At 41.9% G+C, this 72,089-nt stretch overlaps 1 non-coding gene across 1 annotated transcript; it reads right to left on the reverse strand.

Annotated features, from left to right (window-relative positions):
* Positions 1–36,565: 36,565 nt before the first annotated feature.
* Positions 36,566–36,637, reverse strand: TRNAC-GCA (transfer RNA cysteine (anticodon GCA)). The gene has a single exon. It is a non-coding gene; the product is annotated as a tRNA-Cys (tRNA).
* Positions 36,638–72,089: the final 35,452 nt, after the last annotated feature.

A 72,089-nucleotide genomic window follows, 5' to 3' on the forward strand; every position in this document is an offset into this window, starting at 1 on the left:
GGTCAGAGGTGCCACCGGGACGCTGGCTCGTTTGGCTCACCTTTCGCGCTCTTTCCAGTTTCTGAGCTGCGTTGGGACATCACCCGTCAGTCACTCAGCTCCTCGTTGTCCCCCACGCCGGTCAGGCCACTCAACCCGAGAGCAAATTCATCTCCAGGTAATTCCACCTCCCTTTGTGTTTACCTCCTCCACAGCCCTTCTTCTCCGTGCGCCTCAGGAGGCTTCTGTGTTGAGTAAACAGTTTGTAGTTCTAGTGCTGCATTTGAGATTTTAGGATAGACCTGGGAGTTCCAAGTCTCACAGTCTTTAGAGCTGAGTCCTAAACGTTGATCTAGAATATCCCTGGGACTTCCCTGGCGGACCAGTGGTTCACATGCCCCGCTTCCACTGCCTGGGCGCGGGTTCCATCCCCGGTGGCGAACGGGGAACTGGGATCAGGCTTGCCGCACAGCATGGCCCCAACCCCCCCCCCCCCAAAACTAGAACATCCCTGCCCCTTCCTTCCTGCTGCCCAATCTTAAAAGTAAAATATATATATGTTTGTATTATTGAGCCACTTTGCTGTACACCAGAAACTTCCTGTTGTTCATTCCCTCAGTCATATCTGACTCTCTCGCAACCCCGTGGACTGTAGCCCACCAGGCTCCTCTGTCCATGGAATTCTCCAGGCAAGAATATTGGAGTGGGTTACCATTCCCTTCTCCAGGGGATCTTTCCGACCCGTGAATCCAACCCTTGCCTCTCGCATTGGCAGGCAGATTATTTACTACTGCACCACCTGGGACTGCTGCTGCTACTAAGTTGCTTCAGTCCTGTCTGACTCTGTGCCGCCCCATAGACGGCAGCCCACCAGGCTCCTCTGTCCCTGGGACTCTCCAGGCAATAATACTGGAGTGGGTTGCCATTTCCTTATCCAATGCATGAAAGTGAAAGTGAAGTCACTCAGTCGTGTCCGACTCTTTGCAACCCCATGGACGATAGTCCGTGGAATTCTCCAGGCCAGAATACTGGAGTGGGTAGCCTTTCCCTTCTCCAGGGGACCTTCCCAACCCAGGGATCAAACCCAGCATTGTAGGGGGATTCTTTACCAGCTGAGCCACAAGGGAAGCGCCGGCTGGGAAGTAGAGTTTCAATTTAGGGAAGGATTCTCCTGGTGTGTCATAAAGCTGAAGATGGGACTGTATCTCCTAAAGAATAATCAACATAAAACAGTAAAATAAAAATAGCTGAATTGCTAAATCTTTAACAAGTGCCAGTCTGGCACAGTGAAAGGTAAAGTAAGCCCTTCACCTTTTGACTCATGTGATTTTGGTCACACATACATGCAGGATGTACTGTTACCCTGGACAGGTCAGCTGAAGCTTGGAGAAGTTGCACATCTTGTCCAAGAAACTATTACAGAGGCCACATCAATACTGATTATTTTTTCCAAAAATAATATTATATGCACATGTACTTCTTTGAGTTTTCAGACTTGTTTGGTTTACATTATTTTCACTTGGTTTTCCTTCTGTCATGTTCTCGGGGGTCTGCTCCAAGCACATCTTGCCTGCCATCTTGTGTACCTTTCATCAGAGAAACTGGAAAGCATTATCTTCCCTGATAGCTCAGATGGTAAAGAATCCACGTGCAGTGCAGGAGACCCAGGTTTGATCCCTGAGTTGGGAAGATCCCCTGGAGAAGGGAATGGCTACCCAATCCAGGATTCTTGCCTGGAGAATCCCGTGAACAGAGGAGTCTGGCAGAGTACAGTCCATGGGGTTGCAAAGAGTTGGACACAACTGAGTGACTAATGCACACATCTTTAGAATATTGTCTACATCTTAGAAACAAGGAGTTTGCATCTGGCCCTAAAGGCTGCCTCCATAATGTGTTTTGGGCCAAGGAAAGTTTCTTATCCAGGTAAATGATGGATTGGGTAGAGAGGTCAATAGTCTCCAATGTTCCCAAGGAGCGTAAGACTCATCACAAACCCCAGTCCCCATTCCCCTTCCTCACTGAAGTCACCGTGAAGCCAGGCAGAGCCGAGCGGGAGGTTCCTTCCTGACCACTAGAGGCCAGCACGCCACAGCCGAGACCCTCCGAGCTGCAGGGCGCTGCTTCTCACATCATAAGGCCGGTTCATTCAAAAGGAGGAAAATGTTACTAGAACATTTTTAGAAGGGGGGAAAAAAAAACCCAGATATTTTCAGTGCCTACTACTGAGATGCTTCTGGTTCATAAAGGCTTCCCAAGGCTTCTTTGCAAGTCCATGTCCTTGCGGGTGTCTGTCCAGTCTTCTCATAGCCCCATGAGCTCCTTTTCAGCATGATGCTTTGCTTTGTTCCCATTGCTGTTTGAAATAAAGCACAACTCTGAGTGTTCTCCCCCCGTCCAGCATTGTTCGATTTCCCAGAAGCCATCATGAATGTTTCGCCCCTTCCTCACTTCCCTTGAGGCTGAATGGCCCACCCCTCCCTGTCTCTTTCTGTTGTGTCTCCTCCTGCTGTGTTGCCCTTCTAGAAGGGGAGGGGGGTGTTGTGGCCTCAAAGGAGAAGGGAGAGCATATGGGAGAGGGCTTTTCCCAGCTGAGCACCGTGGTGCCCTGCTCTGGACTCCCTACGGCTGGCCACTGGAGCCCTTCTTCAGTGTTTGTTCTCGGAATTTTAAAGTATATTTGAGAAGATAGACTTAGAAAATAAATACTGAAGTACTTAGGGTACAGAACCACAATGTAGGCAATTCAGTTTCATATGCTTCAATGTGTGTATATATAATCACTTGAGAGTAGTAGGAGAGAGAAAGTCAGGGTGTGTGTGTGTATGTGTGTGTATAAAATGAGAGTAATGGAGAGAGAGTATGTGTATATATGGGGGGGATTAGAGTACAGTGATAAAGCAAATGAGGCAAGATGTTGACAATAAGTGACTTGGGGTAAAGGGCCAGCTGTTCTACCTACTATTTGTGTTCTTGCAATTCTTCTATATGCTAAAAAATTACCTCCAATACAATGTTAAATGTAAACCGTTAAAACCACTCTTTTGTTTAATTAAAATGTTCATTTATTTATTTTTATTTTTTCCTGCTGTTCTGGGTCTTCGTTACTGCACAGGCTTTCTCTAGTTGCGACAAGCAGGGGCTGCTCTCTCGTTGCAGCGTGCGGGTTTCTCACTGGTGGCTTCTCTTGTTGCGGAGCAGAGGCTCTAGTGCACATGGGCTCGGTAGTTTGTGGTGCGTGGGTTTAGTTGCTTTGCGGCATGTGGGATTCTCTTGGATCAGGGATCAAATCTGCGTCTCCTGCATTGGCAGGTGGATTCTTTACCACTGAGCCACCAGGGAAGCCCCTGACCACTCTTTTTAAAATGAAATTTTTATGTGCAATCGTCTTTTTAAACTACGCTGTACATGTTTCCAGGAGGTGTGGCTTTGGGGTGACCCTGACACCCATAGGCTGATGGAGGGAGGGAAGGAGCAGCCATGGCCTGCTGCCTCCAACTGAGGTCTTCTGTGTCTCCTTTCTCACCCCCTCGGCCAGCCACTCCTCAGGAAATGAGCCCCCCTGGCTTCCCCAGTCCTCCTCCCAGCTTAGTAGACATGGACGGAGGTTTTACACACCCAGACGTGCGCCATCTCTTCTCTCTGGGGATCTGCTTTGACTGTCTTCCCAGGCAGCATGCAGCAGCCCTAGTAAGGCAACAGCGTGCAAGGGCTCTGCGAAAGGCAGTCAGTACCACTTTCTTTTTTCAGTAGCTTGTTTTTCTGCTGTTACCTTCTGGGAGAGTGACCAAGGGGAAATAATTCAGATGCAACAAGGTGGTGGAGGCTAGGGCCTGTGTGTGAAATCAATCAAAAACAGCCACAGATTTTTCCCATCCCTGCACACGTGCCCCTTTTCAGTGTGGCTGGGCAGATTCTTTCACACAGAGGTGGCCTTTATATTGCAGCCTTCCACTCCACTATTCTTGTCTGGAGAATCCCATTAACAGAGGATCCTGGGGGGGCTACAGTCCATAGGGTCTTACAAAGAGTCGGACATGACTAAGCTATGAAACCTACCTATATGTGGGCTGTCTTTGTGACCCAGCCACCCGACCCAAGCAGAGGCTCCAAAGCCCAAGCACTTGAGCTTGTCTTCTCACTGCACTTGGACCCCTGAGACCATCATGAGGATGAGCCAGAGCTAGCCCCTACTGGATGATGAGAGGCACCCGCATCAGTCCAGGCTGACACTGAGCCATTTTCAGGAAACATGCATGAGGCCATCTGAGCCCGTCCTTGCCCTGCTGAGCCACCAGCTGGCCTCGGACACAGTGTGAGCTCAATCTAGGTCAGAGCAGTAGCCCAGGCAAAAAGAACTACCCTGCCAGATTTCAGAAGAGTCAGAAGGTATACCTATTTTTTTAAATTGGTTTATTTTGCTGTGCTGGGTCTTTGCTGTGGCACTTGGGATCTTTGGTTGTGGCATTTGAGCTCTTAGTTGCCACCTGTGGGATCCATGAATAGTTCCCTGACCAGGGATTGAAACTGGGTCCCCTGCATTGGGAGTGCAATCTTAGCCACTGGACCACCAAGTAAATCCCTATACCCATTTTTGGCTTTAAGTCACTCACTTCTAGGAGGGCTTGGTCTGCAGCAAAAGCTTACTGCAGCAAGACCCATCCCAGCCAGCAGGAGTGATGAAGCTGGACAATGAGGCTGTTACTGAAGCATCAGGCTGGACAGAGAGTCGCCCGGCTTACCAGGGTTGTGCCTTACCCTAGCTTCACTCTTCATCGGCTGGTCCCCACCCAATTATTACTGGCCGAGATAAAGAACAAGAGAGTAGAGTGGCATGGACTATTATGATGAATTTATTTCTGAAATTTCTACTCAGTCTGACCTAGTATGCATTGTCGTGAACGCTGGAAAATCATTGCTTTGAAAGGAATAGTCTGCTTTTCATTATAGGCTGCTGTTCTCTTTAAGAGACCAAACAGTTCAAAGTATATGTGGGCTGCTTATCTTGCAGACAAGTTCTATCCAGAGGGTGATATCTTTATCAAGAAGTAGTCAAGATGTAGACGAGTACCAGAGGGATTACTGGAAAAGCACCCTTCTGCTGTGTATTTCATAATAGCAGGGGCCCCATCTATCTCCAGAGAGGGAAGGAGGCAGCAGCCAGAGAGGGTTTTGTAGTCCTGTGAATAAAGGTTTATTACTTTCCTCTGCCTTCCATCAATCAGCTCAGTGTTAGAAGTAACTAAAAAGGAAAAAGCAAGCCTAATCTTTGTGTCTGCTCATAAAATAAAACTGGCAGAATATTCCCTCATTCCTGACCTTGAAAGTAAGTTTTTCAAAGTTCGGTAAAACCAGGGAGCCTGATTTGATTAGACCCAGAAACTAGAAGAGAAGATCTTTCACTTTTAACCTCAATTGAGGCATTTTTTTCCCTAGCTGTCACAGTTCAAGTCAGTGACCATTTATGAGCACCCACTCAGTGCAGGGAGCAAGGCTGATGACGCAGAGAATGCAGAGATGGACAAGACATGTCTGCCCTCCCTGGACTCACAAAATAGCAGAGAGTGAGCCCACATGCAACTAAAGGATGCTGGAATCAAATGACAAGTGAATAAACAAACAGGGATGGAACAGATTAATTCTGACTTCGGGGCCAGCCCAAGTTAACAGAGTAGGCAGACTCTGAAGGAACTTGGCTTTCTTGGGCAGAAATGGTGGGAAAGGTAGCTGCCTGACAGGTGAGAGAGCTGGAGATGCTGCTTCTGGTTGAGAGGTGGAAGTTGTATCTTTGGAAGCCCCAGACTTGCTGCCCTTGGACTATTACATTTAAATGAAAAAGAAACAGCTTTACATCTTGTTTAAGTCACTGTTTCAAAAAAAAGTGGTAGGTGGAGGTGTTTAAACAGGGACAAAGTTCCTGTTACAAAATAATTAAGTCCTAGAGATGTACAGTGTGTAATGTGTGTGTTAGTCTCTCAGTCGTGTCTGATTCTTTGTGACTCCATGGACTAGAGCCCACCAGGCTCCTCTGTCCATGAGGTTTTCCAGGCAAGAATAGTAGAGTGGGTTTCCCTTCCATTCTCCAGATCTTCATGACCCAGGGATCGAACCTGTGTCTCCTGTATTGCAGGCAGATTCCTCACTGCCTGAGCCACCCGGAAAGCGCATAGTTACTAAGACTGCAGTGCATATTTGAAAGCTGCTAAGAGGGTAGATCTTAAAGGTTCTCATGACAAGAAAACTTTTGTGATGAAATATAGTGATGGGTGTTAACTGGACTTATTCTGGTGATCATGTCGTAGTATCTACAGATATCAAATCATCATGTTGTCAACCTGGAACAAATATACTGTTATAATGTCCATGATACCTCCATTTAAAAAAGTGCTGGGAAGGGAATTCTAGACAAAGAATAGGATATAAGGAAAAGTGGAAAGCTAGGAAACATGTTAAACAGAACAGAAACTGCAAGGGTCCATTGAAGGCTGGATGGGCATTAGGGACAGGTTGTGGAAAGAGGAAGGTTGAAAAGAGATTGTTGGAGATGTCAATGACGGTAACATGATGGAGGACCTGAATGTGTGCTTCAGATTGTATTTGAAAACATAATGTTTTCCTCATGGAGACTTTTCTCTGCTACTACCAGGGGCACGGGGACACTAGCGATTCAGATCACTACATCTAGTTTTAGGGCAGAAATCTGGTCCTCAGGGATGACTTGAGTCTGGGCTGCAAGTTCACGGGAGGTTTGCCTCTGACTTTTTCTGACTCCTAGAGTAGTTTCCCAGGGGCCTCACGCTGGACAGGCCATGGACACTGACTTTCATCTCCCAAGCCCTGAGAATCCGTCAAAGCAGAACTCGGCATCTCAGCTGCCCAGTCAGGATCACCCATGGCCCCCGAGAACCAGAGCAAGCGCAATACCGTTGTTGCCTTTCCAAATTTCCTCTCTGACCGGTCTCTCTTAACTCTTTTGTTACCTACTTGTTCCTTTTCAGAAGTCTTGAAAAATCTTTTGTCCAGCTTTCCTGTCTGGAGCATTAGACCAGATTACCCAGTTATCCTTCCCAGGTGTGGAAGTTCTGCCGAGTTGCTCCTTTATTTATGATTTCAAAAAAATCTGAAGTGGACTTAGCATTGCTGGGCCATTCCAATGCCTCCAGTCGTTTATTCACTCCCTCTTTTTCTGAGATAATTAAAAATACCTTCTTCTTTCTCCTCAAATGTTCAACAGCCCTGCTGCCTCCTCACTCTCAGCTGGGGCTCCCAGTTTGAATTACACTGAAGAATGAGAAACCAAATGAAGAAAATGGCCCTATCTCTCCATCACTTGTCAGCTCTGTGGCTCTGCTCATGTGTTCTTCCTGTACTGTGGACGAAATATCTGAACCCCCCACCAGGACCAGGTGGTCTAGTTATCCCCTTGTGCCCGCTCAGTAATTTTCTCCTGTCACTTTACTCTTTTCATGTATCACCCTTTTTCTTTTTCTATTATATCATCATAGAAACATGCCAACCGCATATTTAAGATGTCTCATTAAAAACACCCAACCCCGTCTTTTTTTTTTTTTAACTGACATTCCCAGATTCCAACACAATCCAGACGTTTATTGCAGTTGCCAGCCAACTTATTTAGGATTGTCTGTGGGATGGAGGGAAGAGAAGCTCTTCATTTTGAAGATTTTATTCATTTATTTTAGCTGTGCTTCTCTTGCTGCGGAGCACAGGCTCTAGGCACGTGGGCTTCCGGTAGTTGCAGCATGTGGGCTCAGTGGTTGTGGTGCATGGGCTTAGTTGCTCTGTGGCACGTGGGACCTTCTCAAACCAGGAATCAAACCCATGTCCCCTGCATTGGCAGGTGGATTCCTAAACATGAAGCCATCAGGAAAGCCCCCAACCCTCTCTTAACCATGTTTTCCCATTCAGCTAAGTAAAATTCCCTGAAGGATTCCTCTTTCGCTTGATTATCTTTTAATCCTTTCTTTTTTTTTAATTTATCGGGCTGTTTCGAGTCTTAGTTGCAGCACATGGGGTGTTTCACCTTCCTTGCAGCATGCGGAATCTTCAGTTGCAGCATGTGCTAGCTAGTTCCCTGTGTGTCTGCGTGTGGGCTCAGTCATTTCAGTTGTGCCCAACTCTGTGTGACCCTATAGATTATAGTTCCTTGACCAGGGATCAAACCTGGGGCCCCGGAGTTGGTAGTGTGGCGTCTTAGCCACTGGACCACCAGGGCAGCCCCTTGATTCTTCCCTAATCTCCCACTCTCTCATCAACAGATCTCTATTATGTTCTCTTCCCCAGCACTCTGCTGAAATCTCTCCTGGTATGGTTGCTCATGACCTCTATCTTGTTAAATCCAAAAGTAAGTTATCAAATGGCTTTTAATAGAGTAGATCTATCTTTCTCACCTTTTAACTTTTTATTTTAAAAGAATTTTAAACTTGCAAAAACATTGAAAGATAGAATAAGACTCTCCTCCTCCTCAGTACTTTTATGTGCCAAGAGGCACATAATGTCAGTTTGTCCCATTCTTTGGGCAAAATGATCACTTTTGAAGTCATCATTCCATCTAGATTTATTCATTGATATTAGTTAGCATGGAAAAAAAGAGCTTTTTCTATTTTTCTGTTGATATCATGGATTTTTGTCTTATTCACTGGGTTATTATCCATTCATATCATGATATATTTTGATATGAAATTGTCCCAGATTTGGCCAGTGGAATCCTATTCAGGCTGACTTCTGTGTACTTTCTTATTTTCTGGCACATATGCACAAAATTATGTTCCCGGCTCATCTGATACTTCCTATATCCTAGCTCTGGATATGTCCTATCCTAGACAAATGACTAAGGATCCTTGATTCTTTTTAGTGAAAACTTATATTTAGAAATAAAGATCTGGTGCTCGATGCTGTCACTGCCATTGTGGTATTTTGCTTGCCTTACAGTAGAGACAACTGAAAGAACTGGGGTTTATGCCAATTCACCATCAGCATACCCTTCCTAGTCTTTGCTCAACCCATATTTATATCTCCTGTCTTCAATACTGAGACACCTGGCTCCCATTAGCATAAGTATATATACTCATTTGGTCAACCCTACAATACACATTGAAAGGTTTCAGAATTTCAAACCCACACCATTAAGAAAATCAGCATGAAACTAACTCATCCACTGAAGTTCAAGGTTAGTTTGCAGTTCTTTTTGTCTTTAGATTGAAGCTAAATTGTCAAAGGGACTTCCTAGGTGGCACCAGTGGTAAAGAACCTGCTTGCCAATTCAAGAGCTGTAAGAGGCATGAATTCAATCCCTGGGTCAGGAAGATCCCCTGGAGGAGGACATGGCAACCCACTCCAGTGTTCTTGCCTGGAGAATCCCATGGACAGAGGAGCCTGGCTGGCTACAGTCCATAGGATCACACAAGAGTCAGACACAACTGAGGTGACTTAGCACGCATGCATAAATTGTTGAAGAACCAGGTCCAAAAGTTAACATCTCTTCTCAACTGTGTTCTGTGAAGCCACATTTACCCCATAGGGATTGTCAAATACTGCAAGTAAGTACTTTGTTCCCTCCAGAGTGACTTTTTTTTTTTTGCTGTGCCATGGAGCATGTGGGAATCCTTGTTCCCCAACTCAGGATTGAACCCATGCCCCCCACTGCAGTGGAAGCACAAATTCCTAACCTAAGGACCTGCAGGGAAGTACCCCCTCCCCACTCCCAGTGACATTTGTTAAACATTTTCAGTATACTTTCGCTAATTCCCTCATGTTTTCAGACCCCAAACCTAAGAGTTATCTTCGCTGACTCTCTTACTTATATCTCTTATCAGATCCATCAAATTATGTATGTAATCTGGCTACTTCTGTTATGGACTGAATGTTTGCATCTCCCCTAAAACTTACTTCATTTCTATTTATCTTCCTAATGGCTACCTCAAACATTGTTCTCTTCAAACCTTCTTTCTTTTTAGCGTACTCAGTAGTCACGGAGAATATTTGTTTTGCTTTCTTAGCTTCCCAGAATCTTTGGAACACCCATTCTATGTTCCAATCTCCATAAAGGATAAGCTAGAACCATGTTTTGTGCCAATTAGAAGAGGTGCCCTTTCTGGGGGAGGCAGTCCCATGGGCTTACAGTCAAATGTGAACACAGTACTTTTATGTGATAAAATGATATGGTTACTGGTATAACAATATGGTTCCTGGTTTACTAAGAAAGTAAGGCCCATCAAATAATTCCCATACACTGATGACCTTATCCCTCCCTCCTTCCTGCCTGCCTTGGAGGAAACACTGTTTCTAATGGCTTCCATCAAGGCTGACTACTCTGCCCAGGTGCTTCATATCGTGTGTCACAGCACCTACCACATCCATTACACTCCCTCTCTCTGGAATCCTGATCTCCAGTCTGCTTTCTCCCCTCTGAATATAAATAGGTTCAGATTGCTGTCACCCTAAGGAATTCTTCTCTTGACATCATGACCATCTCTGCCACCCCTGAAAAACAAATGCCTTACCTATTCCTTGACCTCCTACCAGGGCTTTGAGACCAGATTCTACCTGAAAGCTATGTCAGCAGCCCTTGATGTTCTTCTCATTATCTTTGACTTTTGTGCCAGGCTGCCCCCCACCCCCGCCCCAATAGATGTTCTGTTCTCAAATACTTCATCGCGTGGCTTCCAGACCAGCCTTTGTTTCTGATTTTCTCCGTATCCCTTCGATTGTTGCTTGTGCTTTCTTGATTCCTCTTCTCTGTCTTCCTGACCCTTGAATGTTGGAATTCGCCATCATTTTGTCTTCAGGAAGTCTCCCTGTTTAACTTTCAACAGTCTCTGATGCAATGCATTGATTCCTGTATCATTAACTCCCACTTCCAAACCAGTATATTATCATGTGTACATTTCTACTTACTTTTCTCAATATAGACCATATTTCTTATTTCTGTATACATTTACCATTGGCATCTCAGACTCAACCTAACTGTATCCTAACCGCATCTCAGACTCAACCTAACTGCCTGGTTTCATCAGAGACATAGAACCACTAGGAAAGCACATATATATTATTTATTATAGGGAATTGATATCTTGCCCTTGTTGATGTTGGTGTTTTCTGTGAGTTTTGGTCTCTACACTGGATTCTGACACTTGAAGTCAGCAGGGTAGGCAATTAGGAAGGGAAGATGGCTGTAAAATGGGGGTGGATTGAGGGACCAATAGGAACCTGTGAGAAAGGACTAGAGCCTGTGTCAGTGTCTTATGGCCTGTCCCTACAACTTTGATGATGTGGGTGTCCTACAGGAGAAGCTAGCATCTTTTACTATGAAGTTAACCATACACCAGGTCCAGGAGTCAGAAAAGCAGAAGGTGGATAAAGGTGCAAAGTGGAGCACCTGTGGGCCCAGCTGCCACCAAATCCCAAGTATTGAGCCAATACATAAGCCAATGCATACATGAACTGCAGCATTGCCTGGGGCCTCTGCACTGACCTTCCAAGCATTGGGTTGGCCAAAAAGTTCATTTGGGTTTTTTCCATACCATGTTAAGGAAAAGCCTGAATGAACATTTTGGCCAACAGAATATCTGGACACCAATTGTAACCAGAAACATTCAGAAAAAAAATTCTGGGACATACAAGTTCATCTAGGCAAATGGATATATTACAAAGCCACCACCATGTTCAAGATTGGATTCACAACCTTCCGTCATACTCTTCCTGGAAAAAAGTGCTCTTTCTAACCCCTCCTATTTCAGGATTACCATCACCATCCTTCTAGTTGTCTAATCAAAGAACTTCTGAATCACCACTACCTTTTTTCTCTCACCATTCCTGCCCCCTCCCACTCTTGCCATATCTAGCCACCAAGTTAACAACCAAGTATTGGTAATCCTAACTCATCAATTTTTTTCACATTTGTCCTCTTCATGTGATCCCGTATCTTAACCATGGGCCATGGTCATGGTCCAGTCCATGAAGTAGAAGCATTTGCCCCTGTGCCTCCAGGCCCTCCCCACCCCATTCACCTTCCATATAACCACCAGGATGACCATTCCAAAATTTAGATATAATCACTTCATTTCCTTAACATAATACCTTCCATGGATCTTGTAATCTGTAGAAAGAATGAAAACTCCCAAACACGTGGATTGGATTGTTGTTTGATTTACAGTGCTGTGTTAATTTCTGCTGTACAGCAAAGAGATTCAGTTATATGCAATCCTTGCTATAATGTGAACTCCATATACTTGCCCATTGGCTTGCATGGGTCAATGCAATCTTGACTGATGTGACATGAACAGACTTTCAATGTGCTTATATGGTTTGGACCCCCCTCTCTGGCTTCAGCTGTTGTCAAGAGAAATACCTGCCCAGAAGTTATGCTCCATGCAGGTGACTATAGGTCCCAGAGTAAGACACATGGAGCAGAATTGGTCTGTAGCCTGGTGCCAAGCCCACCTTAACCCAAGAAGGTCCAGCAAAATTGAACCCAAATAAGCCAAACCTCAGATTACCTACCTGTGAGTATGAAAACAATGCTTGTTGTCATAAGCTACTAACATTTGGGGGGGGGGTTTCATTACACAACATTGCTGTAGCAACTGTTGGGTAACACATGTCACATATAAGCCCTCCACAATCTGAACTGAGACAGACTTCTAGTGCCAATCTCAAGCCATTTTCTCCCATATGCTTCTAGTAACACTCGTTCCCATGTATTGAGCACCTTCTGTGTTCATGCCAGGTTACCTTGCTGAAGTACCCAGCTAGTGAGTGAGGTGCAGAGCTAACATTCTTATACGTCACAGTCCAGAGCAGTGTGTGCTGTTGTCACACTTCCGGTCTGTGAATCTGTTCTCCAGCCACAGAGTTGCTTGGGACTCCCCAAACATGCTTCTAACATGTCTGCATTTCTCTGTTCTACTTTTGTAGGTCAAGTCTCAGGCTCTCTTTTGTGTATGATTTGATGCCATTAATAATGACGAATATTTATTGAGTACCATGTTCCAGGCACTTTTCTAAGTTACTGATTTACTCTTCACAATGACCCTTTGTGATGAATAGTCTTATTATCACTATTACATTGACTCAATGGACATGAGTTTGAGGAAACTCCAGGAGATAGTGAAGGATAGGGAAGCCTAGCATGCTGCAGTCCATGGGGTCACAAGAAGTTGGACACGACTTAGTGACTGGACAAAAGCAACAATAGGAGGAAGCTGAGGCACAGAGAGGCAAAGTCACTTTGCAAGATCACACAGGGAATCACAGATCTGGAATTGAAATTCAGTTTGACTCTAGAGCCTCTGCTCTTAATCACGCTACTGTATCTCAATCCCTAATATGAGGTGTCTGTGACCCTGTTCTACTGTGCATGTACTTGGATTACAGCTCTGCATATTTCAACATGATTATCTAGACTACTATTTCCCCCACGTCACTGTAAACTTTTGAAAGTCAAGGACTCAGTCTTATGTGTCCTTACATGTCGAGTGCCTGGTAAGGTGACTGGCCCATAGCTGCTGTTCACTAAGTGTTTGTGATTGCTGTTTGCTGTAGAACTGCTTTGTCATCAGTCAAATTCCTCCCAGACTGCCAGAGAACTGGTCCAAATTGCCTTTCTCTGAAAACTGAAAATGACACAATAGATTTTGAAAGTGATTTATAGAAAATCGTGTATTTCATACAGTTGGAAGGGATACAATGATAGGAATTTTTCAAATTTCCTCTCCAGCACTTGTCTTTGATATATCAAACAATCTGCAAATCATGACCAAGAGCCTCTTGTGCATCAAAAAGAGGCCAACCACTTGTATTGGGTTGGCCAAAAAGTTCGTTTGGAGTTTTTCCATCTAATTCTGTAAGATGTTAGGGAAAGACACGATGAACTTTTTGGCCAACCCAATACTAGAAGTGGAAAACTAATTACTTTGTGCTCTGATGGCAGTGTTTTATTTTTCTCAGATGCAGTCTTGTTTTTGTGTCTTTGAGCCAGTGGGATCAATGAATATGGAAAGAAGTGAAGATAAAATAAAAATTTTACCTGACTGCCTTTTCGGTAAGCTTCAATGACTCTGGGAGAGTTTATTGATTCTTAGAGAAAAATTACCATTCTCTTTTAAAGAAGGGTGAAACAAAGGAGGATTTAATGAATAAAAGGATTTAGAGCAATTAGCATAGCTTTTTAAAAATCCAGGATTATCTCTATTGATTAGACTGCCTTAGAATTGTTGACAGCAATGGAAATTACATATGTGAACTTGACAGGAGTTAGGTCTGTGAACCAAGACTAACCTTTTTGAAGAAAAAAGTCCAGGGTTGAGAGAATTCAGTCATGAAAGTGAAGCCAGAGTTTCTGAAGGTTTCAAAGTAGAGTGGGAAATAATGTTCTCTTTTCTTTATAAAGGTTAGGTACTCAGGCATGCACTGAGATTTTCGAGACCAAGTACAAAGTACCTGGTTAAAACACTAATCAAAACAAAGAGAAACTAGAGGCAATATTTATTCAACCTCTTAGATCTATGAAAGGGAACAGGGAAGGTAAGTCTCATTCTTCTTAAAGTTCAGAGTTCATTAGTGGGTTATTTTCTTTCAGCAAATGTATGAATATTTTTATTTGGTGGTGGTACCTTTTAGGCAGATTCCTTGTCCTACCTAAACGAAAAAACTGAATACAATAGGATTCAAATATTTCAGCCCAGTTCACCACCACCAACAACAAAATACAGGTAATATTTTCTTTCTTAGTGTTGACTTCTCACCAGTTCTATATGAATCTACTCAATGAAAAAAGTGATTTTTGAATGGCCAAGTGATTTGTTTGGTCAAATACTGCCTGGGTTTTAGAGAATTAAAATGCACATTTCCTTATCACAATACATATTCTTTATATGAGCAACAGAATGGTTTGTACCCAAATGTGGGGAATGCAACCGAAGAAAAGTAAATCTCAAGATTGAAGCAGGAATAAATATAATGATGAAAAACATAATTCAGGCAAGAAAGCATAGAGCTCAGTATTTTGTTAGATAGCGTAATTAAAAATTATTTATGTAAAGAGAAAGATGAAAGATGGTGCTTTGGTGGTTCTTTTTGTGGTGTTATAGCATAGGATGAACGGTATGCAGTTAGGGCCCATGTAAGGTCACATTCTAACGAACAGGAAGGGTTGGCTTTCAGTGCAGGCCTGCATTCCCTGTGTAAGTCAGGCATCATTTCCTCAAAACACACACACTCATCTCTTCCATTGCACAGCCACACATGTTTGCTGTATATGCATTCATTTATTCATGAATATGTATTAAATCTGGATAGTATGTTTGGTCAAGGGCACAGTAACTGTTCTCTTAGCACCAAACTTGTCAGTCTCACCATCTTTCCTTTTAGAGTGGAAGTCGCCATCTGTTTTGCTTTTAGACTTGGGACCAAAGAACAGGCTTCCATCCCCTGAAAGCTGCCCTCTGGAGAGTCCCACTTGGGTCCTCTTTTGGTCATAGCACTCACCAGAAGGTGAGGAGTTCATTGGACCAAGGAGATCCACCCGCTGAGAAGCTCAGTCTCTTGAAAGCTTGTGTCCATCGAATAAAGTCCATTTAATATACCAACTGCATATTTTATATTATTATTCTGAATGTTTTTGTTTTTAAATATGTAATGTTACATTAAAAAAAAAAAAGCTTGTGTCCATTGAGAGCCCATTCCCCTAGCCTTCTAGACCAAACTCTGAATCAGGGCCAATTTCATAGGCATGCCCCCTGTTCAGTCATACGGGGCCCTGTGCTCAGAGAGGTCCACCCTACACAGGGAACCATATTCAGTATCCTGTGACAAACCATAATGGAAAAGAATGTGAAAAAGAATATGTGTATGTACACACACACACGTATAACTGAATCACTTTGTTTATACAACATTGTAAATCAACTATACTTGAAAATATATTTTATTATTTTTAAAAACTATTTATTTGGCTGCATCAGGTCTTAGCTGGGGCATGCAGAATCTTCGCTGCCTTGTGCGGGATCTTTGAGTTTTAGCATGCAGGATCTTTAGTTACAGCCTGTGAACTTTTCACTGATACATGTGAGATTAGTTCCCTGATGAGGGATCAAACCCAGGCCCCCTGCATTGGGAGCATGGAGTCTTAGCCACTGGACCAAGCAAGTCCTTAAATTTTAAAAAAAATATAAATAATAAAGGTCCACCCATGATTTAGTGCTCTGCTGTTACTTTCTTGAAATTCTTAGTAATTTGATTTTTGACCTTGTGTTTGGTGGAGGAAGTCTGGTGGGACAGTGGATGGGCACGTGGGCAGAGGAGATAGGCTGTATTTCCCGTATGATCTGTCTCTACTGCTCAGTGCCACCACTCAAGCAAGTAACATTTGCACTGCCCCATGAACACAGAATTCTGGTGGGACTATGTGCATGGGAGTTTAGTGGGACTCAAAGCAACTACGGGGTGAGTGTCTTACATCTATGACTAAGGAAGAAAGGGCACAAACATCCTGGAGAGATCAGGCTCCCCATTCAAACTAGATCTACTTGAGAAAAGAAGGAGCGTCTAAGAAAGCACGAGTGACCAAGGAACCCTATGGAACCCATATCCTTTCCTACTCATTTATTCTCCTGTATTAATAAACTACTGTTGCGAAAATGAAGACATAGATGGAAAGGGAAAAACATGTCATTCCTACTCCTTTCTTTTCTACCTGAAGGTAGAGAATACTGGTAGAAGGTGTGTGTATGTCAAGAAGCAAAATAGAAATGGTTGAGTTAATTTGGCACAGGCTTTCCATTGTTCTGGTAAGAATGAAATACAAATGTATATATACTGGTTATAAAATAGGACTTACATAATTTTGGTGATTCTTCATAGGTGTTAAAAGCTTTTGTATTTGCATTTCAAACTGGCCTTGCACAATATAAAGATGGATAGTAAAACTAATGCTAAGAATTGTAAATTTTAATTTTTCTTTAATAGAATGGCATTAAATAGCAAGTAAAGAACACCATGGTGCTTGAGAGAGACCATGGAAAAAAGGAACAAGCTTTATATTTTAGGACCCTTAGCACTTTTTTCCTGCTTTGTGTGGCTTTTCATTTTGCACTGGGCCACATGTATGGTGTAGCCAGTCCTGCTCAGGCTATCTAGGACCCAGGAACCCCTTGCCTAAAGTGTTCTTACTCCTCTTCCAGATCTTTTCCTCAGATGCATCTTCTTGCGGGCAGCCTGCCTCATTTCTCTGTGCACCCTTAGGTGAGGGCTCAGCTCTGGAAAGGGCTGGAACTTGCAGGCAGGGACACACTGTAGGCCGCTATGTTTGGGTTGTTCGTTACATGGCAAGAGAAAACAAGAACACAGACATTGTCTTCTTCTTTTCTGTTTCCTTCACTAAACTCTGAGTGCACGTGGCCCCTTGTTTCCCATTATGTTTCCACCTCCTAGCGCAGAGCGGGATTCAGACTAGATACTTGATAAATTAGTGAATGAATGAATGAACAAACGTGAACAGGAAAGTCCCTGCCTTCCATCGTGTAACATCTACAGTGGGCAAACCATGAGGTTAAATTAGATTGTAGGTACTTTTTTAAAAAAATGAATGACTGAATAAAGATAAGGGGCTATAGGCTCATAGAAAAGGGGCCCTCGACTCAGCTTTGTTAGTGTCTAGGTCAGCAGTCTTCAGTGTTAGGTGAACATGAGAATTATATAGGATTTTTTTTTTATTATTGGAGGATAATAGCTTTACAGTGATATGACGGTCTCTGCCATACATCAGTGAGAATCAGTAATAATATATATATATATATATACACACACATGCACACGCACACACACACATATCCCCTCCCTCTTGAGCCAAGCTGAGTAATTACAATTTAATTGGTCAGTGCTGGATCAATTAAAATCAGACTTCCTGGGCATGGCACCCAGATAGCAACATTTTTTAAAGCTCTGCAAGTGATTCCAAGATGAAGCCCAAGCTGAGGACCACAGGTCTAGACTAGGTTATGAAAGATGCACAGAATTGAGGCAAAAGGTGGTAGGGGCAGCCAGGGTGCTGACATAGCAAGAGAAGAGAAAGTGGACCGGAGGGTAAGGAACTTTATATTCCTTGGGTCTCATTTATCTCACCTGTAAAATAGGGCTAAGAATATTGAGTTCATGGAGTTGTTGTAAGGATTAAAGAGTTGATGCCTGTGAAGTGCCCAGTTCATAAGAGATGTTCAATAATACAGAAGTTAGAGGTTTCATGTGTGCAGTGCTTGGGGATTTGTGTTTTCTGTGAATGTTGTTTGGAGTGTGGAGAATCTACCCACACTTCTGAGCATTTCTCCAAGAGGCCAAGGGCATGCTGAAGGGCTCCTTGCAAGTCATGTCTGGAAGGAGAAGCCAAAGCTTTCTCCCAGGGCTCAACAGGTCCCTAGCCTCTTTGTGTTTCCTGGTGGCAAGATTCCTTATAAATAATTAGTTTCTGCTCTATTCTTAACATTTTTCTCTTTGTTAACCTGATTTTCAACTTAGCTCCTTTGCCTCAGCTCAGTGCATTCCATCTGTGTTCTTTAAATAAAATAAAATAAAAAAAAAAACAAGGAAAGGCATTTCCATCAGCATTTCTCAACAGCCTGAATGACTCTGACATGTTTCATTTTGGTTTGGGGTCCAGGGATGGGATGTGGGGGGTTCAGAGGGTCATGCAGTTGAGTCTGTATAAACAGGATGAAGTGCATGGATCCCAGGCAACAATTTGTGCTAAATCCTTTGATCCAAACCTTCTAGGATTCAATTGAGTGAGTTGGGCCAGCCCAAATCTAAAGGATTGAGATGCATGCAGATTCCCTGGTAGGTCAAGATGGTGCCTGTTTTTGTTCAGTCACTAGTCATGTTCAACTCTTTGTGACCCCATGGACTGCAGCACCCCAGGCTCCTCTGTCCTCCACTATCCCACATAGTGGGATATGTCTATTCATGTCCATTGAGTCAGGGATGTTATTAACCATCTCATTCTCTTCTGCCCCCTTCTCTTTTTGCCCTCAATCTTTCTCAGCATCAGGGTCTTTTCTAGTGAGTTGGCTCTTCACATCAAGTGGACAAAGTTTATTAGAGTTTCAGCTGCAGCATCAGTCCTTCCAAGGAATATTCAGGGTTGATTTCCTTTAGGATTGACTGCTTTGATCTCCTTGCAGTCCAGGTGACTCTCAAGAGTCTTCTCCAGCACCACAATTTGAAAGCATCAGTTCTTTGGTGCTCAGCCTTCTTTATGGTCCAACTCTCACATCCATACATGACCACTGGAAAAACCATAGCCTTGACTAGATGGACCTTTGTTGGCAAAGTGATGTCTCTGCTTTTTAATATGCTGTCTAGGTTTGCCATAGCTTTCCTTCAAGTGTCTTTTAATTTCATGGCTGCAGTCACTGTCTATGGTGATTTTGGAGCCATACAAAAGAAAATCTGTCACTACTTTCACTTTTTCTGCTCCTGTTTGCCATTAAGTGATGGGACCACATGCCATGATCTTAGATTTTTAAATGTTGAATTTCAAGCCAGTTTTTTTCACTCTCCTCTTTCACTCTCATCAAGAGGCTCTTTAGTTCCTCTTCACTTTCATTAGAGTGGTATCATCTGCATATCTGAGGTTGTTGATGATTCTCCCAGCAATCTTTATTCCAGCTTGTGCTTCATCCAGCCTACCATTTCACATGATGTACTCTGCATAGAAGTTAAATAAGCATGGTGACAATATACAGCCTTGTCATACTCCTTTCCCAATTTGGAACCAGTCTGTTGTTCCATGTCTGGTTCTAACTGTTACTTCTTGACCCACATACAGGTTTCTCAGGAGACAGGTAAGGTCATCTGGTACTCCCATCTCATTAAGAATTTTCCAGTTTGTTATGATCGACACAGTCAAAGGCTTTACCGTAGTCAGTGAAGCAGAAGTGTATGTTTTTTGAAGTCACTTCCTTTCTCCATGATCCAACAAATGTTGGCAGTTCAGTCTCTGGTTCCTCTGCCTTTTCTAAACCCAGCTGTACATCTGGAAGTTCTTGGTTCATGTACTGCTGAAATCTAGCTTGAAGGATTTTGAGCATAACCTTGCTAGTGTGTAAAATGAGCACAGTATGGTAGTTTGAACATTTTTGGCATTGCCCTTTCTTGGGATAGAAATTAAAACTGACCTTTTCCAATCCTATGGCCACTACTGAGTTGTCCACATTTGCTGACATATTGAGTGCAGCACTTTAACAGCACCATCTTTTAGGATTTTTAACTAGCTTAGCTGAAATTCCATCACCTCCACTAGCTTTGTTCATAGGAATACTTCCTAAGGCCCACTTGACTACACATTCCAAGATGTCTGGCTCTAGGTGAGTGATCACACCATTGTGGTTATTCGAATCATTAGGATCTTTCTTGTACAGTTCTTTTGTATATTCTTGCCATCTCTTCTTAATCTCGTCTGCTTCTGTTAGGACCTTACTGTTTCATGCCCATCTTTGTATGAAATGTTCCCTTGATATCTCCAATTTTCTTTAAGAGATCTCTAGTCTTTCCCATTCTGTTGTTTTCCTCTATTTCTTTGCATTGTTCACTTAAGAATGCTTTCCTATCTCTCCTTGCTATTCTCTGGAACTCTGCATTCAGTTAAGTATATCTTTCCCTTTCTCCCTTGTCTTTTGCTTCTCTTCTGTCCTCAGCTATTTGTAAAGCTTCCTCAGACAACTACTTTGCCTTCTTGCATTTATTTTTCTTTGGGATAGTTTTGGTCACTGCCTCCTGTACAGTGTTATGAACTTCTGTCCATAGTTCTTCACACACTCTGTCTACCAGATCTAATCCCTTGAGTCTATCGGTCACCTCCATGGTATAATCATAGGGGATTTGATTTAGGTCATACCTGATTGGCCCAGTGGTTTCCCCTACTTTCTTCAATATAAGCCTGAATTTTGCAATAAGGAGCTGATGATCGGAGCCACAGTCAGCTCCAGGTCTTGTTTTTACTGACTGTATAGAGCTTCTCCATCTTTGACTGCAAGGAACATTATCAGTCTGATTTTGGTATTGACCATCTGGTGATGTCCATGTGTAGAGTCGTCTCTTGTGTTGTTGGAAAAGGGTGTTTGCTGTGACCAGTGTATTCTCTGGACAAAACTCTGTTAGTCTTTGCCTTGCTTCATTTTGTAGTCTAAGACCAAACTTGCCTGTTATTCCAGGTATGTCTTGGCTTCCTACTTTTGCATTCCAATCCCCTATAATGAAAAGGACATCTGTTTTTGGTGTTAGTACTAGAAGATGTTGTAGGTCTTTGTAGAACCTGTCAAGTCCAGCTTCTTCAGAATCAGTGGTTGGGCCATACACTTCAATTACTGTGATGTTGAATGGTTTGCCTTGAAAACAAACCTAGATCATTCTGTCATTTTTGAGATTGTATCCAAGTATTGCATTTCAGACTCTTGTTGACTATGAGGACTGCTCCATTTCTTCTAAGGAATTCTTGCCTACAGCAGTAGATATAATAGTCATCTGAATTAAATTTGCCCCATTCCTGTTCATTTTAGTTCACTGATTTCCTAAAATGTCGATGTTCAATCTTGCCATCTCGTGATTGACCATGTCCAATTTACCTTGATTCATGGACTTAACATTCCAGGTTCCTATGCAATACTGTTCTTTATAGCATCAGATTTTTCTTTCATCACCAGACACATCTATAAGTGAGTGTCATTTCCACTTAGGCCCAGCCACTCCATTCTTTCTGGAACTGTTAGTAATTGTCCTCCACTCTTCCCTGGTAATAAATTGGACACCTTTTGACCTGGGGAGCTCATCTTCCAGTGTCATATCTTTTTGCATTTTCATACTGTTCATGGGGTTTTCAAGGCAAAAGAATACTGGAGTAATTTGCTATTCTCTCCTCCAGTGGACCACATTTTGTCAGAACTCTTGACTTTGACCCATCTGTTTTGGGTGGCCCTACATGGAATGGCTCATAGCTTCATTGAGTTACACAAGCCCCTTCGCCACAAGACTGTGACCCATGAAGCGGGGAAGATGGTCCCTGTGCTGTGTGCTTAGTTGCTCAGTTGTGTCCAACTCTTTGTGACCCCATGGACTGTAGCCCGCCAGGCTCCTCTGTCCATGGGGATTCTCCAGGCAAGAATACTGGAGTGAGTTGCCATGCCCTCCTCTAGGGGATCTTCCCAACCCAGGGATCGAACCCAGGTCTCCCACATTGCAGACGGATTCTTTGTCATCTGAACTGGAGACAGTTTGGGCAATGCTTCTTAAGCTATCTGTGGTCAGTTATCAGATATTAAAAAAATTTCAGCCAGTAGCCTATCGATACTTTTGAAAAATTACAATAGAACTAAAATACTATGAAAATAAAGACATAAAATCCAAGCTTGTTTTATTAGATTCAAGAGCCATCAATTATGTTTCAATAAATAGAATCAAAGCAAATATAAAGATCAAAAGAATTACAGAAACCACACATTTATGAAAGTATGCACATAGGTGATTAATATAATTGCTATTATGTCTGTTGTAATTCCACAAAAAAACCCAAAAGTTGAGTGAAGTAATTCCTCATATTAAATGCCTATGTACATTTTTAAATGAACATTATGTGTATATCAATATTTGAATTTTCAGTGTTACAAACGAGTTTTCACTTCTTGTTTGTTAAGTAATCTAGAGACCACTACTCATGGGGCATGATGCATATCTAAAATGTTTGTTTTGTTTTAATAACACTCATAGTAAAGAAACCAGTCTTATGTACAAGTGGTGATGAAAGTAGAACAAGTGATTTTAAGGCAGTTTCAGCAAGCTCAGGATATTATAATCCAAAGTGAACTAAGTAATGCTGTATTTGGGCTTCCCTGGTGCCATGAACAGTAAAGAATCTGCCTGTGATGCAGGAGACCCAGGGTTAATCCCTGGGTTGGAAATATCCACTGGAGAAGGAAATGTCAACCCACTCCAATATTCTTGCTTGGAAAATCCCCTGGACAGAGGAGACTGGCGGGCTATAGTCCGTGTGGTCACAAAGAGTCTGATACGACTGAGGGACTAACAATACTGTATTTACAGAATGTGTCTTCAATCTCTCCTCAGCACCTAGTTCTAATAATTAATCTTATAAAGTACAATTGAATTCAGATTATCTTTTTATGAAAGAGAGATTAAAAATTCATTAATTTCTTGTGTGTGAAATTTTCTGAAGGAAAATAAAATGCAAAATGTTCTATCAGATTGATAAGGTATTCAGTGAAAACTTTTTGCAGAATTGTAATATTAAGAGCCTTGCCTAAGTCAATGATAATTGTTAAATTATGGAATATGTCATAAAAATATGTAAAACCTTTGTTCTTCCAAGGTTCTAACTTTCCTTTCAGTTTTCAGAGCTTGTCTGTCACTGAAAACCACATTGTACTGTGTCCTTGCATGAGGTAAGTACAGAGCTTTGGTTACAAATATACTGAAAATATAACACAAAAATATCAAACTGTCTAATTTGTATCTTTAAAAAGTTGGTTTAAACTGATTTGTTTTAATTTTTTTAAGATTATTATTTTTGGGCCATGCCATTCAGCATGTGGGATTGCAGGCACACCCTCTGCAGTGGAAGCATGGAGTCCTAACTACTGGACTTCAGGGAAGGTCCCCAAACTGCTTTCTTTTCTTGCAGAAACACTGAGAATTTATTCTGTAGTTCAGACATTCTCAGCAGAACTTTCTTCTTGATTATCATCATACCCACCATGCAATAATCATTATTTACATTCAACTTATATGGTATCACAAAATATAGAGCATAATCTGAAATGTAATACATTAGCTTTTAGTAATTCTCAGATTTTACATCAGTAAGTAGACTGTTGAGTGCCACTGACATTATTTTCATGGCAGTGTTTTCTTGATGAAGGTAAACACGTTGATTTATGTTCTGGGGACATCCTAATCTGAGTAACTACTCAGATTTTCTTATAATTGCAGCTAAGCCATCATAGTGTTACTTCTATTGGAAACCTAAACTTTCAGCCACATTGGTTGACAGTGTTTTATCACTTGAAACATTTGTCTATGTAGTTTTATACAGTGCAGGGCTAGTCTTATTTTTAGTAATGATGTTGAAAAAAATTCTTACTTAGTATTTCCTTTATATTGAAATTGTATAAGTGTAAAAAAAACCCTGCTATTTTAACTGTTTGTTAGTACTGTCAAGTTGCATTGAAGAACATTTTGCAAGCTTTATGTTTTCTATGAGTTGAAAGAAAGTGAAACTGTTAGTCACTCAGTCGTGTCCAACTCTTTGTGACCCCAAGGACTGCTGTAGCCTACCAGGCTTCTCTGTCCATGGGATTTTCCAGGCAAGAATTCTGGAGTGGGTTGCTATTTCTGTGAATTGGTCCTTAGCATACCAGCCCATTCCTATCTTTGCTGTCTAGTTGCTAATCATGTCTGACTCTTTAGCGATCCCATGGTCTGTAGCCTGCCAGGCTCCTCCATCCATGGAATTCTTCAGACAAGAATACTAGAGTATGTTGCTCTTTTCTCCTCCAGGGGATCTTCCCAACCTAGGAATCGAATCCACATCTCCTGCTTTGGCAGGCAGATTCTTTACCACTGAGCTATCTGGGAAGCCTATTCCTGTCTTTGGAAAGTGATACTTGAACTACCTTCTTTACCACTAACTCCATCCAGCATTCCAAGCAAAACCTTTATTGTGTCTCACTAATGCCTTGGCAGTAGTCAATGAATTTTCATTCTTAACAAACTTAAGGGATATTCTATAATAAGAAACTTGCATGGCACTAACGTTTCCGTTCAGTCACTCAGTCATGTCCAACTCTTTGCAACCCAATGGACTGCAGCATGCCAGGCTTCCCTGTCCATCACCAACTCCAAAGTTACAACTTGCTGCTGAACAACCATCAACAGGAGAATGTTGGATCCAACCCAAAAAAGATAACCCACATCCAAGAGCAAAGGAGAAGCCCCAGCAAGATGGTAGGAGGGGCAAAATTGCATTTAGAATCAAACCCCATACCCGCCAGAGGTGCTCAGAGGCCTTGAACAAAACTTGTGCACACCAGGACCCAGAGACCCCACAGAGACTGAGCCAGAACTGTGTTTGGGTGTCTCCTGTGGAGGTACAGGTCAGCAGTGGACTGCTGCAGGGGCAGGGGCTCTGGGTGCAATAGACCTGGGTATGGCATAAACCCTCTTAGAGGAGGTCGCCACTAACCCCACCATAGAGCCACCGGAACTTACACAGGACTGGGGAAACAAACTCTTGGAGGGTACAAACAAAAGCTTATGCACACCAGGACACAGGAGAAAGGAGCAGCGATCCCACAAGAGACTGACCCAGACTTGCCTGTGAGTGTCCAGGAGTCTTCGGCAGAGGCGTGGGTTGGTGGTGCAGGGTAGGGGGCACTGAGTGCAACAGTGCATGCATGGGACCTTCTGAAGGATGTCACCATCATCTGCATTACCTCAACCATAGTTTGGCCTCAGGTCAAACAACAGGGAGGGAACACAGCCCCGCCCATCAACAGAAAATTGGATTAAAGATTTACTGAGCATGGCCCTGCCCATCAGAACAAGACTCAGTTTCCCCCTCAGTCAGTCTCTCCCATCAGGAAGCTCCCATAAGCCTCTTATTCTTCTCCATCAGAGGGTAGACAGAATGAAAACCACAATCACAGAAAACTAACCAATCTGATCACATGGACCACAGCCTTGTCTAACTCAATGAAACTATGAGCCATGCCATGTACAGCCACGGGTTATGGTGGAGAGTTCTGACAAAATGTAGTCCACTGGAGAAAAGAATGGTAAACCACTTCAGTATTCTTGCCTTGAGAACCCCATGAACTAATGTTTATATGTGAAAATTGAATATATGCTTCTTTCAACTTTTTATTACAATACTGTTTCTTTCAGAGTTGTTTTTTTTTTTTTTTTTGGTCTTGAACTTATTTCTTTTTTTTAATTGAAGTACTGAAGATTAACAGTATTTTAGTTTCAGATGTACAGCATGATTTGGGTTTTTGTGGGGTTTTTGCAGATTATATTCCATTATAGGTTATTATAAGATACTGGGTTTGTAATGCCCAGTGCTATACAGTAAATTCTTGTTGATTATCTATTTTGTATAATTTGTATCTGTTAATCTCATCTGCTTAATTTGTCCCTCCTCACCTCCCTCTCCCCTTTGATAAGCATAAGTTTGCTTTTTTATGTTAGTGAGTGTTTCCATTTTGTATATAGATTTGTATTACTTTTTAGATTCTACATATGTGTTATCATTTAGTATATTTTTTTCTCTGGCTTGTTTCACTAAGCATAGTACCTCCAAGTCCATCCACATTGCTTTAATTTTCTGCATGTGTACCCAGGAGTGGAATTGCTGGATCATATGGTAATTCTATTTTTAGCATTTTAAGGAACCTCCATACTGTTTTCCATAGTGGCTGCACCAATTTACATTCCCACCAACAGTGTAGGAGGATTCCCTTTTCTCCACATCCTCACCAACATTTATTATTTATAGGCTTTTGTTGATAGTCTTTCTAACCAGCATGAGGTAATAGCTTATTGTAGTTTTGCTTTGCATTTCTGTGATTAGTGATGTTGAGCATCTTTTCATGTGTTTTTGGCCATCTGTATGTCTTCTTTAGGCTTCCCTAGGGGCTTGTTCATAAAGAATCTGCCTGCCAATGCAAAAGAACCATGTTCAATCCCTGGGTCAGGAAGATTGCCTGGAGAAGAAAAGGGCAACCCACTCCAGTATTCTTGTCTGGAGAATTCAATGGACAGAGGAGCCTGGCTGGCTATAGTCCATGGGGTCAACAAAAGAGTTGGACACAACTTAGTGACTAAACGACTACAACATGTCTTTGGGAAAATGTCAATATATGTCTTTTGCCAGTCTTTTTTATTGCATTGTTTGGGGTTTTTCTTTTTGTGATTGAGTTGTATGAGCTATTTGTATATTTTGGAAATTAAGTCCTTGCTAGTCACATCATTTGCAAATATTTTCTCCCATTTCTGGGTTGTCTTTCGGTTTTGTCTGTGGTTTCCTTTGCTGTGCAAAAGCTTTTAAGTTTGATTAGGCCTCATTTATTTATTTTTGCTTTTATTTCTTTTGCTTTGGGAGACTGATGTAAGAAAACAGTGCTACAATTTATATCAAAGAATGTTCTCCTATGTTCTCTTCTAGGAATTTTATGGTGTGTCATTTCTTACATTTAGGTCTTTAAACTCTTTTGAGTTTATTTTTGTATAAGATGTAAGGGAAAGTCCCAATTTCATTCCTCTACATATAGCTGTCTGGCTTTCTCAACACTACTTGTTGAAGATACTATCTTCTCTTCATTGTATATTCTTGCCTCCTTTGTCATACATTAATTGACCATAGGCATGTGAGGTTGCTTCTAGGCTCTGTGTGTGTTCTATTAATTTTTGTGTCTGTATTTGTGCCAGTACCATGCTGCTTTGTAGTATAATCTGAAGTCCGGAAGGGTTGTACCTCCAGCTTTGTTCTTTTCCCTCAGGATTCTTTGGCAATTTCAGGTCTTTTGTGGTTCCATATAAATTTTAGTATTATTTGTTCTAGTTCTGTTAAAAATGTCATGGATATTTTTAGAGCGATTGCATTCAGTTCAGTTCAGTCGCTCAGTTGCGTCCGACTCTTTGCAACCCCATGAACCGCAGCACGCCAGGCCTCCCCGTCCATCACCAACTCCCGGAGTCCACCCAAACCCACGTCCATTGAGTTGGTGATGCCATCCAACCATCTCATCCTCTGTGGTCCCCTTCTCCTCCTGCCCTCAATCTTTCCCAGCATCAGGGTCTTTTCAGTGAGTCAGCTCTTCACATCAGGTAGCCAAAGTATTGGAGTTTCAGCCTCAACATCAGCCCTTCCAATGAACACCCAGGACTGATCTCCTTTAGGATGGACTGGTTGGATCTCCTCACAGTCCAAGGGACTCTCAAGAGTGTTCTCCAATATCACAGTTCAAAAGTGTCAATTCTTCGGCCCTCAGCTTTCTTAATAGTCCAACTCTCACATCTATACATGACTACTGGAAAAACCATAGCCTTGACTAGACGGACCTTTGTTGGCAAAGTAATGTCTCTGCTTTTCAATATGCTATCTAGGTTGGTCATAACTTTCCTTCCAAGGAGTAAGCGTCTTTTAATTTCATGGCTGCAATCACCATCTGCAGTGATTTTGGAGCCCCCAAAAATAAAGTCTGACACTGTTTCCACTGTTTCCCCGTCTATTTGCCATGACGTGATGGGACTGGATGCCATGATCTTAGTTTTCTGAGTGTTGAGCTTTAAGCCAGCTTTTTCACTCTCCTCTTTTACTTTCATCAAGAGGCTCTTTAGTTCTTCACTTTCTGCCATAAGGGTGGTGTTATCTGCATATCTGAGATTGCGTAAATCTGTAGATTTCTTTGGGTAGAATGGCCATTTTAACTATATTAATTCTTCCAATCCAAGAGCATGAAATATCTTTCCATTTCTTTGAATCACCTTCAGTTTTCTTTATTATTCTTTTATAGTTTTCAATATATAGGTCTTTCAGCTCCTTGCTTAAGTTCATTCTTAGGTATTTTATTTTTGATATAATTTTGAATGGGCTTTTTTTTTTTTTTTTTACTTTTTCTGCTAGTTCATTATTAGTGTATAGAGATGCAGTTTGTATGAACTCAGTTGTGTCCAACTCTTTGCGACCCCATGGACCGTAGCCTGCCAGGCTCCTCTGTCCACGGGATTCTCCAGACAAGAATAATGGAGTGGGTTGCTATTCCCTTTTCCAGGGGATCTTCCTGACCCAGGGATTGAACCTGTACCTCCTGCATTGGCAGGTGGATTCTTTAGCACTGAGTTTACCTGGGAAGCCCATAGAAATGCAGTAGATTTTTGTATATTAATCTTGTGTCCTGCTACCTTTGTGAACGTATTAGTTTTTTTTTAATTAATATATTTGGCTGCAACAGGTCTTAATTGCAGTACCTGGGGTCTTCATTGTGTCATGTGGAACCTTTTGTTGTGGCATGAGGGCTCTGTAGTTGTGGCATGTGGACTTAGTTGCTCTGTGGCATGTAGGATCTTAGTTCCCCAACCAGGAATCACACTGCATCCCCTGCATTGCAAGGCAGATTTGTAATCACTGGACCACCAGGGAAGTCCCTGGATGCATTAGTTCTAGTAGTTTTTTTAATTAAAAATTTTTATTTTTAGAATTTTATATTGAAATATAGTTGATTTATGATATTGTCTTAGTTTCAGGTGTATAGCAAAGTGATTTAGTTATCCATATACTTATATCTATTCTTTTTCAGATTCTTTTCCCATGTAGATTATTACAGAGTAGTGAGTAGAGTTTCCTGTGCTATATAGAAGGTCCTGGCTAATTATCTGTTTTATATATAATAGTGTATATATGTTAATCCCAGCTTCCTAATTTATCCTTTTCCCTTACCTCCTTTCCCATTTGGTAACTATAAGTTTGCTTTATAAGTCTGTGAGTTTGTTTCTGTTGTGTAAATAAGTTGATTTGTATTGTGTTTTAAGATTCCACATATAAGTGATATTATACGGTACTTGTCTTTGTCTGACTTTACTTAAAATGGTAATCTCTAGATCTTTCCATGTTGCTGCAAATGGCATTATTTCATTCCTTTTTAATGGCTTGGCTGAGTAATATTCCTTTGTATATATGTATCTATGTGCATATATATATATATATATATACACACACACCATATTTTCTTCCTCCATTCATCTGTTGATGGACCTCTAGTTGATATCCTGGCTATTTTATATTGTTAAGAGTGCTGCAGTGAACATTATGTATGTGTATGTGTTAGTTGCTCAGTTGTATCTGACTCTTTATGACCTCATGGACTGTAGCCTTCCTCTGTCCATGGGATTCTTCAGGCAAGAAAGCTGGAATGGCTTGCATAGTGAACATTGGGGTGCATGTATTTTTCGAAGTATGGTTTTTCCCAGTTAGATGCCCAAGAGTGGGATTGCTGGATCATATGGTAAAGAGTCTGCCTGCAGTTTGGGAGACCCGAGTTTGATCCCTGAGTCCAGAAGATCCCCTGGAGAAGGACCTGGCAACCCACTCCAGTACTTTTCCCTGGAAAATCCCATGGATGGAGGAGCCTGGTGGGCTACAGTTCATGGGGTCACAAAGAGTCAGACATGAATGAGCAACTTCACTTTCATTTTTCACATGGTAGTGCTAGTTTTAGTTTTTTAAAGAAACTTGATACTTTTCTCCAGTTGGCATTCCTACCAACAGTGTAGCAAGATTCCCTTTTCTCCACACCCTCTCCAGCATTTGTTTGTAGACTTTTTGATGATGGCCATTCTCACTAGTGTGATACCTCATTGTGGTGTTTTTGATTTGCATTTCTCTAATAATTAGTGAAGTTGAGCATCTTTTCACGTGCTTTTTAACCATCTATGTGTTTTCTTTGAGAAACATATACTTAGATCTTCTGCCCGTTTTTTGATTGAGTTGTTTGTTTTCTAGTTCTAATAATTTTTGTGTGGAAACTTAAGGGTTCTCTATATAGAATATCATGTCACCTACAATAGTGACAGTTTTACCTCTTCCCTTCCACTTTGGGTATCTTTTATATTATTTATTTTTATTTTTTTTTGGTCTCATTGCTGTGGCTAGGACTTCCAGTACTCTGTTGATTAGGAATGGGAAGAATGGGCATCCTTGTCTCGTTCTTGAATTTAGCAGGGAGGTTTTCAGCTTTGAATATTATGTTGAATGTTATGTTGGCTGTGGGTTTGTCATAAATGGCCTTTATTATGTTGAGATATGTTCCCTCTCTACCCACTTTGATAAGTTTTTTTTAACCATGAATAGATGTTGAATTTTGTGAAATGCCTTTTCTGCATCTGTTGAGATGATCATGTGGTTTTTCCCTTTCTTTTGTTGATGTAGTATATCACATTGATTGATTTGCCTTTGATAAGGCAAGCGGCATCACTGGCACAGAGCTTAGTACTTAGTAAATGGTGATTCTTATCACCATTAGTTCATGATTATTTAGTATTACCCTTCAGGAGACTAAAATTCCTTTATTTGGGGGTGTTCATTACAAATGCATGTATGCACACAGATATGTGTGTACTCATAAATGCCCATGTACACACTTGCCTTCAAATACACTCATATGTCATAGACATTTTGTTTGGATTCAGCCAACTCTTTCTAGAACACATGTTCTTTTGAATTCATAATCACTTGAAGGTCCAGAGAAGAGGGAGTTAGATTGGTTTGGGGGTAGAATAGGATGAAATGAGAAGCTACCAAATTGGGAACTATCAAAAGGCCAAGACCAGGATTTGATTCTGCCCCAAATCTCTGTGCATTTAATGCGACTGATTTTTCTCTTCCTTTGTTAAGTGTCACTTGTTTCTTTTGATCCTGCCAGATGTATTACATTTGGCAGAAGCCATGGAAGAAAGTATATCAGAGAAGTGAGAACTGTTGTCGTCAACTAATCTTCACAGTTGATGTTTCTCAAACATTCAGCTGACCTTCACTACCTTTTCATGAATAACTTACACTTATAAAATTGTATACACAGTGTGATAAGGCTTTCTTTAAAAAAAAAACAGTATAGATGTCTACAGAAAGAAAATGGTTATTTTAGACTGGTGGAATTATGAGTATTTTCCAAGTTTCTCCTAACAGTATGTATTTTTAAAAATAATCAGAAGCAGCCAAGTAGTGTTTCTTTTTTTTTTTTTTTTTACAAAGAAAGAAAATAACCTACTCTTAGTAATATGAAGAAGGTTGTTCTTCTGTGCTTTCATTGTCATCATGAGGGATGTGGAGGAATGGAATTTATTGGTTTGGGGGTTGTTTTGAGAATTCTCTCTTGGATTTTATCTCGACATTCTCTGAAAAACTCTTACATGAATTTACTACTCAGATTGCTTTACTGGTTTATTATTAGACCATCCTCCTCTAAACTTGGCCGGAAATCAAAGGCTCATCCAGATAAGAATCTCCACAATGTGCATTTTTCAGAGCAAGTCAGAAGCTGTTTTGTTTTAACACTCAAAGAAAGCTTTTGTATTTTCAATTTCAAGTGCTCTGCAGTAAACCAACAGTCTATATAGATCATACAAAAGGATCATATGTTGATTTGAGCTGGCTTCTAGGCGGGAAAAAATACCATGGAGGAACAGCACCTATTTAAACAATGAACTGATAGCTGCTGGCCCATTACATCCCTCCATGAAGCCAACTCCTGCTCTTTCCAATTTCACTGGGGTCTGTAGATACTACTCTCTGTGGCTGAGCGGGTGATGATGGGCTGTGTTCCAGTAGCACCTGCACTTATAAGAGCAGTGCCTTTTATCGAAGAACTCTCACATCGCGTCCTTTATATGGAAGAAAAACAGTGCCGGCTTGGAAAGGGAGAAGAAAATCTATACCTATTTCAAGTTCCGAATTGGCATTTAAGTCCTTGTAGAGATAGAACTAAAAACTTGGAGCTCTGGATTTTGACTCTATTCTCATCGCCATTCTCAGGAGTATCAGGATCCACCCTTTGCTAAATTTTAAACCAGATAGTTAGACCTCACAGCTTGCTAAGTTAAGTGCTTATTTAACGATGTCTGCCTTAAAAAAAAAAAAAAAATTCTTTCTGGTGATAGTCATAAAGAAACAACATGAAAGAACGTTTTCTTCAGCTTCTGCTTCAGGAAACCACAATCCTCTTCATTTTTTTTTTTTCTTGTATTGGAGTCAGGTGTCCATAATCATCCACCCCTTTGAACAGCCCAGGGCTTTGGTCCAGGGTTCTGCTGGAGGAGAGTAAAAAGGCTGAGGTGAAGACAAGCCTTTGATTCTTTTTATCAAGGTCTTTCCTCACCTTTGATTTGATTCCCTGCCGAATTGCTCTTTTCCTTCAGTCCCTTAGTATGTCTTCCTTTGGGGTCTCTGGTTTAGATAGTTGGTTGATGTTTCCATCGGTGTTTGGGGCTACTGCTTGCCCTGATCACACCTCAGATCTGCCACATTTATTTTATTTTATTTTTTACACACACGGCATGTGGGATGTTAGTTCCCTGACCAGGGATCGAACCCGCACCCCCTGTAGGAGAAACGTGGAGTCTTAACCACTGAACTGTCATTTTATTCCCTCAGATCTGCCAAATGTTGCTTGCTTTCTCACTTCTGAAGCCCGTCACCTCCCTTCACCTCTGATCCTGAATAACTGCCCCTCTACATTCCTAGACACACCTTTAACCCGCCCCTGCCTCTGCCTAGGCTGAGCCTAACTACGTTTCAGCTCGACCAGTTTGAACTGAGCCAGACAATCAATTCAATTTACATTAAAAAAAATAAGCCCCACTAGTTCTTCAATACAAGGGATTTAATTTTTTCATAGTTAATGAGCAATTTTTTATTAATTGTGATTAACTTTTTTTTATTTTAAGATATTTTGTTTATTTATTTTTGACTGCACTGGGTCTTTGTTGCTGTCTCTAGTTGTGGTGAGCGGGGGCTTCTCCAGTCGTGATGCTCAAGCTTCTCACTGTGGTGGTTTCTCTTCTTGTGGAGCACGGGATGTAGGGTGCATGGGCTCTAGTGGCTGTGGCACAGGAGATGAGTAGTTGTGGTTTGTGGGCTCTAGAGCACAGGCTCAGTAGTTATGGTGCATGGGCTTAGCTGCCCCGCAGCATGTGGGATCTTCCTGGATCAGGGACTGAACCTGTGTCCCCTGTACTGCAAGGCAGATTCTTAACCCCTGGACCACCAGGGAAGCTCATGAGCAAATTTTTGATTGCACAAAATGATAAAGTCAGAACATAAAATTGGTCCTGTCTCACACAGCATCCTTTTTGTTAGCTTCTCCTCCGCTAGAAGAATGCTACATAAATTTGGTAGATGTAGTGAATAAGCATTTTTAATTTAAAGTTTCATAGTGTGACCTCTAACCAGAAAGAGGCTACCTCCTTTCATCAGATGGAGAGGACAGTAGAGGCAATAGTTTAATAGGCATGGCAGGGGAAACTTAAAATCGATGCTATGGTACCTTTAGTAAGTCATCTTTCCATTGCCTAAAATCATCTGAAACCCAGTTCACATATTCTGTTTAGTAGCTATTGGCTTTTGAGTGCTTCTTCTTCAGGACAGGTGTTGATGTCTTAAGATCAGGCATGTCTCCTTTCTTACTTGTGCCTTTCACAACAATATCTGGCACCAAACTCAGGGCCCAGCAAGTCTCCCAAAGTCACTGAATTGAATTCATGGTTGACCTGAAGAAGGAAGAGGTTTACACTGAAAGATACAGATTCATGCACAGGAATGAAAGAAGATGTAAATAGTACCTGAGCGGAAATGCCTCAAAGGGAACCTTCAGCAACTCAGAATAGATCAATGTTGTGTCACTTTGACTGTGGGGAAAGCAAATCAAATAGGTTTAGTATTCAAAGAGCCACTTAAAACATTAAAGCTTCTACTAAGTAAATCCAGCATGATATGTTTACCAAAAAACTCATAAGGCATCAGATGGCAAAGTAACATGATAAGATTCATTAGACCTACTTCATCCATCCAGAATGAGATGAACTGTGGAGCAGTTTTATCTGGACATGGAGGGTACCCAGCCTTGTCTGTATCAGACAGAAACATTCAAAGCAATGAGATAAATGCAAACACTGCGAAACATTCTCTATGTATCATCAGAATATAGAACAACATAAGTTATAAGGAAAAAATTCTGAACAAAGTCTGAACTACTACCTCTGTCAAAATGCTGACATTGATTTTATTCACTTCTTGAGATCTAAATTGGAAAATCAGAAAGGATCAGATTGCACACAGGTCTTTATGATATGCTGTAATCAAAGACAACATAGGGCTAGAACTACAATGCATAATGGAAGATCTTGAAGGATGGAATTTGCTGATTCTGGGATGGAAAAATAAGCTGCCATTATCAGAGTGAGTTTTGTCCCACAACTTAGTGATTTATTACTCATGTTGCCAATTCACAGATCATTGTCACGTCACTCAGACAAATCTGAAGCTTTGTAAAGAATAATGAAAAGGAAAGACCTAAACTTACAAAATTATGTGCACATAAAGAAAGGGATGGAGAAGGCAATGGCACCCCACTCCAGTACTCCTGCCTGGAAAATACCATGGATGGAGGAGCCTGGTGGGCTGCAGTCCATGCGGTCCCTGAGGGTCGGACATGACTGAGCGACTTCACTTTCACTTTTCACTTTCATGCATTGGAGAAAGAAATGGCAACCCACTCCAGTGTTCTTGTCTGGAGCATCCCAGGGGCGGGGGAGCCTGGTGGGCTGCCGTCTATGGGGTCGCACAGAGTCGGACACGACTGAAGCGACTTAGCAGCAGCAGCAAAGAAAGGGAAGGCTAATTCACTATCAAGTGGCTTTTATCTTTACTTAAAAAATACAGAGGAACAAAGACGTGATTCTTCTCTGCGGTTATACATACAAGGAGGTTGCTTAAAATTTTAAAGAAATTAGGTTTCATAGAGAAAATAGAGATGTTGCAGTGATATCGGAGAGCATGTCAGATGGTTCTCTGTTAGTTAATGCATTAGGGTCAGGAGTCTGTAAACTACTAAGAGGGTTAGTTTTTTTTTTTTTATGTTCTCTTTCCCCCTCCCCTTTAAAAAAGTTAAAGTATGTTGATTTACAATGTTGTGTTACTTTTAGGTGTACAGCAAAGTAATTGCATACTACATATGTATATATCTTCTGTTACAGATTATTACAAAATACTGAGCATATTTCCCTGTACTATAGAGTAGATCTTTGTTGGTTATCCATTTTATATATGGCAATATGTATCTGTTAATCCTAAACTCCTAATTTATCCTCCACCCCTTCTAGTAAGAGGGGTTTTGACATTTGTATATATGGTTGCAAAAGTTTTTTTAGAAGAATGGGAACTCATGACATGTGACAATTATAGGAAGAGTTCAGTGTCCATAAATAAAGTTCTATTCACACACAGCCACCCCTATGCATTTACAGATGGTCTGTGGTGACTTTCATGCTACAATAGCAGAGTTTAGTTGGGAGAGACTATATGGTCTGAAAATACTAAATCCATTTATTATCTGGCCCTTTATGGGAAAAAATTGGCAACCCCTGTATTGTAACAATGTATGACATTGTTCAGTCACTCAGTCCCATCAGTCGTGTCTGACTCTTGGTGACTTCATGAGCTATAGCATGCCAGGCTTCCCTGTCCTTCACCATCTCCTGGGGCTTGCTCAGACTCATGTCCATTCAGTGATGCCATCCAACCATCTTGGCCTCTGTCACCCCTTCTCCTCCTGCCCTCAGTCCTTCTCAGCATCAGGGTCTTTTCCAGTGAGTCAGCTCTTCACATCAGGTGAAGTGAAGTCACTCAGTCATGTCTGACTCTTAGCGACCCCATGGACTGTAGCCTACCAGGCTCCTCTGTCCATGGAATTTTCCAGGCAAGAGTACTGGAGTGGGTTGCAATTTCCTTCTCCAGAGGATCTTCCCCACCCAGGGATCGAACCCGGGTCTCCTGCATTGCAGGCAGACGCTTTACCGTCTGAGCCACCAGGGAAGCCCCTGGTGGACATATCTAACCCTAGAAAGAGGACATGTTTAGAAAGAGACTGGAACTTCATATAACTTTACATCTGAAGAAAAATATATCTACTACACAGATACACTTATCTCTATGTACACACAAAGGGGCTCCCATAGATGACCCATAAAGGCAGCTAATACATTTCATGGGTGCTTTTGATAGTGGAGTAAATTCACATATTGCTTGAAAAGCTACTTATGAGAAGAGATTCGCATTTGGAACAGAGTCCCTTGTTGGTTTTCTCCATTCTCTTTATGACTGGAATAAATGGGCTGGATTAGACTGAGCTGTTTCACAAGACCTACACAGCAAGCAGAAATACCAGCATTAGATCTTTTCAAACTTAAATAGATTGAATGTCACCGGTACCAATGAGAACCTAATAATTCCTAGCAACTTGCAACATTAAAAAAAATTAGCAGCCTTCTTGATACCATCTCACTCCCACACTCCAGGATAAGGTTGTATGTTTTCCGTCTATTTGAGGACTTGGCCAGAGAGAAAATAGATAGAGCATGCGCCAGAAAATATATTGTTGAATTTCCTGGTTATGGCTTTCTTATTTTAGACAGCTCAAGTATAAATGCAATCTTGACCTTTATATGTGTGAAAAAATATACAATATAAGCAATAAACAAGCAGCCAAGCATTATATTTCTAATTGAGTCTGCTACTGTCTTGTAGCATGTTGATTTGCTAAATATAATTTGTAGTGTTGCTATTGGACAGAAAGTCACTGCTCACAAGCAGGCTCCCTGAGTAAAACTGTCAGGTAAAATAAAATCTTTAATACAGAAACAAATACATTAAAAAAAATCTTAACTTGTTGTCTGCATGAATGACCCTGGGAATAAAACAGTTAGTGCATGGATGAAATCGATAAGTCATCGGCTAATATGGAATTTTATCGGGTTGGAATAGTGTGACTCCTTTCTGGAACCCAATTACTTAAGAGGCAAGCAGCTGTGGGAAGCAAGGATTAGAAACAATCCCTATTTTTCATGGGCTGAAGAAGGAGGTTTGTGTTTGGAAGACTCTGGACAAAGTGGTTAATTGCAAAAAAGGCCACAACCCATACTCCCCACCTCTAGCTGTACATCCTTTGCAAGTTAACTTTACTGCTCCTCCCACAAGTGAAAGTGCTAACTGCTCAGTCGTGTCTGACTATTTGTGACCCCATGGACTGTAGCCCACCAAAATCCTCTGTCCATGGAATTCTCCAGGCAAAAATACTGGAGTGGGTTGCCATTCCCTTCTCCATGGGACTTTCCCGATGCAGGAATTGAACCTAGGTGTCTTGCATTGTAAGCAGATTCTTTACCATTTGAGCCACCAGGGAAGCCCTGGATCTAGTTCCCTGACCAGGGATCAACCCTTGGCCCTCTGTATTGGGAGCTTAGAGTCTTAACCACTGGACCACCAGGGACGTCCCTCCCATCAGGAGGTTGCATCTATTTTCCCACCCCTTGAACCTGAGCTTGGCCATAGGATACAACAGAATCTTTTTTAAAAATGTTAATTTTATACTGGAGTATAGTTGATTAACAATGGTGTGTACGTTTCAGCTGTACAGCAAAGTGACTCAGTTATCCATATACATATATCCATTCTTTTTCAGGATGCTTCCCCATGTAGTTTATTACAGAATATTGAGTAGAGTTCCCTGTGCTATCCAGTAGGTCCTTATTGATTACCTGTTTTATATATAGTGGTGTGTTTTGTTAATCCCAGACTCCTAAGCTATTCCTCTCCCCACCTTTCCTGTTTTCTATGAGAATCATCACTAGCCCCTGCCCTGTGAAGCTGCCCTCTCTTTGCCACCCTGAGTTAACTGTGTGAAGAAGCTCAGGCTAGCCTGCTGGAGTCCATGGAACAGAAATGAGCCATCCCACCTGTGGCCCCTGAGACCAGTCACCCTGCCAACTACTAGACAGGTGACTGAGACCATACTAGGCAGCCCAGACTGGAAGAACCTCTCAGCTGACACCCAGAATCAGGAGAATGAACCAATGCTTATTAGTTCAAGCCACTAAATTTTTTAAAAATAATTAATTTATTTTAATTGAAGGCTAATTACTTTACAGTATTGTAGTGGTTTTTGCCATACATTGACATGAATCAGCCATGGGTGTACATGTGTTCCCATTCCTGAACCCCCCTCCCTCCCCATTCCATCCTTCAGGGTCATCCCAGTGCACCAGCCCTGAGCACCCTGTCTCATGCATCGAACCTGGACTGGCAGTCTATTTCACATGTGATAATGTACATGTTTCAATGCTATTCTCTCAGATCATCCCACCCTCACCTTCTCCCACAGAGTCCAAAAGTCTGTTCTTTACATCTGTGTCTCTTGCTGTCTCACATATAGGATCATCATTACCATCTTTCTAAATTCCATATATATATCCATTAATACACTGTATTGGTATTTTTCTTTCTGGCTTACTTCACTCTGTATAATAGGCTGCAGTTTCATCCACCTCATTAGAACTGATTCAAATGTATTCTTTTTAATGGCTGAGTAATACTCCATTGTGTATGTACCACAGCTTTCTTATCCATTCGTCGGCTGATGGACATCTAGGTTGCTTCCATGTCCTGGCTATTGTAAACAGTGCTGCGATGAACATTGAGGTACACATGTCTGTTTCAATTCTGGTTTCCTCAGTGTGTATGCCCAGCAGTGGGATTGCTGGGTTGTATGGCAGTTGCATTTCCAGTTTTTTAAGGACTCTCCACACTGTTCTCCATAGTGGCTGTACTAGTTTGCATTCCCACCAACAGTGTAAGAGGGTTCCCTTTTCTCCGCACCCTCTCCAGCATTTTAATGGCTTGTTATGCAGCAAAAGTTAGAGTAGGTGCTGAGGTCCTGGGTCCTGAGTGACTCCTGCATGGGAGGTCCAACCTACCACACTGCTTTTGCCAAGAATGTGCCTGACCGTGAGGGCTGTTACATTCAAGTCCTCTGAAGGCTGATCGGTGGCAAACTGATTGCTGGGGCTTGTTTATGGGGTCCAGGGTTACCTTAGGTCACACAGGATGATGCACAGTCCTAGGGGACCTTCTAGTGCTGGCAGCCACTTCAGTGAAGGCTCTTAAAATGCTCGTTGCAGTGGGCTTCCTGCTGGAATGGCTCAGGTCTGAAGCTGGGGCAGCCCCTGGAACTTCCCACCAGCTGAAGAGTTCTTTGTACTCCACAGTCTCTAAGGGCCCTCTGATATTTACATATCTTTGCTGGACTTCTGACTCTAGGGAGAATTTTGGAGATAGTCCCAGAAACTCCAAGGACAGGGACAAAGACATAAAGCCATGTGCAGGCTTGAGGTGGGAGTGGGATACCAGGGTCTCTGGAGGCAAACGGTGCTCATGAAGTAGTTTGGCAGGCCTCAGAGGGCAGGCGTTTTCATTGATGGCCTGGGTGGATTTGGTCACAAATTAGCTCTGCATCCTGACCAATAAAAAAGCAAGTTCACTTTTTTTAGGTCTCAGTTTCCAAATCTATTTAGGGAGAACTGGATTGGATGGTACTTGACTGTCTTTGCTGGGATTCATCTCCTAGACTTTGCACCGTGTCCTTCTCCAGCCCTCACTTGGTTTGACTTTGTGCCGTCATCCCCGGACCCAGAGTTGTGATTTTGAGGAAGAAGTGAGGCAGGCCCATTTCAGGATGAGGATACAAGCCATGTGCACAGATTTTCTTAAGAGCTTGCCCAACTGATATTAAGTGACTTCTGACAGGAGTATGGCTAAAAGAGACCAAGGAATTGCTGTGGTGGGGGGAGGTGCGGGAAGAGGGAGCGAGCAGCCCAAGAGGAAGTCTGGGAAGAGGGCCTGATCTATTATTTTGCCTTGTAAATAATCCGCAGAAGGGCTCTCTACCCGACCCCGCCCACTGATCAACTGATCTTGCAGCAGCGCACAAAGACTTCAACCTGTGGTTTTTACTTCATTTATCTTCCTCTGTGAATTTTGTTATCCTAACACAATTTTTGATTTCCACACTGCATTAGTACACTACTCTCAGTTTTGCAAGCGTTTTGTTTTGTTTTTTAATGGGGTAAGGTGGTCAAAAAAAAAAAAAAAACCCGACTATTTAAAAACATCACGGTTTAACTCAGGGCTGAAGTATTTTTTTATACTAAATGCTGACTAACTGTTCAAAAGTCATCAGTGGCTTCTCATCGATCCTAGTTCCAGTCGCTTGAAGGTCACTTTGGAATGGCCTTTCTGGCTGGCCTCAACTCCCATCACTCTCACCGTCAACTAGCCCTATTTGTTCTCCTTGAAGTACTCCAAGATTGTCCCCGCCTCATACCTTTTCCCTGGCTCTTCTCTGGGCCTGAAATGCTCCTGCCCCAGGTCTTGTGGTTTACTGCTCTCTTGGGAATAAGGACTTTTTAAAAATTGAAGTATGTGTGTGTGTGCTAAGTCACTTCAGTCATGTCTGTCTGTTTGCGACCCCGTGGACTGTAGCCCACCAGGTTCTTCTGTCCATGGGATTCTCCAAGCAAGAATACTGGAGTGGGGTGCCATGCCCTTCTCCAGGGGATCTTCCTGACCCAGGGATCGAACCCATGTCTCTTATGTCTCCTGCACTGGCAGGTGGATCTTTGCCACTAGTGCCACCTGGGAAGCCCAGTTGATTTTCAGTGTTGTACTAATTAGTGCTGAACCGCAAAGTGATTTAGTCATGCTCTCACACGCACACACACACATATATATTCTTTTTTAAAAAATGTGTTCTTTTCCATCACCATTTATCATAGGATGTTGAATACAGTTCTCCCTGTGCTATACAGTAGGGCCTTTTTATCCACCCTGTATGTAAAAGCTCACATCACCTAACCTTGGCCTCCCACTCCACCCCTCTGCCAACCCCAACCTCCATCCAAATGGGAACCATCAGTCTGTTCTCTGTGTCCATGATTCTGTTTCTGTTTGTAGATGGGTTCATTTATGTCATATTTTAGATTCCACGTATAAGTGATATCATATGGTATTTGTCTTTCTTATTCTGACTTACTTCACTTAGCATGATAACCTCTAGTTGCAGCCATGTTGCTTGCAAGTAGCATTATATCATTCTTTTTGGGGGGGTGCTGATAGTATTCCATTGTATATGTGTAGCATATCTTCTTTATCCATTCATCTCTCAATGGACATGTAGGTAGTTTCCATGTCTTGTGCATAGGAGTGCATATATCTTTTGTGAATTACAGTTTTGTCCAGGTATATGCCCAGGACTGGGATGATTGGATCATATGCTGATTTTCCTTTTAGTTTCCTGAAGAACCTCCATACTATTTTCCACAATGGCTGCACCACCTTACATTCCCAGCAACAGTGTAGGAAAGGAAACAAGGATTTCACAGACTCTGCAGAATGTTCTAATATGCAACTAGAGTTTAGAATAACTGAGCTAGAGTCTCATTTCAGGTCAAAGCCCCTTGAACTTCCATATTGGTGGAAACCACCTCGAGGTCTTGATTGCATGCAGATTCTGATGCAGGAGTGGGGAGGAGTTCAAGAGTCTGCATTTCTAAGGATGGTGAATTCCCTAAGGCAAGGGAATGTATTTCCATCTGTGCCAACTGCAGACTAGGTGCCCTGTGAGTATTTGCTGCTCACAAGCTTCCCAGTTGCCACAGTTTCCTTTCATGGCCCTGTGCCACCTCCAGTAGGTCTGATGACCTAAAATACGATGGGATGTGTGACCTGATCAAGATGTCAGGCCTATGAACATTATAAAAGGACTTTAAATGGGTAAACCTTTAGTATGAAGTCCTTCCATTCTGGAGCCATAGCAATGTGATCCTGGGCCAAGAACGAAGCTTTCATCTCTCCTGCTATGATGAAATGGGCTCTTGGTCTTCAGATTCTTCCCCAGGGCTATTATCATCCCCTCAGTCTTGCTGGGTTTGACATGAAGTGAGGCAGACTTCAGCCAGAGTGGTTTTCTGAGGGGGAAAAAATGGGAAAGTAAAGCTGCTGCTCTCCTTTTTGGTTTCCAGTATCCTCTGTATGGTCATAAATAGCCCTGATTCCTGACATCCATACCACAAAACTAGATTTCCAGGTCTCTGTCCGTCCTGTCAACAACTTCATCAGTTGCCTTTATAACATCTTCTTCTGAAGGCTTCTTTGTGCCACTTTATATATGTTCCCCTGCCCAGACTGTCCTCACCCAAAAGACATCCCTCAGGCATCCATCCCGCTTAGCCAGCTGCTAAAGCTAAAACAAAGTCACCCCTGGTCTGGCCCCATCTTACTCCAGCAGAGCCGATAATTTCACTCCAGGAGGGCTACATCTTCTCTCCTTGCCAAGGAATTTCTCCCTAATGAGGTTAACAGGGGTATTGTTATTTCAGGGTTTGCTGACAGGAGGAGGATTTATCCTCTCCTCTACTCTTTTTCCTGACTCTGAAGAGATTTGCAGACCTGAAATCTACAGTGCCTCTCAGTCACTTGGTAATTTAAAACCGATGACTTGAAAAGAGAAGGGAGATGAAGACGCTGTCCTGGGATGTGTCCTTTTACAGAGAGGTATTGTAATTGGGGGACGGTATTCTTTCATGCAACTCTTTTGAGAAAAACAACACACGGTGGTTTAGGGGTCTACTGTGATAACTTAATCAGCCAGCTATTCACTGGCACCCTTTCTGAGTATAGAGACAGAAGATGTACAATTTACTGATTAGAAAAGGGTTCATGAAGGTGCTAATTAAAATCTTAGAACAGTGCGTGATTCCATCTTGTAATGCTCAAAACTGGGCAAAACCACTATGCTATTAGACGTCAAAATAGAGCTTACCGTGGGGTAGGGGTTAGTGACTGGAAGGAAGCATAATGAGTGCTTTCTGGGGTTCCAATGATGCTTTATGTCTTGATTCTTTTCCTTGGGCCCTATTTACTTTGTGAAATTTCATTGATTCACTTTTGTGAATTTTCATTTGTGTGCTTTTCTCTGCCTACCATACTTCATTAAAAAGTTTACCGGTAAATATCCTACAATTATAAACACACTTTAAAATGTTTTCCTCTTGATGAATGGATCAGAAGTTCAACAAATCAGTGTGTGAAAATGTATTTGAAAGGCCGTTGTTCAGTTAAAGGCCGGATTCCTCCCCCACCCCCACCAAAATGTACGTTTTCCCCCTCAGACTTGAGTGCCCTGTGTGTGTTAGTCCTCTTCCTGATCCTAACAGCTTTGCTTTGATTGTGCTTAATGCTGGAAAAGCTTTCACTTGGAAGGAGCTGTAACCTTAACAGGTTTCTTTATCTGGTGGATGAATTATATCCTAGATACGTGCTCACATCGAAGTATGCAGCCTTCTACCAGTCATTAGTCACGGAAACCACCCCAAATCTCAGTGACAGGGCTCACCATCAACAGCTGCAGGACAAGATGAGGGACCCTTGTGATCAAGCCTGGTGCTTCCTGGATACTAATGATATCTCCACACAATGGATCCACCTTTGCTTACCCAGTTAAAGAATGAATCAGAATATTGAGACAGATTAGACTGGGGCCGGCTTTACTTAGCTAGGAACAAACCAGACATAATAGATTAATTGGGATTTTTTCTTCCTCTTGTAAATGTATTTATTTAATTTATGGAATGAGTGAACCTTCACATGGTTCATGAATCACAGAGTACAAATAGTATGTAGGGAATAGTATTTCTCCACTTCTTTCCTCCATCAGTCAGTGTCCACCCCTACCATCACTGTTGATAGTGGCTTTGTTGCCAGAGACTTGTAGTGTATACTAAAAAATGAAAAGCCCCTGAAAATATCAATAAGAGGATTTCATCAGGCTCCTATGATTACTGACAACTCCCCATTTTAGGACTGTGCCACTCAAAGTGTGGTCCTCAGAACAACAACATCAGGCTCACTTGAGAGTTTGTTAGAAATGGAGAATCTCAGTCCCCAGCTCAGACCCACAAATTGGAATCTGCAGTTTAATAGGATCTCCAGGGTATGTAGCACCCTAAGGTGTGAGAAACGATGCTTCAGGGGAAAGGGACCTTGTGTGTCAAGATGGGGGTCTACAAAGGTACCCAACTTATCCTCAGGGAGTTCTTTGTTCTTTGGAGGAAAAATTAATTCAGTAGATTCTCATCAATCAATTTTGTGACAATTTCCTCAAAGGTTTTTCTCTTGTGCATGTGAATCTCATCTCGTGTACATATAATGATGTGTAATTGTCTTCAGCAGACATTTAAGACTGAACACTTGCCCTGGTTCTAGCTTTTGAGCACTCTTACCTGAGCATGTCAGGACCAGAACACTGGGTGACTAAGTGTTGAGCAGTGGACACGTTGTCTTGTTTTGCTCTGAGGATTTGGAGCCAGAGAGTTATCAACATATGAAACAAAGAGAAATCGCTTTAAAATTCTTACTGCCTCTTAGAAAGAATATATTGATAATGTGTATGACTTTTACTAGAGGGAAGAAATTCCATGAGATGGTTACCTTTTGCCTTGACATGCGACCTTTTTGCTAGTCAAGATTGTTATTCTTGTTCAGTCTCTCTGGCATGTCTGACTCTTTGTGACCCCATGGACTGCAGCATGCCAGGCCTCCCTGTTCTTCACCTTCCCAGAACTTGCTCAGACTCATGTCCATAGAGTCAGTGATGCCATCTAACCATCTCATCCTCTGTCATCCCCTTTTCCTCCTGCCTTCTACCTTTACCAACATCAGGGTCTTTTCCAATGAGTCAGCTCTTTGCATCAGGGGGCCAAATATTGGAGCTTCAGCTTTAGCATCAGTCTTTCCAGTGAATATTCAGGATTGATTTCCTTTAGGATTGACTGGTCTGATTTCCTTGCAGACCAAGAGACTCTCAAGAGTCTTGTCCGGCACCACAGTTGAGAAGCATCAATTCTTCAGTGCTCAGTTTTCTTTATGGTCCAACTCCCACGTCCATATATGACTACTAGAAAAACCATAGCTTTGACTATATGGACTTTTGTCAGAAAAATAATGTCTCTTTTTAATACTCTGTCTAGGTTGGTCATAGCTTTTCTTCCAACAAGGAGGCATCTTTTAATTTCATGCTGCATTCAGCATCTGCATTGATTTTGGAGCCCAGGAAAGAAAGTCTGTTGCTGTTTCATTGTTTCCTCATCTGTTTGCCATAAAGTGATGAGACCAGATGCTATGATCTTCATTTTTTGAATGTTGAGTTTTAAGCCAGCTTTTTCACTCTCCTCTTTCACTTTCATCAAGAGTCTCTTTAGTTCCTCTTCCTTTTCTGCCATAAAGGTGTTGTCATCTACATATCTGAGGTTATTGATATTTCTCCCAGCAATCTTGATTCCAGCTTATGCTTCATTCAGCCTGGCATTTTGCATGATGTACTCTGCATATATGTTAATTAAGTCAAGATTGTTGGTGTGAGACATTTTTTGCATTGGTATAATTATTCTGGATTCTTCAAGAAGGCACATACTGAAACTTAAAAAAATGTTTTTAGTATATTAGAATATAATTGATTTACAATGATTTTTTAGTTTAAGACTTATAGGTAAAGTGATTTACTTATACATATATCTATTGTTTTTCATATTCTTTCCCCATTTAGGTTATTACAGAATATTTAGTAGAGTTCCCTGTGCTATACAGTAGGTCCTTGTTGATTATTTTATATATAGTAATGTGTATATGTTTATCCCAAATTCCTAATTTATCCCTCCCTCTGCCTTTCCCCTTTGGTAGCCATAAGTTTATCTATTTCTGTTTTGTAAATAAGTCCATTTGTATCATTTTTTAGATCTCACACATAAGTGATATGATATTTGTCTTTGTCTAATTTACTTCATTTAGGATGATAATCTCTGGGTCCATCTGTGTTGTTGTAAATGGCATTATTTCATTCTTTTTTTATGGCTGAGTAATATTCCATTGTATATATGTACCACATCTTGTTTATCCTTTCATCTGTTAATGGACATTTAGGTTGCTTCTGTGTTGTGGCTATTGTGAATAGTGCGGCAGTATACTAGGTGCATGTATCTTTTCAAATTACGATTTTCTCCAGATATATGCCCAGGAGTAGAGTTGCTGGATTGTATGGTAATCTATTTTTAGTTTTTAAAGAAACCTCCATACTGTTTCCATAGCAATTCCACAAATTTACATTCCTACCAACAGTGTCAGAGGGTTCCCTTTTCTCCTCACTCTCTCCAGCATTTATTGTTTGTAAATTTTTCGTGATGGCCATTCTGACCTGTGTGAGGTGAGACCTCATTGTGGTTTTGATTTGTATTTCTCTAATAATTTGTAATGTTAAGCATCTTTTCATATGCTTTTTGGCCATCAGTAGGGACATACTGACATTTGACACACTTTCTCACTTCCTTTTCTCTACTTTTTGAAGTTCTTTCCTCAAGAAATATTAGCCACAGAGCACACTGTTATACTCTGGAGGAGAAGGGGGCGACAGAGGTTGAGTTGATTGGATGGCATCACTAACTCAATGGACATGAGTTTGAGCAAACTTTGGGAGATAGTGAAAGACAGGGAAGCCTGGTGTGCTGCAGTCCATGGGGTCACAAAAAGTCAGACATGACTTAGTGACTGAACAACACCCTTGTACTAGGCTTCCCTGGTGCTCAAATGGTAGAGAATCTGCTTGCAGTGCAGGAGACTTGGGTTCCATCCCAGGCTGGGAAGATCCCCTAGAGTAGGGAATGGTCACCCACTCCAGTATTCCTGCCTGGAGAATCCCATGGACAGAGGAACGTGGCAGACTACAGTCACTTTCACACCCTTGTACCACTTAACCATTCACCTCTGCTCCTCTTGATTTCCTTCACTGCAGTTAACAGTCATTGAGCATCTGTCACAGTCTGACGTTGAGAGTTTTTTCTAATGATTTCAGTTTTTTAAAACTTTGTTGTGGTATGAGCACTCAACATGAGCTCTCCTCTCTTAACAAGTTTCTAAGTGTATGATACATTACTGTTGTCTGTAAGTACACTGTTGACAGCAGCTCTCCAGGGTTTATTCATCTTGCTTAACTGAAGCTTTGTGCCTGTCAAATGAGTTCTCATGAAATTATTAGTATAATATACATACCAAAAAGTGCATAAATCATAAGTGCACAGCTCAGTGAGGCTTCAAAAGCTGATCACACGCTGGAAACCAACACCCAGAACAAAAATCAGAGCAGGTCCAGCCCCTCAAGAGCTCCGTCACGCCCCCTGCATAGTCAGCACATGCCTGTGCGGGTCAACACTGTAACTCCTAATAGTATATGAAAGTAACGCTTGCCTGCTTTATGTAGGTGGCACCCTACAGCCTGCACTCTTGCATCCAGGTTCTTTTACTCAGTATTGTGCTTGTGGTATCCAGCTGTATTATGTGATCGTTCGTTCTCCTTGCTGTCTTAATTTATCCATTCTTCTGTTGGTGGTGATTTTGTGGCTTCCCATTGTAAGCTACCATGACCAGCACTAAGAAAATTCCTGCACAGGCCTCTTCATGAAAATAGGTAAGCTTTTCTGTTGAGTATGCACCAAATACAAAAATTGCTGTGCGACGCTGACTTTTTAAATATATCACAGCGGATTAGTTTGTCCATGTAAGTGCCAAAGAAGCAAGGTATGTGATTAGGCAGAGAGGCGTGCATTCAGATACCCTAGCCCGGGAATAGGAGCCAATATCTTTGCTCCCCAACATGAAAAGGGAACTTTCTGCCTCCCAGCGATTTCTGAGCTCCTACCTGCTTCTAGCCTTCCAAGGGTGCAGTGTTGATTGCTTTAGTTTATTTTATGATTTTAATGAGATCACCCCACTGCTGCAATAGCTTTTCCAAGCATGACACATCCTGGCTCCATAGTGAGAACCAAGTCAATTCTCAGCTGTGTGCCAGCGGCAGCTAAAAAATTACTCTTCATGAATTTGTGCTTTAGAATCTCCATCCTTGAAGGGAAATAGTGGAGGCAGGACAAGCCATCAGTGAAGGAGGTGGTCGTGTGCATGCCTTCACTGGAAGCTCTGCCTGGCCCTTAAATAGCTCTGTGCCAAACACCCTCTTCCTAGAGGGCCTGGAACCCCCACCACTTAAGCTAGCATTTGAGGTTAGACCACTGAGGCAAGGGCGTGCCTCAGGAAGGCCACTGCTAAAATGTACTGGTTTCCCGCAGGGAGAGGGAAGGTCTTAACTGTCCCCTGAGGGGATAGTAAGTCAGAAACTTGGCAGTCAAGAGAAGTCAGTATTTGGGACATAGGAACCAGAGGGTTTGATGGAGGCAGCCTGGCTAGGAGACTGTAGCAGCAGAGACTTGAAGGCAAAAAATTGGGGGCTAGTGGTATGAAGAGCCTTGGACTGGAGGGGATTCGTGGTGAGGTCCCCCGCTGTACCACCTTGAAGAGCATCTGGGGTGAAGAGGACACCCATGAGCAAAATGGCTGCTGAGAAGCCCCTGGGATCTTTACAGGTCTGCCCCTCAAGTTCTCTGATTTCATCTGATGCATAAGAACCAGTTTTGATCTCTAGATTTAAATATCTTTGCTGTTTGTACTTTCCTTATCATGCTAATCTTATTTGGAGGTATTTTAGTTATTTCCTCTGAGAGAGGGTAATGGGGCCATAATTTGATGCTCTATTCTCAGCTCCAGGCTGTTCAAGTTTTTTTATGTTAAATTTATCGTACTTTTCTCTATATTCATACATATACATTATATATATTATATATGCATATATATATAGTGTTTGATACCATTACATTCTGCCACAACAGAGATTTTTCAAGGAGAGGAAACACATTCTTGGAGAATCACCCACATTGAATGGACTTAAAAAATCTTTATTGTTTCTCTGATTATAAAAGAATGCATACTCATAAGAAATTCAAATTTTACCACAAACAAGTAGAAACTAAAAACTCTGCATACCTGGCGTGTATGTTAAAGGTACTGTTAAGAAGTTAGGGATGCCTTTTGCTCATGTTTTTTATATTCAAGGGCATATTAAAAAAAGATACTCTGACTGCTTTTTATATAACATTCCACACATGTATTAAATCCATTTCCCGTGACACATGGCCTGCTTGGCCAGGAGATGTGGTGGACCTTCCAGGGAATCGAGCAGAGCCTTCCCTTCTCTTTTTTTTCTGACTCCTTCTCCATCTTGCACTAAGATTTATAAAGCAAAGAAAGAGACTAGTAGAAAGAGACTACACACGCAAAGAGACCTTAATAAAATAAGAAATTAATAATGGTCACAAAAGACTGTATAAGAATGTTCATAAGTTTTCCTCCTAAATAGCCCCAAACTGGCAGTGGTCCAAATTTCCATCAGTTGGAGAATGGATAAAGAAGTTGTGGTATATTCATACAATAGAAGACCTCTCAGCCATGAAAAGGAAGAATCCACTGATGATGCAGCATCATGTGAGAAGCTCGAGAACATTTTGTTGAGCAAAAGAAGCCAGAATTAAGAATACATACTATATGATTCAATTTATGTGCAGTTCTTTTTTTAAAAAATACTTATTTCTTTATTGGCTATGCCAGTTTTTAGTTGCAGCATGCGGGATCTTTAGCTGCGGCATGCGGGATCGAACCTGGGACCCCTGCACTGGCAACATGGAGTCTTAGCCAAAGGACCACCAGGGAAGTCCCCATTTATGTACAGTTCTGAAACAGCCTAATCTAATCTCTGGTGATACAAGTCAGGGCAGGGGTTGACTGGGGTCAGGACCGGGGTTGGGTGTGGACAGGGATTGGCTCCAAGCAGGTGGCACAAGGAAATTTTGGGGATGATGGAAATGTTTCATATCTCATGTGAAGTGGATTTCCATGGGCATATACAGTTGTGAAAATTCATCACCGTGTCTCCTTCTCATCCGTGCCTTCTATCAATTACAGTTCAGCAAAAGTAATTTTAAAAGCAGGCCATCGTATGTGAGGGGGACACATGGTATATGGCTCTGTTATGAAATAAGGGGCATGCTTCTGGATTCGACTGCAGTGGTAGGGACTGCAGTCACTCGCCCCTCACTGCTGCTACTACCTTCTGCCTCAGACCTTCTCCAATACCAGGAACATGCTGGATGATCACTGAGGCACTGCCCAAGGCTTACTGTCCCTGGAGGCCACCCTCAAGCAATGGGAATCATGAGCCCATGGATAAGTAATACACCAGCCTGCCAGGTGGACAGTGCTAGAAGGTCTTCAGTAGGCTATTCAGGGGTCTTGGTGGGATTGAGTCCTTGAAAACGGATTCAAACATCCTTACACTGGCTCTTTCTTCCCCATCTGGCTCCCCTTTACCTTTCATGCTCACACTTTGGAATCCCCTCCCCAATAAATGACCTACACCCTTGTCTCAAGCTCTGCTTTCTGAGAAACCCAAACTAACGATGGCACCATGGTGGCAGGAAAGGAAGTTGCTGTGGTCTGTTCTCCAGCATTCCCTTGCTCCTTTATTCCTCTCTCTCCTGTCTCCTCTGACTTAAACATTTCTCTGACTGTAAAATAGAGGAGAGGGAAGATGCCTTAGAGGAGGGTTAGTAAGAGAAGTCTAAGGTTTTGTTTGTTTGTTTAGCAAATGCTTCTGAGAATCTCTGGGGATGTTTATGGTGACTATACACAACTCTGTGAATACACTAAAAACTGTTGAATTAGTGTACTTTAAAATGGGTGGACTGTATAGTATGGAAGTTATCTATAGGTAAAGTTGTTTAAAAAAAATTAGTCCTGGTCCAGGCAAAGGAGTGAGCACTGATTTTAAGAAACAATTTTCTCCTGTTTTAAATTTGGTTGGTAAAATGTCAAGGATCATAAATAGTGGAGAGAGAATAGTACACCTGCACTCATATATTTTCCCCAGATGTCCTGTTTCCTGAACCTATTAATGAAATTATTTAATAAATATCTAAATAGTAATTAGAACTGTGTGCATCTGGAAATGCAATGATGAGTAGGAAGTCACTGTTCCTGTCTCTTGGAAATTAGAATCTACTGGAAAAAATAATAGAAAAATGGACAAGAAAGGACAAATAAGATGCTTAGAAATGGCATAGTAGTATAAATTCAGTTCTTAATTCAGAAAAAGAAATATATTTCTTTTAAAAAGAAAGCAATGTGTGGAATGGGGCACTATGATCTGAGAGCCTTGAGTCCTTACATTTCCTGTGGGCAGAATTGGACAATGCCCCCCACCCCTCTACCTTTGAGGTTCAAGGATGTAGAAACTGGTCTAAGGCACAAAGATGGTCCATAATAGAGGCTCATGTATTAACTGTATTTTCTTTATTTTTAAAAATAATACTTTCATATTTTAATGCACTTAAACAGTATTTCTTTATTTTTGTCTATGCTGGGTCTTTGTTGCTGCACGTGGGCTTTCTCTAGTTGCAGCAACGGGGAGCTACTTCTCCAGTTGTGGAATGTGGATTCTAGGGCCTTTGGGCTCAGTAGTTGTGGCTCCTGGGCTCCAGAGCATGGGCTCAGTAGTTGTGGTGCACAGGCTTAGTTGCTCCACGGCATGTGGGATCTTCCCAGACCAGGGATCAAACCCGTGTCCCCTGCATTGCAAGGTAGACTTCCAACCACTGGACCTCCAGGGAAGCCCTTAACTATGTATTCTGATTTTCTCTCTTCCTGATGCTCTGACATCTGGGGTGTGGATGACAGGTGACCAGAGGGTAATTGTTCTTCCCATGGTCAGTTCATTTCTAGGGATAGCAAACAGCCTTTCATGAGCAAACTAACCAGTCCAGACCACACACAACCCCATCTCCTCAATCTGGCCTTAGACTCCCGGCTAATATTCCTCTGCCCTAATCAACCTAGGGCAAGTATCAGATCATTCAGGGCAGTGCCCCCCCACCCCAGAGCTTGCAGAAATGATTCAAACTAGCCAATCCTAAACTGGCATACCCTGCCCTGCCTTAATGGGAATGGCTTCTCCCCACATTTCCCCATTACTCCCTCTGCTTCCTGATCAACCCTGATTCCTCTTGGTGTGGCCCGGCATGGTGGGACGTGGCCCTTCCTCTGGGGTTCAGTGGCAGTCATCTCCCAGTCTCTTGGTCTCAACCTACACCACCTGAATAATACTGAACTCAACCTTGTCAAACAGTTCACTGTAGGTCAGAACAAGTCTTCACAGAGGAAGAGAACTAGAAGTCTGTACAGGCGGCTCCCTTTTTGCCCAAGAGCCTGAGCATTTGGAGGGAAGATTCGTTCTGCATATGAAATACAGAGAATGATCAAGATGGATTCAAGCATGCTGATAAGCATCCCTAGAGATGCTTAGAAATGTTTGGTTTTAAAAAACTGGGCTCTCTTCTAATTCACTAAGTGGTCAGGACTCCAACATCAACTTAACATGTCATGAATTCCAGGGAATTTGTTAAAACAACCTTACATTTGTATAATTAAATAGCATTATATGTTTAAATACTGAGGCACCACTGAGAGGATTTTTTAATTTTATTTTTTTTAAAACCAAAAACATTTTGTATTGGGGTATAGCCCATTAACAATGTGGTGATAGTCTCAGGTGAACAGGGAAGGGACTCACCCATACATGTAACCTGTATCCTGGGGGAAATTTTTTAAAGCAGTCAAAATTTCTTCTCCTTTGATTTATTGTTTTCTAGTTATAAATAATGCATTCTCATTGTTTAAAAAAAAAAGAAAAAAGCTACCCAAAATACTCTGAGAGAAGGAGAAAGAAAAGAAAAAAATGATGAAATTTCTCTATCATATAATAACTACCATTATCATTTCAGGTTCTGAGAAAAACTCTCTCTCCCAATACTTGGTACAACACAGAGCTGTTTCTGGGGAAGAGATGGGTGAATATCCTCAGGGACCAAAGGGTCTTCTGGGAGAAAAGAGACTGTGATCTCTGTCTCTCTTCTTCCATGGTTTGAAATGGTCCTGATGGAGTTCTGTCACTGGCAAGGACGTGAAAGGCACCAAAGGGACTCACCACCACAAGAGAAGAAGCCTTGATGAGTGATCGTAGTCCAGTACCAGGCCCTCCATGTGGGTGGATGAGAGATTGTTTCTGACACAGGGTGTGTGTAGTCCAGGCTGGAGGTCTTCCCTGATAAAAGATACTTTAGGGGTAATAACTGAGCATGTGTATATCAAGTTGGTTCAGTTCAGTTCAGTCGCTCAGTCGTGTCCGACTCTTTGCAACCCCATGAATCGCAGCACGCCAGGCCTCCCTGTCCATCACCAACTCCCGGAGTTCACTCAGACTCTCATCCATTGAGTCAGTGATGCCATCCAGCCACCTCATCCTCTGTCATCCCCTTCTCCTCCTGCCCCCAATCCCTCCCAGCGTCAAAGTCTTTTCCAATGAGTCAACTCTTCGCATGAGGTGGCCGAAGTATTGGAGTTTCAGCTTTAGCATCATTCCTTCCAAAGAACACCCAGGGCTGATCTCCTTTAGGATGGACTGCTTGGATCTCCTTGCAGTCCAAGGGACTCTCAAGAGTCTTCTCCAACACCACAGTTCAAAAGCATCAATTCTTCGGCACTCAGCCTTCTTCACAGTCAAGCTCTCACATCCATACATGACCACAGGAAAAACCATAACCTTGACTAGACAGATCTTTGTTGGCAAAGTAATGTCTCTGCTTTTGAATATACTATCTAGGTTGGTCATAACTTTTCTTCCAAGGAGTAAGCGTCTTTTAATTTCATGGCTGCAGTCACCATCTGCAGTGATTTTGGAGCCCCAGAAAATAAAGTCTGACACTGTTTCCACTGTTTCCCCATCTATTTCCCATCAAGTGATGGGACCAGATGCCATGATCTTAGTTTTTTGAATGTTGAGTTTTAAGCCAACTTTTTCACTCTCCTCTTTCACTTTCATCAACAGGCTCTTTAGTTCCCTTCACTTTCTGCCATAAGGGTGTTGTCATCTGTGTATCTGAGGTTATTGATATTTCTCCCAGCAATCTTGATTCCAGCTTGTGCTTCATCCAGCCCAGCATTTGACATGATGTACTGTGCATATAAATTAAATAAACAGAGTGACAATATATAGCCCTGATATATTCCTTTCCCAATTTGGAACCAGTCCATTGTTCCATGTCTGGTTGCAACTGTTCCTTCTTGACCTGCATACAGATTTCTCAGGAGGTAGGTCAGGTGGTCTGGTATTCCCATCTCTTGAAGAATTTTCCACACTTTGTTGTGATCTGCACAGTCAAAGGCTTTGGCGTAATCAATAAAGCAGAAGTAGATGTTTTTCCGGAACTCTCTTGCTTTTTCGATGATCCAATGGATGTTGGCAATTTGATCTCTGGTTCCTCTGCCTTTTCTAAATCCAGCTTGAATATCTGGAAGTTCACCCTTCACATACTGTTGAAGCCTGGCTTGGAGAATTTTGAGCATTACTTTGCTAGCGTGTGAGATGAGCGTTATTGTGTGGTAGTTTGAGCATTCTTTGGCATTGCCTTTCTTTGGGATTAGAATGAAAACTGACCTTTTCCAGTCCTGTGGCCACTGCTGAGTTTTCCAAATTTGCTGGCACATTGAGTATAGCACTCAATGTGACTCAATATGACTGGTGTGAGGTGATACCTAAAGAAGCTGTGGTACATATATACAGTGGAATATTACTCAGTCATAAAAAGGAACGCATTTGAGTAAGTTCTAATGAAGTGGATGAACCTAGAACCTGTTATACAGAGTGAAGTAAGTCAGAAAGAGAAAAACAGATATTTTATATTAACACATATATATGGAATCTAGAAAAATGATACTGGTGAACCTATTTGCAAGGCAATAATAGATACAGACATAGAGAACAGACTTTGGACTTGGCAGGGAAAGGAGGTGGGAGAAATTGAAAGAATAGCATTGAAACATATACATTACCATGTCTAAAATAGATAGCCAATGGGAATTTGCTGTATAATACAGGGAACTCAGCTCAGTGCTCCGTGACACCCTAAAGGGGTAAGATGTGCTGGGGGTTGGGAAGGAGGCTCAAGAGGGAGGGGACATATGCATACCTATGACTGATTCACATTGTTGTATAGCAGAAACCAATACAATATTGTGAAGCAATTATCCTCCAATTTAAAACAAATTTTAAGAAATCAACTCCCATTTCCAGATCAGCAGGTGAAACACACAGTGCAGAAGCAGTTAACAGCGTTACTGAAGGGCTGTGTGAAATTGTACTACTGTTAAAAAATACTCACTTTCCTCTGTACAAACCTCATGGAGAAGTATATGTCCCTGCTCCACTGATTTAAGACTTGACCAGGGCGCTCCATTAGCTGTTCTTACACAACTAACTACCCCAAAAGTTAGTAGCTTAAAGTGCCACTTCATTGTTTCTCATGATTCAGAGGTTTTGCTGAGGCTTAGCTGGAGGTTCTTCTGATGGTCTTACTTGGAGTCTCGCCATGCATCCATATTACCTAGGATCTAGCTGAGACCGGAATGTCGAGGATGGCCTCTCATCTTTCAGATCTTCGCTTCACACTGATTCTGTTCATTCTGTAGTCCAGTCTGGAATTCCTTCCAGCATGCTGACTGGGTCCTAAGACAGAGGACATGGAAGCGGCCAGCCTTCTGTTCACAAGGGAAGTCCAGATTCATGAGGATTAGAAATAAGTCCTAATTTTTGATATGTGAAATAGCACATACAGGGAAGGGAAGAATTGATGGTAGAAACTATGCCATGTAACTTACTTTTAGCCAAAGGAGAGTGAATGGATGTGACACCTTTAAAACTATTTGTGTAGTATGGATTCATCTCTTTTGTCTTCCACTAGAACAGGCATTTCTGAAGATTGCTCCTTCAGTTAAGAAGACACATGGGGAAAAAATACACATGGAACAGACCCCCACCATAGGAGACAGGAGCATAGTCACAGGTTCCCATAGCTGCCCATATGTCAAATGCAGGAGAAATATATACTTGTTGTTGTAATTAACATTTGTTAGGTGGCATAACCTAGGGATAGCTGACTAATACAGAGATGGAGCTAGGATTTGAACTCAAGCAATGTTGTTTGAGAATTCAGTGTCTCAGCCTGGATTATACATTTCACCCAAAAGCAATATTTTAACTTGGTATTAAAAGGAGGCTTTGAGGGTTCTGAGACAAATTGGGAGGCACTAAGTGAGACATTATGCAGATATGAAGAAGTAGAGGCTCTTGTAAGACACTTAATTATAATCGGGAGATGTGATCACATTTATATCAGAAGCTGTACAAGTGTATCATTCTGCTTACTCAGCTAATTCGTGCCACACATCTCTCACTTCTACTATACCTTAGCCCCAGTACTACAGGGGGCTTTTACTCTGTACTTTTATTATTTATCAATTTTTAAAATCTGGAGGATAAAAAAGAATAGTAGAACTAGATTTCTCTGTAAGGGAGTGACATGTGTGTGTGTGTTTATGTTAGTCACTTAGTCGTGTCTGACTCTTTGTGACCCCATGGACTGTAGCCCGCCAGGCCCCTCTGTCCATGGGATTCTCCAGGCAAGAATACTGGAGTGGATTGCCATTTCCTTCTCTATACTCTCTTCCAAATCAGCATTGTTAAAGTTTTGCTGATATTAAAGATTAAGATAAAAAAGTAGTAAAACTTTGATTTTAAATATTGAGGACTTCTGTATGCCAAACAATGGCACCCCACTCCAGTACTCTTGCCTGGAAAATCCCATGGATGGAGGAGCCTGGTAGGCTGCAGTCCATGGGGTTGCTGAGGGTCAGACACGACTGAGCGCCTTCACTTTTACTTTTTACTTTCATGCATTGGAGAAGGAAATGGCAACCCACTCCAGTATTCTTGCCTGGAGAATCCCAGGGACTGGGGAGCCTAGTGGGCTGCCGTATATGGGGTTGCACAGAGTCAGACACGACTGAAGCAACTTAGCAGCAGTAGCAGCAGCTGTACGCCAATTCAGTGGTCAACTCTCAATTTTCGTGTTACCTGGCCAGTCATTGTGATGAGACAGAGATGAGTAGCCATCATCCATTAATTGCACTTCCTTCTGTGTGGCTTCTGAGGCACTCTGCCCTTGGGTTTCCTCCTACCTCCCTGGTTGTTCCTTCCCAGTCTCTTTTGCCGGCGCCTCCTTTCCTCCCTGCTCTCGCAGGGTGGAGTGTCCTGGAACTTTGTTTTCAGTCATTCTCTTTCCTCTGTCTACACTCATTTCCTTGGTGAACCCATTTCATTTTTGAATAATCAGACATTGTGAAAATATCAATGACTCCCAGATTTACATGCAGTCCAGACCTCTCTCCTCGACTGCAGACACACACATCCAGCTGCTTATTGGACAGCTCCATTTGTTTGTCAGACAGACATCTCAAAATCATCATTTCAAGCTGAACTCCTGATTTCCTCCCATTCTCCTTCTCATGGCCTTTTTCATCCCAGCTGATGGCAGCTCCATCCCTTGGTGGAATTACTTCTGCCCCAAGCCTTGGAATCATCTGCATTTCTTTCTTTCATACTCCACATCCAACCCTTCTAGAAATTCTATTGATTCTACCTTCCAAATAGATCCACAGTGTTCTCCCTTGCTATTACTACCCTGATCTGAACCCCCAAACTCTCTCACCCTGCTGACTGCAGTTGCTTTCCCATGGGTGTTCTTGCTTCTACCTTTGCTCCCTAGCAGTCTGTTGTCAACAGAGTAAACAGAATGATAGTTTGACATGCAAGATCAGGGCACTTCTCTGCTTTTCCTTTCATATTGAAAACCAAAGTCCTCAGGGCTGGTGCCCTGGGACGACCGAGAGGGATGGGATGGGGAGAGAGGTGGGAGGAGGGTTCAGGATGGGGAACACATGTACACCCGTGGCTGATTCATGTCAATGTATGGGAAAAGCCACTACAATATTGTGTAGTAATTAGAGTCCAATTAAAATAAATAATTTTTTTTTTTAAAAAAGAAAGAAAGTCCTTAATTTCACTTTCAAGTCCCTGTATATGGTCTGACTCCCACCAGAGTACCTCATCTTATATCATGAGTGTGGATATACATCTAGACACATTGTAGGTACATCAATTAATGACACCAGTTATAGGGAAATTCTTCAACCCCCACATCCTGTATAAGGTTACGAAATGTGTTTTCAGAATAGAATTTTTTTAAGTTGAAAGTCCAGTGAGGTATTGTTCATATTCTCTTTGTTAGTTTGACTGCACTGGGTCTTCATTGTGGTGTGGGGGGGCTTTTCTTGCTAGAGTTCACAGGCTCTAGAGCACACAGGCTCAGTAGTTCCAGCACACTGACTTAGTTGCCCTGCAGCATGTGGGATCTTAGTTCCCTGACCAGGAACCGAACCCACCTCCCCTGCATTAGCAGGGGACCACCAGGAAAGTCCCTGTGTTCATATTTTCCACGAAAGCAGGTAGGAGAGTCAAGCTGGAAAGGAGTTTGGCCTCCCTCACCAAATTCTTGTGTTCCCTGAACTGGATTGAATGCATTCAGCAGCCCTCAGCTACACTTTAATGGCACATGGCCACATCTGGCTTCTCTGAGCTCACACAGCTGTTCTGTCAACTCCCTGTGGGTTTATGTCCCCTCCTCTTCTAGGAAATTGCACTGCCTATTGGCAATTAGCCCTAATGAAGCAGCAGGAGTTTCCTGAAGGGAATACATTGCTGACAAGTATAATTACTATTAGCAGCTGTGAGGCCTCTGGCTCTGTGAAAGTAACCCATCCACCTGTCAGAGGGTGCACAGGGACTGCCAAAGCGGCACCTAGCAGCTAGTCCAGCACACGAAGCTGGGCCACTGTGTGATGAAAACAAGAAGCTGGCATTTGGAAGCCAATTGAGAGCATTTACGTCAAAATGTTCAAATGTCTGCAACCCAGCGGCATGGGTTGTAGAGCCATAGCAAATCACCCATTTGCATCTTTCAGTTCAGTGTGACCGCTGCTTCTTTCAAGCTTCCGTAATGCCTGTCTTTACTTAGAAAGGAGCAGTTGTCCCCATAGGAATACAGGAATTTCTAATTGTATTTATTTTTATCAAGAAAGAAAGGCAACAAGCTTTGCTAGTGTTGAATAATTGCCTAATCCTGGTTCTTTTTCTGGGTCGATGTATGAGACCTTCAGGTCCCACTTCTGGGGAAAGATTTGGCTCTCCAGTGCCTCACTTTCGGTGATATATTTCTATGCAAGACTGAATATGGCTGCAGATTATTTTCTACTCCTGAGAGGTGGAATCTGATTGCCCTCCCACTTGAGTCTAGGCTGGCCCTTAGTTACTTAGTTGACCAGTAGTGTTCTATGCTAGTTGTGGGTCTAGCCTATAAAAGGACTAATAATTTCTGCCTTGTACTTTTAGAACCTCGGGGCAACCATGCTCTGAGGAAGACCAAGCTAGCCAAATAGAAAAGCTGTATGGAGAGAGAGTTGCCTGGCTGGCTCTACACAATCAAATTATCCCAGCTGAGGTCCCGAACACCATGAAACAGACATTAACTGTTCCCACCATCTCTTGTCCAAATTCTTAACTCACAACATTTTAATATTTAATAATAATGATATTAAATTATTGTTTTAAGCTCCTGTACTTTGGGGGTAGTTATACAGCAATAGATAGTAGAAAGAGTTACAATTGTTGTAAGCCTAGCTGAGAAGATTTACAGATTATACTGATGAGTTTGAATGGACTCTTGAGACACTGATAAAGGCTTCAAGAGATTCTTACCATGGATCCTCAGATGGATGAAAATACCAAGAATAATACAAGTAAATGGAGGAGCTGAAACTCCTCCTACATTTAAAACTAGGTCTTCATCAGTCATATTATGAAGTAACAATAGTAACAATCTTATAAAATCTAACAAGTTATCCAAAAAGTTGTAAATTATTAAAGACCATTTGAAAAGTTAATATACATCCACTGTCATTAACAGTATACATCATCTTAAGTGTATATCAGTCTTGAGAAGATTAGCTAACATGAAGTTATCATGATTATTAAGACATTAAAAGCTAAATATTCAGAACATGAAGCCAGACTTCTACAATTTGATAACAGACGTGTTTTGGGGGACCATGGAGAAAATTAAAAGAATGTTTTATTTTACCTTTACCCCATCCTTTAAAAATGGCTCTTTTATGTGTTTTATTATTCCTACATAAACAGTAATGAATCTGCAATACAAAAGAAAAATCTCGGGCAATGTGGGAGACCTGGGTTCAATCCCTGGGTAGGGAAGATTCCCTGGAGAAGGGAATGGCAACTCACTCCAGTATTTCTGCTTGGAGAATTCCATGGCCAGAGAAGCCTGGCAGGCTACAGTCCATGGGGTTGCAAAGAGTCAGACATGACTGAGTGACTGACACATAGAGTACATAGTTATATATAAAATTTATATATTTATGGTTATGCCCATTAATTTAGAATTTTTATGAAATATATTGTACATGTAAGAGTGTCAAATGCACACATGCAAAGTAAATAATACCAATAAAATGCACATTCATGGACCTGCCCTCCGACTTCACAGACTGAACATTTTGAAGCCCCCTGGAGATCCTGTCCCTAATCCCCCAGGTGACCAGTGGCCTGGATTTTGTACTGACAATTAGCTCATTTGCTTTATACATTTTTCTTTAGAAGAAAGAAAAGAGAATTTTGTTTGAGCCAGATTAAGGATGATAACCTGGGGAACAGATTCTAGGGAGCTCCAAGAACTATTCCATTTGTTGGGAGTTAGAGATACAATTTTATACATTTTTGAGACAAAGAATTTATGTATCATATCGACAGATTAGCATTGTACATAAAGTTGATCAAAGCTTTTTTTTTTTTTAATCAGTAATGTGTGTATAGAGCAAGCCTTTGATCAGTACAACCCCCTATATGGGATGAAAAAGAAATATTAACCTTAAAATGACAAGACTGGTATCTGAAGAAAGGGACCATATTTCTCAAAGGTTGATTATATTCTCCTCTGAGGAGGTCTGGTTAATGTAGGAGGTAGATGCACGCTTCACCCTTGGAAAGGTCTACTACGAAAAGGGCATGTTATCCTTTTTCCTTCCTAGTTTGATTGTCCTGTTGTAGAAAACTTTGTGACTTCTCATCATTTGCCTGCAGCTTTTACGCAATATAATGATTAGAGTGTTTTTTAAGATTTCTTTATTTATTTCACTGCGGTGAGTCTTCGTTGCTGCACACAGGTTTTTTTCTAGTTGCAGCAAGCAGGAACTACTCTCTAGTTGTGGTGTGAGGGCTTCTCATTGCGGTGGCTTCTCTTGTTATGGAGCATGGGCTCTAGGGCCCACGGGCTTCAGTAGTTGCAGCACGTGGGCTCAGTAGTGGTGGCACACGGGCTTAGTTGCTTCGTGCCATGTGGGATCTTCCCAGAACAGAGAACCCATGTCCCCTACATTGCAAGGTGGATTCTTTTGTTCTTTTTTTAACTTGGTGGAAAATTGCTTTACAATGTTGCATTGGTTTCTGCCATATAACAACTCAAATCAGTCATAATTATATGTATTTCCCCTCCCTTTGGAGCCTCCCTCCCCTCCCCACAACTCACACCTCTGGGTCATCACAGAACACCAGGCTGGGCTCCCTGTGCAAGGCAGATTCTTAACTACTGGACCACCAGTGAAGGCCCCTCCCTTTTTAAAGCTGCACATGAATATATTTCTTAACAATATGTTGTTTAGTTTTCCATGATTGGGATGGTCGACAATTGGGTTCATACTGGTTGCATTCTTTGGTGATCTGGCTCTTTCACTCAATTTTGCATCTTTCAGCCTCATTCATGTTGATGCATGGGGCTGTAGTTCGTTCATGTCCACTGGATGCAGAGCATCCCAGTGTATGAATATATCTCAGTCTGATGATGTTTCTGCTGCTGATGGAGACCTGGTTGGTTTCAGTGTTTCACTGAAGAATGAGACTGCCATAAGCATTCTTTCTACATCACCTAGGGCATGTGCAAGAAGTTCTCTAGGGCATATACATAGAGATGAAATTACTAGATCATAGATATATGCATGTTAAAATTTTCTTTACCGAAATTGAGCTTCTACCAGCAGCAGATGAAAGCATATTGTTTTACATCTTTTGGTCAAACCTTGCTTATTATCTGATGTTTTGATTTCTCCACTCTGTTATATGGAAAATAGTATCTTATGACTTTAATTTCTATTTTCCCAAATATTTGCAAAACTTGGCTTCTTTTCATATGTTATGGCCATTTTAATTTCCTTTTTGGTGAAATGCATTGTCTTAACTATTACAGCCATTAACCGCAACTTGATATCTCATAGGACAAGTCTGCCCACTGTATTTTTCTTCTTTTGGTTATTGTTGGTTCAGTTCTCTTCTATATAATTTTAGAATCAACTTGTCAAATTCCACACTAACCCTGTTGAGTTTGTGATTAAAATAGCATTGGCTGTATAGAGCCAGCTGGGAAGAAAGGACATCTTTACAATACTGAGTCTTCCAAATCAGGATGATGCTTTATTTCTCCATTTATTTAAGTTTTCTTTGGTGTGTTTAAGTGGCGCTAGTGGTAGTTGGCTCAGATGGTAAAGAATCCACCTGTGAGACACCTGGGTTCAATCCCTGGGTCAGGAAGATCCCCTGGAGGAGGGCAAGGTAACCGACTCCAGAATTCTTGCCTGGAGAATCCCTATGGACAAGGAGCCTGGCAGGATATAGTCCATGGGATCGCAAAGAGTCAGACACAACTGAGCAACTAAGCATGGCACAATGGTAAAGAAACCCCCTGCCAATGCAGGAGATGTGGGTTCAATCCTTGGGTTGGGAAGATCCCCTGGATGAGGGCGTGGCAGCCCATTCCAGTATTCTTGCCTGGAGAATTCCATGAACAGAGGAACCTGGTGGGTTACAGTCCGTGGAGTTCCACAGAGTCGGACACAGCTGTGACTGAGCACACACCCATGCACACACATACAGTATTATAATTTTCCCATAAAGGACTTACTCAGCTTTTGCTGGATTGTTTCCTAGAAACATTTATCTCTGCTGCTAATTTAAGTAGCACTTTTTTTAAAAAAATTATGCCTTGTAATTAAATTTTTCTGGGATATAGAAGATCTGTTGATTTTTTTTTTGAGTTTGTATTCAGCAATCTTGCCAATCCATCTTATGAATTCTAGTAATTTGTCTGTAAGTTAAATTCTTTACCAGCTGGTAGATCAGCTGGTAAAGAATCTGCCTGCAGGAGACCCCTGTTTGATGCCTGGTTTGGGAGATCCCCTAGAGAAATGATAGGCTACCCACTCCAGTATTCTTGGGCTTCCCTGGTGGTTCAGATGGTGAAGAATTCGCCTGCAATGCAGGAGACCTGGGTTCAATCCCTGAGTTGGGAAGATCCCCACTCCAATATTCTTGCCTGGAGAATCCCCATGGACAGAGGAGCCTGGCGGGCCACAGCACATGGGGTCGCAAAGAGTTGGACATGACTGAGTGACTAAGCACGGCACATCTGTAAGTTCTTTTGATTTTTCTGCATAGGAAATTGTAATCACCTGCCCAGAAACATGTTTTCCCTTATCAGTTAGAAGACTTTTTGTTTTTAGTCTTAACGATACTGGCCAGAACCTCCAAAACAATGCTAACTGCAAGCTGCATTAGTGAGCTAAGTTACGAGCAACCTGAGAATCTCAGTGGCATACAAAAAAAAAAATTATTTCTGATTTGTATTTTTTGCCCCTGTTAGGGTGACTGTTGCCTCCAGGCCATTTTCATTTTAGAACCAAGAGTGAGGGGCGTCCCCTATCTGGGGCATTGCTAAAAAGCTCAATATGGTGGAATCTCACTGTGTTTCTTAAACCTTCAAAAGTGGAACATATCATTTTCAGTCAGTTTCATTAGCCAAAGCAAGGTTATTGGCTGAGGTGGACACCAATAGAGTAGGGATGTATAATTCTAAACAGGGAGTGTCAGCAAACATTTTAAGCAATAATAAATCTACCACAGAAAGAGTGCCCCCTATATTTTACTAATAGGAGTGCAGCATCAAAAATGTTTGAAGACCACTGGGTTAGAAGAGTAAGTCCAACTTTCTCCTAGCTGGATGTACCTCTTTTTGCAGTCAAATGTGACTTTGTTTCCTTATCAGTGATCACTCATATTTCTCCATATTTACACTTTTGCTCTGTTGGTAATACACATACCCCTGTTCAGTTTCAGTGTTAGTCACTCAGTCATGTCGAATTCTTTGCGATCCCATGGATTGTAGCCCACCAGGCTCTCTGTCCATGGAATTCTCCAGGCAAAAATACTGGATTGGGTAGCCATTCCCTTATCTGGGGCATCTTCCCGATCTAGGGATCAAACCCCAGTTTCCTGCATTGCAGGCAGATTCTGTACCATTTGAGCAACCAGGTGGCACTAGTGGTTAAAAAAAAAAAGAAACAACCCCACCTGCCAATGCAAGGAGACATAAGAGAAGTTGGTTCGATCCCTAGGTGGGGAAGATCCCCTGGAGGAGGGCATGGCAACCCACTCCAGTATTCTTGCCTGGAGAATCCCATGGACAGAGGAGCCTAGTGGGCTACAATCCACAGGGTTGCAAAGAGTCAGACACGACTGAGCAACTGAGTACACCCACACATTCTGTTTCAGGTAGAGTCCCTCTCTTTTTTCAAGGTTAGGTAGAGAAACAACTCTTCCATGAACTCTTCATTGAATAAGACCAGTTTTCCTTACTAGAATCTCTAGTGTGTGGCCTCCATATTACTGGAGAAGGCAATGGCAACCCACTCCAGTACTCTTGCCTGGAAAATCCCATGGATGGAGGAGCCTGGTAGTCTGCAGTCCATGGGGTCGCTAGGAGTCAGACATGACTGAGCGGCTTCACTTTCACTTTTCACTTTCATGCATTGGAGAAGGAAATGGCAACCCACTCCAGTGTTCTTGCCTGGAAAATCCCAGGGACAGGGGAGCCTGGTGGGCTGCCGTCTATGGGGTCACACAGAGTCGGACACGACTGAAGTGACTTAGCAGCAGCAGCAGCTCCATATTACCAAGCCATTGATTAACTATATATTGCATTCTAGTGTTCTGGAGCATTGTTGTTGTTCAGAGCATTGTGTCTTTGTACCTCTTTAACTGTCAGAATTAAATGAGAAGATATGTGGAAACCTCCTATATGTAGTGCCCAAAAACGTGTATTTGCCTCATTATTTAAGAATATTTTCATGTTCTATACAGAAAACAAGATAAATTGAGATAATAGGTGAAATAGAGAAGCTAATAGGTTGAGATATATTAGACATTATAAGGTAAGTAGAGCATGTATGTTGAACAGTGAGAAAAAGGACCAAGTCAGACCAAATATTCAGACGAATTGTAGATTTCTTAAATCAGCCACCCATTAGTGACACCAATTCCAGCCTCTCATATCCTCTGAGACACACAAGTAGTACAGTGGCTATGCAGTAGATTATCAGTGTATTATAGCAGTGGCCAGGCATACTTGTCCTTTCATCACATTGATAGAGCCAGAAGATGTTGTCTCCTCCAAGTAAGTTCCATTTGCTGAGTCTCCTTATTCATTCTTGACTATGATCTTTGTAACAACATCAGTAGGTGATGTGACCAAAAGGTAAAGGACATATAAACTCTATATAACCTATGATTCAGCTATTGTGGTCCTCCCATATCACTTGCTCCCCATCCCAAATGTGTTAACCCAGTCTATTGATGGCTTACAGTGAACAATGTCGGATTTGTGATCTTCGAAGAAGAAGATTTAGCTTTGGGGCCAGGGACCAGGCTTGATCACTCAAGAGCTTTTGTGTAGCAGAGTTTTATTAAAGTATAAAAAGGAACAAAGAAAGCTTCTGACATAGACATCAGAAAGGGGATGGAGAGTGCCCCCCTCGCTAGTCTTAGCAAGGGAGCTATATACTTTTATAATTGTTTATTACAATAAATCAAAAAAATGTCTAAAGGTTGTAAAGATCTTACTAGACCCACTCCCACAATTTACATTTTAAGATGACAGGGTTAGTCAGAAGGTTCTCAAGAAGGAGAAACATGTCCTCAAGCAGGATACATTGTTGTCATTGGTACAGAGTTTAAGGGAAAATATATCCTTGAGTAAGATGAGTTGTTTTGTTGTGCAATCATCAGCTCTGGGCTTAAAGAAAAAAATGTTTGTCCTTTTCTCCTCCTTGAGAACCCCAGACCCCTCTCTCCTCCTTGGGGACTCCGCACCGCTTTCTCCTCCTTGGGGGGCCCTGGACTTCTTATCAGCCTACCTAGGAACTGACTCTCTCACTATCTCCTTCCATTTCCTTCTCTCTGTACATTTTGAGTCAACTCAAATCCTGTAATTTGAACACTATAATTTGATCTCTGAGCTTTTCTGTTTCTTTATCTTCTTGGATGGCTTTTCTGATAGTGTATGTGGAGTCTCCTAATTCATCAAGATAATTTCCTACCACGACAGTCCTATCACATGTTCAATCAATTTTAATTATCTTCATTTTTCCCCACTAAGCTCTTTGAAGGCAGCAACAATTTTTCTACTTTTTTTATATCCTCTCTAGCAACCAGAGTTAGACATATGATAAACATTTGACAAATATTTATTGATGGACTATTTTCCCAGTAAGCCTACTATCTTGATAGGCCTACTACTATCAAGTAGGCAAGGTATGACAGTGCTGATGTTACTAATTGTCCTGAAACATATCATTTTATAGGTATACTTTCAAGTCTTAGTGTATATAATTTTGATACAGTGGTGTTTTCCTTCATGTACAGTATTCCAAACCATTATCGATTGGGGTGTGTGTGCATGAGCATGCATTTGTATGTTGGTTGAGTCGTGGGGGGTGGGAGAGGCGGAGGAGGGCACTAACACTTTTTCAGTTACTCTGTGATGTGGCTGCCTGGCTTTATGCCAGAGTTATTTAAATACATTACATTGTTTAGTCCATTATAACAGTGATTCTCAAACTCTAGCCTGCCTAGTACCCCCCTGTAAGGCTTGTTAAAGTACAAACATCTGGGCCCCACCCTCAAAGTTTTTGATTCAGTAGGTTTCAGATGGGCTCTGAGAATTGGCATCTCAAATGCTCAGGTGATCCTGCAGCTGTTCCTGTGTGACCACACTTGGAAAGTTCCTTTATTCTAACAACTCTCTGAGCTAGGTATTAGTCTACAGATGAGAAAATCCACTTACACAAGTAATATATATTTCTCACATTCACACAGATAGCCACTTGGGAAGTCGGACTTTGAACCCAGGTCTTTCTGGCTCAAAATGCTGTGTAGAGGTAGAGAGGGGGTTATATGGTTGTTTTCCTTGAGTTCCAGGGGAAAAAAAACCTGTGGGGTCTTATAGAGATATATGTGTCATCTGCAAGCTCACAGCAAGGCTTCTGATGAAGTATTGTCTCAAACATTTGTTGAATCTAACTCAAGTGCCCTGAAGTCACTACCATTATCTCCTCTATTCTCTAAATATCTTTGATGGTCATGTGCTCAAAGCCAAATCCTTCATCTTCAGCTTTGTCTTGCCTTTCCGCAGTGCCATTATGTCAAACGCTTCCTGCTATGTTTTCCATCTGTCCTCATATATCCACACCCTGTTTTCTCACAAAGTTAGTTTAGTGGGGATTCCACACAGTTAAGTTCAGCAGAAAAATCATATACACAACTCTATTTTAAATCATAATTTTGTTATCCTCATCACGGGTTTTTCTGTCACTTTCTGAAGTTCTACCTGAATGGCCCTGATAAAGAATATCATTATCAAGAACACAGACATTGATTTATATTTGTGCAAACCTTTCTAGTTTTGAAACTGCTCAAAGATCTATATCCTTCTTGTCCAATCTTCTCAAAAATTGTTTGAAAATATTATTGCTAACCTTAATTTACAGATAAAACTGTAAACTTTGAGGTAGGAGAAGAAACTTGGCTGAGGTTTCGAGACACACTCTAGGCACTCATACATATTTTCTCAATGAGTAAAAATAAAGCAGATAAGAGAAATGGACCTCAGATCTTTAACAGTGGTTCCCTTGTATACATTTTTAAACTTAAAATCCTTCTACAGAGAAGTATCTCATCAAGTCCACTTTTTTTCTTTCTTCTGTATTACCTAGATTAAAACTAAAACGTGACCTTGGAATGAAAGTGTTTTCTTTTTTTATTATAAAGGACATTGTTGGAACAATTTGTTTGGAATATAGGCTGTTGATTAGGTGAAAATATTGCATCCGTGTTAAATGTCCTAAACTTGATAACAGTGTCATCTTGGTCTTTGGACATACTCCCTGAAATATTAAGGGATTAAGAAGCATAAAGATATAGTCTGCTCTCAGATGGTTCAGAAAAAATGAAAGAATAACACAGCACATATGACAAAATGTTAAAAATGGTCAGATCAAGGTTAAAAGCGTCTGGAAGTTCTTTGTACTATTCTCACTGATTTCTCTGGTAGAAACTTTCTCCAAACTAAGAAGTTAAGTAACAATAATAAGAGAGACCACCAAGATTTAAAGCCTGTCCAAGGACACTTTGTATTTAGCACCATGCCCCATCAGGTTCCTAACTAAGTCTTCTCACCACTCAGATGCTCCTGTCCTCCCTGAGGTTCCTCCATGGTGCTCCCTGCCCTGGAGCTGGAGATGTTCCGCCTTGTAGGAGGGTGACCAACTGTCCTGCTTGGCCTTGTTCTCTCCCAGATGTAGCTGTGAACGTCTTGTGTACAGTGGTCCAAGTAAGAGAGAATGGGGACTTGGATTACATCATCGCGAGTGGAAATGGAGGGAAGAGGAGTTTGGAAGAAGTGTTGGCAGAGTTTACTGATGGATTGTACACAGAGGGTGAAAAAAAAAAAAAAGGAAGCAAGTACAATCCCTTGAGTTCTGTCTTGAGCAGCTGTCTGGAAGGCATCCATTGACAGCATTGAGGAAGGTGGGCAGTGGTGAGGAAGCCAGCTGAGAGACAGGGAGTCCACAGTAACGCTTTGCCCGTATGAAGTCAGGTGTCTGCCACACAGCCACATGGAATTGCCAAAGAGACACAAGGAAATGTGAGTCTGGAGTTCCAGAGAGAGGTCAGAGCTGGGACGAGTCTTCAGTATATGGAGGACCTCATCTTGTGCTCAAAATGGAAGGAGGTGGCCTGTGCTTTTCCCTCACTGCCAGTGCTGTCTGGATTTAGAGGTGGGGCTGGGACATAGAAGCCAGCAGTGTGGACCTAGTGAAGCAAGAGGAGAAGCAGAAGTGAAGTGAAGAAGCTCTTTTATCATGAAAGTATACTCAGCTCCGCTCCACTCCACCCAAGGGACAAGTAACATACCTACTGTCATACATTTACAGTAAATCATCATAATCCTTAGAGTCGAATAGCATTTCAGTAGATCAAAGGTTTTGACACTAGTTTTCTCATGTAACCTGAACAGCAGTCTTGCTGTATTATCTTGCTTGGAGATGTGTATTATCATATTCACATTGCCTGTGAGGGAGCTGCTAATAGACATGTTGAGTGAAGGTCCAGGGTCCCAGTGCATCTTAGGTTGTTGTGGTTGTTCAGTCGCTCAGTCTTGTCCAACTCTTTGCGACCCCATGGACCGCAGCATTCCCTGTCCTTCACCATGTCCTGAAGTTTGGTCAAACTCATGTCCATTGAGTCAATGCATCTTAGGCTGGGTTCCCTAAAAGCAATGCCTGGAGCACAAATTCTTTTTTAGGTGACTCATTGAGTAAGTGCTCTTAGGAGAAGGGAAGGAGGGAAGCAGGATAGGGCAGCCGATGAGAGCTACACAAGGAAGCTGTCTTGATGACACTGGCAGAATGCAGCCCCATCCCAGGGGCGCCCTAGGGCACAAGTAGCAACACAGAATTGGTCGCCCGTTGAGATGGTTGGCGTTTTGTACTCTTTTGTCAGTCAGTTAGTAGCAGATGGCTGCTTCTGGGAGGGAGGGGGCCTTAAGTCTCCTGGGAGAAGGGGCTTCCGTTTATATGAGAGGAATTTCCTAGAGAAGAGCTGTGAGCAGCTCGCTCTTTCTACTCCCCAGCAGCTAGGAGCTGAGGGCACCAGCCAGGGAGGGGGCATCTGGACATTAGACCAGCCACACTGCTACTCAGTCAGTGCTCCTGGGTATTGGGGTTTGAACCGAAGTCTTCCAGGGCTGAATCCCTTGGAGTTAGGGTTAGGATAAAGCTTGCCAGCTTCAGGCTGTACTATATATAAGATATAGAGAGAGTCCTTCACCAAGTGTGGGTTTTTACTATGGGAGGTAGAAGAATAAGACTGAAAGAGTAGGAAGTGGACAGAGTATTGAGGGAGAGTTTCTAGTGAAGTAGGGGTAAGGAAAGATACTGGAAATAAAGGCTCAACTTGATTCTTTTACTGACAGTCTTATCTTCCAAGTCTGTGACTAGACATTTTCATCCTTATTAAATTCAGCCTCATTATCCATGTCTACCATATTAGAAATTTAATTTGCAAAACTGGTAACATGAAGACAAAAATGCTCAACTTTGAGATTGGAAATGAGAGGTAGGGTTGGTTGGGAAGAGTATTCCTGTGAACATTTAAAGCATCTTTCGCTAAGACATCTACCTTGATTTCTGATGTTTTCATTATCATCTTTTCATCAGCACACTTTGAAGACAATGTTGAAATTAGTTATACTTTGCTGTAAAACCTCCAACAACTTTCATGTCCATTTTTCCCTTCTCCTGTGACCTCAGGATAATGAAGTGCCTTTTTCTCCCAAGAAGAAATGTGAAGCATGTGGTGAGCCTGCTGGCCTATTTGCTGATTTATGGGTCAAGTCTCTAGTTATTACAGACAAAATTTGAAAGTCTCTGATTAAGAAGCCCTGCTGATTTAAGAATCTCACTAGAAATATGTGCATAATGAATTATCCACAGATAATAATTCAAATTGTCTCTGGGTGATTCATATCACCCACTTTTATTAAATTACCTATTTTCTGGGGGATATTCAGGTTTGCACAAAGTAAGATGTTAGGACGCACATATTATTAAAGGCTGAGCAGAAAACAATGTTACTGCAGAATAGCATTTACTCCAAATTTAAAGCCAGTTAAGGAAATGGCAACCCACTCCAGTACTCTTGCCTGGAAAATCCCATGGACAGAGGAGCCTACAGTCCATGGGGTTGCAAAGAGTCGGACACGACTGAGCGACTTCACTTTCACTTTTCACTTTCACTTTGTACAAGGCACCGAGTATGTGTGTGTGTGACTTACACAGATGTGTTTAAGAAAACTTTCCACTTCATCCATGGTTGAGCGCTCACATGGGTTATTTTAAAAATGGTTTTCACAAAAAGATAACCATTTTCTTGTAAGCACTGATAGAGAGAAGCAGGATAAAAATAATCAAATTATTTCTTAGGGGAAAAAAGTGGAAATGGCAGTCATCAAGGTCCATTTTTAGCAAGGCACATGGGCCTGAC

The sequence above is a fragment of the Capricornis sumatraensis genome, chromosome X (assembly GCF_032405125.1).
Source record: "Capricornis sumatraensis isolate serow.1 chromosome X, serow.2, whole genome shotgun sequence".
In the NCBI taxonomy this organism is placed as follows: domain Eukaryota; kingdom Metazoa; phylum Chordata; class Mammalia; order Artiodactyla; family Bovidae; genus Capricornis; species Capricornis sumatraensis.